Raw genomic sequence first — 72,089 nt, 5'->3', positions numbered from 1 at the left:
TTTCAAAATCGGGAGTAAAATAGTCCAAAAATTGATTAATTTTGAAAAGGTCAAATCTAGAATTTTATTGAAAAATCACGTTCTACTCATAATAGGGAACTCATGTTTGAAAACCCCATAAAAATAGAGTTCAAAATGAGTTACAAATCACCAATTTTCACAAATTTAGATTAGGGAAGAACAATATGTTTTTGGAGTTTGAAACTGAAATTTAGGAGTTACAATCATCAAATAATTAATGAAAAATGAAGGTTTTAGGTTAAAAATCCCTTATCCAACGGTTTTACTCCAACCTTCTTCTCAAAATCGTCCAAAGATGTTCAAGAAATCAGAAATGATAAAAATGGGGTTTCTCCCGAAGTTTAACACTGTTCAAGTCAAAAATGAGCTTCGCGATTGCAAGTAACTAAACCTTGCAGTCGCGAAGAGTACTGGGCACAATAACTCATCGCCATCAAAGAGCTCATCATCGTGATCGCGAAGTACACTAATCCTAATATATCATAATCATGTGACCTCGGGTCGCGATCGCGATGGGTTAACTCACATGCACCAGAAACCAACAAAAACTCAACTCAAATTCTCCGATTGGACCCTCGAGATTCATTTAAAATCCTGTGAACACAAACCTTGTATGCACTTCTACTAAATTCAACATTCCAAACTCAATGGAACCATCTGATTTTGAATTCGAGGTGTCCTTGATCCAAAATTTGATAAGTCTCAACTAAACTTATTTCGACACTTGAAATATCCAAATTGCTCTCGGAACCTCTAAAATTGCAACAAAGCCATTTCTAACATTAGGGTCACCCCCAAAACCACTATAATCATCAAAAATCCAATCCGAATCTCCAAACTCAATTTGTTGACCAAAGTCAAACTTAATGTCTCCGAACTTGATTTGTTGACCAAAGTTAAACTTAACTCATTTAAAACTAACTTTCCAACTTGAGACCTCAAATTCAAATATCAAGCCGAAAATCGATTCTGACAACTCTCTTAAACCAATTTCCACATTTTGGAGCTAATGGAACTGACGGAATCCCATTTTGAGACCCGTAGCTTCAATTGGTACCGAAAACCACTTTTCATCTCTTAACTCTATAAAATATAAGAATTAGCCCAATTCACTAACTATTAAGACTTTAACACATTCAACCACACAAACTGAACAAATAACACTCGAAAGCAATAATGATAAGGGTAAAATAATAATTTTATGTAAATTTTCAAAAATGACTCTCAAGGTCATTACAACATCCACCACTAAAAAGAATGTTCGTCCTCAAACATAAGATAAGGAAAAGTACTTGGAGTCTCAAAAAGATGAAGGTACCAAGACTGTATATCAGACTCTAACTCTCAAGTCGCCTCCTCAATAGGCCAATGCCGCCACTGCACCTTGACCGAAGCAATCTCCTTGATCTTGAGCCTACAAAGCTGTCTGTCTAGGATAACTACCGGCTCTTCCTCATAAGTCAAATCCGAACCCAACACCACTGTTTCATAAGAAATCGCATGGGACTCATCCAGTATATACTTGTGCAACATAGAGACATGAAACACTAGATGGACAACTAACAGTCTAGGAGGTAAGGCCAACTTATAAGCCACCCCATCCACTCTCCTCAGATTCTCAAATGGGCCAACAAACCTCGGGCTAAGCTTTCTCTTCTTCTCGAACCTCATCATATCCTTCATGGGTGATATTTTAAGCCACATACAATCACCTACCATGAACTCTAAGAGGCGAACCCTTTTATCAGCATAGCTCTTCTAAAAACTCTAAGTTGTCAAAAGTCAACCCTGAATCAAACATACTCGCTCCATAGCATCCCTAAGTAAGTCAGTATCTAATGCATCTACCATAATCGAATCAAACCACCCAAAGGGTGATCGGCATCTATGACTATATAATGCCTCAAATGGTCCCATCTGAATATTGGAGTGATAACTGTTATTATAGGCAAACTCTGCTAAGGACAAGTGTTGGTCCCATCGGGCACCAAAATCAATCACACGGTCTCTAAGCATATCCTTCAACATCTAAATAGTCCGCTCAGACTAGTCATTAGTCTATAGATGAAATGCTGAACTTATCTCTAGCTGCGTACCCAAACCATACTCTAATGCCTCCAAAAAGTGAGAGTTGAATACTGAACCTCGATTTGACACAATCGAGATAGGCACCCAACGTAACCTAACAATCTCACAAAAATCGATCCTAGCTAACTACTCTACCTTGTAAGCACCCTACGTAACCTAACAATCGAGATAGGCACCCCATGTAACCTAACAATCTCACAAAGATCGATCCTAGCTAACTACTTTGCCGTGTAGCTAGTCTTCACCGAAAGAAAATGGACATATTTGGTCAATCGGTCCACAATCACCCAAACAGATTCATGCTTACCCAATGCCATAGGTAATCTAGACACAAAGTCCACAGTGATACCCTCTCATTTCCACTCGGGAATGGGCATCCGTTGCATAGGACCACTCGGTTTTTGATGCTCAAACTTCACCTGTTGGAAATTCAAAGACTTAGCCATAAAATCAATAATGTCCCTATTCATGCCACACCACCAATAGTATTGTTTCAAGTCATGAAACATCTTTGTCACTCCTAGGTGAATCAAATACTTGGAACAATAAGCCTCCTCCAATATCATACGTACCCAATCACCAACCTTGGGTACACAAATATGACCATTAATCCTCAAAACTCCCTCCAGATCAAGAGAGGTTGATTTTGCTTCTCCAATCAATACTGTCTCGAATGGCCCTCAATTTGTCATCCTCAAACAGATGTGCATGAATTTGGCCCATCAAGGTAGATCTAGCCTCCACAAAGGCCAAAATGCTAGGATGTGTAGCAATATCAAGTCAGATTAACTGCCTAGACAAAGATTGAACCTCCAAATTCAAAGGCCTCTCATCCGCCTTAAGGAAGGCCAAACTACCCATACTAGGTGCTTTGCTACTCAAGGCATCTCCTACCACATTAGCTTTGCCCGAATGATAAAGAATGGTGATGTCATAGTCTTTCAAAAACTACAACCACCTATGCTACCTCATGTTCAGATTCGGCTAAGAAAAGATATACTTAAGGCTATAATGGTCGGTAAAGACCTCATAATGCACACCATAGAGATAGTTCCTCCACAACTTCAGAACAAACACCACCACCGCCAAATCTAGGTCATGGGTATGATAGCTCTTCTCATGTACCTTCAACTGTCAAGAAGCATAACCTATAACTCTACCTTTTGTATCAATACACCATCCAAGCCAACTCCTGAAGCATCACAAAACACAATAAAGGTCACACCCTCTTTGGGTAAGGCTAGAATAGGTGTTGAAGTCAATAACTCATTGAGCTTTTGAAAGCTCACCTCGTACTCATCAGTCCATTGAAATGCCATGGTCTTTTGAGTTAGTCTAGTCAATGGGGTTGTAATAGAAGAGAAACCCTAAATAAATTGATGATAATAATCTGCCAACCCAATAAAACTCTAAATCTTGGTGACTGAAGTAGGTCTAACCCAATCACGAACCACTACAACCTTGGCTGGATCGACCATACTACTATCCTTGGTCACCACATGACCCAAGAACGCTACGGACTCAAGCCAAAATTCACATTTGGAGAATTTTGCATACAACTTCTCCTCTCTCAATTTCTGAAGGATTGTGCTCAAGTGCCTAACATGATCCATATTATTCTTGGAATAAACCAATATGTCATCAATAAAAATGATACAAATGAGTCTAAATAAGGTCAAAATATCCGATTCATCAACTCTATAAAAGCAGCTGGGGTATTAGTCAGTCCGAAGAACATAACCACAAACTCATAATGCCATAACAAGTCCTGAATGCAGTCTTCGGGATATCAGATTCCCAAACTCTCAATTGATGGTAACCCAATCTCAAATCAATCTTAGAGAACACTAATGAACCCTAAACCTGGTCAAATAAATCATCAATGCGAGGAAAGGGATACTTGTTCTTGATAATGACTTTGTTCAACTATCGATAATCAATACATATCCTCATAGTACCATTCTTCTTCTTCATAAATAAGACCGGTGTACCTCATGGCGATATACTAGGTCAAATAAACCCCTTCTTCAACAAATCTTTCAATTGTTCTTTTAACTTTTTCAACTCCGCCGGAGCCATCCGATAAGGAGAAATAGAATTGGGCTTGGTGCCCAGCTCTAAATTAATCACAAAATCGATATTAGGGTCTAGATGAACACCCAACAAGTCTGTAAGAAGCACATCCATAAAATCTCTCACCACCCTTGTAGTCTCTAAAGGAGGTGACTCTGTAGTGACATCACGCACATGAGCCAAATAAGACAAACAACCATTATCCATCAGACAACGAGCACGAATATAAGATATCACCCCCTTTGGATAGGAACTCAAATTACCCTCCCATACCAAGCTAGGCAAACCAGGATAAGCTAAGGTCACGGTCTTTGCATAACAATCTAATATATCATGATAAGAAGATAACCATTTCATATCTAATATCACATCAAAATCAAGGATGTCTAATAAAATTAAGTCTGCACGGGTCTCTCTACCCAAAAATACCACCAAGCACCACTTATATACCTGATCCACCACTAAGGACTCACCTACCGAGGTAGAAACTGTAATAGGCACAGTAAGAGACTCACAAACATAATAACTATCCACATCAAAATAGGTCGACACATAAGAATAGGTACAACCTGGATCAAATAATACTAAAGTAGGATGCTGGCAAACTGGAATAATACCTGTAATAACTACATCAGAGGCCTCTACCTCAGATCTACCTAGTATAGCATAACACAAATGATGGCCACCTCTGGCCTGTGAACCACCACGAATGCCACATCTATTTTCACCCTTTCACCTTTAGTGCCACCTCTAATGCCCTGTGTAGTACCTCAAATGGCTGGAACGGGAGTAGAACTAACAGTCGGTGTCTCGGGCCATCTAGTAGAAGGATCATGTCTCGTTAATCTTTAGCCTTATGCCCAAACTCATTACATACAAAGCAACCTTGAGGTCCTGAAACTCGTGGAGGATAACCAGAAGTATCAATACGGCCTCCACAGCCTGAAGAACCACTATAACCAGTCTGACCCGATCTAGATCTACTCGTACCATTTAAGCCCTAAATAGCTGCCTAGACTGTTCTGCCCTAATAGCCATGGGAAACTGAACCTAAATACTCTCTACCTCTGAAGAAGTGACCACCAAACTGACCCTGCCGATGGAACCTCTTGGCCTCTCCCTGTCTAGCATGTCGAATTCTCTCTATCATCCTGGCATGGTCAATAACACTCTAGAAAAGTACCATTGGATACTCTAAGGGAAGTTATATCCTCCTGAAGATAACCTGTGAATCCCTTCACCAGCTTGCGGATCTACTCAAACTCAGTAGGAATACTAGACATAGCATAACGAGATAACTCATAGAAGAGAGCCTCATACTCAGATACGGATAAGGAGCCCTGCTCCAATCTATCAAACTCATCTCTGTGTTGGTCATGGAGGCTATAAGGCACGAACCTCTTAAGAAACACCTTTGAAAACTGCACTCATCTTAGGGGAACCAGAAGTCCTATGGGCGATAATCAATCTCCACCACTCCTTGGCCACCCTTGTAAACTAATATGAAGTGTACGCCACTCCATATGCCTCAAGAATACCTAGGTTGAACAACCTGTCCTGGTATTCAGTCAGAAAATCATAAGCCTTTTCCCCCGCCATACCATCAAATTTGGAAGGTATGATAGAAGGCATAGAAGAAGATCCCGAGGTCTAAAACCCAATACTAGGCCCCTGAATTGGTGGTGTAGTACTAACTAAGATAGGAGAGCTCGAAGTACCTAAAAGAACACCAAGAGTTAGAGCACCATCCAATCTAGCCAATAATTTTATCAATAACTCCTGAAGCATCGAAGCACTATCAGGAACCGCTAGAGGCTGGGTTGGCCTCTACTCCTTAGTCTCCTACTCATAATCATCCTCGTGCTCATACATCGGGTCAGGCAATGGCTCCCTAGCTCAACCACGAGTAGGTGTTTCTCCCCTTGCTCGGCCTTGTCCCATGACCCCACTACGTCCTTTACCTCTACCGCAAACTGGGGCTCAGGCAGCAGGTACAACCTCATTCTCAGCGACTCTAACTCTAGTCCTCACCATCTGTGCAAAAGGAATAGATTAACGGTATACAACACTTGATATGAATAACTCGCATGAAAGGAATCTAAAGAAAGAATTTATCCTAACAAGTATCTTGTAGCCTCTCGAAGATAATTACGAACGTTTATATACTGACCCCCAAGACTCTACTAGATATCCTGCTCTTTAACTTATGAGATCGGGGACCTAGCACTCTAATACCAATTTGTCACAATCCAAAAGTCGGGGTCATAATGGCACACATCCCAACCCCATCTCAATGCATAATCCAAAAAGTAAAATCATACGAGACTCTCAAAAGGAAAGTCAGCCCACAATAAATATAATAAAATACAACAATAATAAAATTATTTCCAAAACCTGGTGTCATAAGTGTAAAGAGCATCTAGTATAGTAATTGAGTATGATATACAACATAAGTCTTCGAAGAATAGTAAAGACTGTAAATAGAAGCTAGAAATAATGGCGGTCTGAATCCCAATACCTCACCACTAATCTGAATGATAAAATATCTGCAATAGAAGAAGATCAATTGTCACACGAGATACTCTGACTATGATCTGCATCAAAAGGGATACAAAAGTAGGATTGAGTACAACCCACATGTACTCAGTAGGTTTAACCAACTGAATATAAGAAACTAATCAAACTATGAAATAAACTAAGAAACCCTTCCACCTGCACGTGAAAAAATCCCACTCCGGCTACGCTACTGCTAATTTATATAGAGCAGCGCAAATAAATTAAACACAAAAATACAGTTCAATAGCATAATTAACAAATAGAACAAATATCATAAGTATCAATGCAATGCAATGCATTATAATGATGCCATGATATGATGGTGTGGTGGACTCAAGGTTGTCGCACAACCTGTCGTATACACCTGCTGAGTTGTGCTACCAAGCAGGATCCATGGGGGTCTCACAGACCATATACCTCATAAAAATCTCCATGAATCAACTAATTCACCACCCAACTTATAGCCAAGGACTCATGATATTAATATCTTATCTGTTTGCCACCTACTCGTGGTCAAGGATATATGAAAGGTGTTATATTTTTTCTCAAAAAGGATTTCCACAATTCTCAACTTCCCAATGATCAATGATAATGAATGAAGATGAATGCATTTACAACATATAAGGCATGGAAGTAATATTCACTCAACATGTAGTATAAGGTTCAAAGTTCTCAAAAACTAACCTAAGTAAGATTTTCACCCTCAATAGACAGTAATAGGAAGGAAATACATCAAATTAAGTGTTTACCCTTTTCTCAACAATATCTCAATACTCAGGCATGCTTAAAACCCCCAACTCAACCCCTAAGATGGGCATACAAGTCAAATAACCTCTTCACAGTTCTTCTCAGGTAAGTCATAGATTACATAGTCTCAATCACAGATAAAATATCATATAAGGCCCCATACGGGCTACACAACACATATAAGCCCCCACACGGGCATCACAAAATCAATTATCAGTCCCAAACTATACTACGACCCCATCCCAAAGTCTAGAACATAGAATTTGACTAATTACCCCATCTTAGCCTCAAAAAGGATAGCCAAACCTACCTCAATTGTCGAAATCTCACTCGAACACTCTATCAGACGAATGAACTTTGAATTCAATGCTCGAAAGGATGACCCACTATCAAGAATAAAATATATGCATCATAAGGAGTCTAATGACACCCATATTGATAGATTTCTGAACTGGGGGTAAAACAGTCCAAAAATTAATTAATCTCAAAAAGGTCAAATATGAAATTTTATTGAAAAATCACGTTCTACTCATAATAAGGAACTCATGATTGAAAAATCCATGAAAATAGAGTTCAAAATGAATTAGAAATTACCAATTTCCATAAATTCATATTAGGGAAGACCAAAAGGTTTTTGGAGTTTGAAATTGAAATGTAGGAGTTAAAATCATCAAATAATTAATGAAAAAGGAAGGTTTTAGGTTAAAAATTGCTTACCCAACAATTTTACTCGAACACCTCTTCTCAAAATCGCCCCAAGAAGCTCAAGAACTCAAAAATGGTGAAAATGAGGTTTCTCCCAAAGTTGAACACTGTTCAGGTCAAATATGACCTTTGCGATCCCGAGTCATTAAACCTCGCAGTCGCGAAGATTACTGTGCACAATAACTCATAGCAATCATGGAAAGATTATCGCGATTGTGTAGCACACTAACCCCAACACATCATGATCACATGACGTAGGGTTGCGATCGCTGTTGGTTAAGTCAGTTGCACAAGAAACCAGCAAAAACTCAACTCAAATTCTCTGATTGGACCCTCGGGATTTATTTGGAATCCTGTGAGCACAAACCTTATACGCACTCGTACTAAATTCGATATTCTGGACTCAATGGAATCATCAGATTTCAAATTTGAGATTTTCTTGACCCAAAATCCGATAAGTCACAACTAAACTAGTTTCAGCACTTGAAATACCCAAATTTCCCCCGAAACCTCCAAAAATTGCAATGAAGCCATTTCTAGCATTAGAATCACCCCCTGAAACCACTGGAATCATCAAAAATTCAATCCGAGTCTCCGAACTCGATTTGTTGACCAAAGTCAAACTTAACTCATTTAAAACTAACTTTCCAACTTGAAACCTCAAATTCACATATCAACCCCAAAATTAATTCCGACGACTCTCCTAGACCAATTTCCACATTCCGGAGCTAATAGAACTAATGGAATCCATTCCAAGATCCATAGCTCTGATTGGTACTGAAAACTACTTTTTTACCTCTTAACTCTATAAAATTCAAGAATTGGCCTAATTCACTAACTATTAAGACTTTAACACATTCAACCATACAAACTAAACAAATAACACTCGGGAGAACTAATGATAAGGGTAAAATGATAATTTCATGTAAATTTTTAAAAATGGCCCTCAAGGTCATTATAGCAAGGCCTGTGGAATGTTTTACTATCCATAGAAGGCATTTGTAAATGACCTTTGACATCTTTTTAGTCAGGGTCATTTTGATCTTTTTCCATTTTTTTTAATTCCTATACTACGTCATTTTGAACTATTCTAAGTGGAATTAAGTGATTCTTAATGACCCTAACCTCTCATTCACTCATAACTCTCCCAAATTAAGTTTATTCTCTCTCAAGTTTACTCTTAAACATGAACAATAGTTCCAAGCTTCAAGACTCCATTCCAAGATTCAAGCTAGGGATTTCATTCAAGGTATGTTGGATTTCATCAATGGGCGTCCCTTCACCCACTAAGTCTCAATAAAACCCCAATTATTCAAGTTCAATGATTCTCCAAACCTAGGGTTTCTATGATTTATATGGGTTCTTATTGAAATTTAGTTCTTCTTCAAGTATGATCTTCCATTGCATGAATTCAGTTGTTATGCTGAACGGTCAACTAGAAAGACTTTTTGTTAGCTCTTTGTGCCTCCTTAACTTCTTAAACTAAACTAAGACTGTCCAACTATAGTATAGCCGGAATAATTATATGTTTTCAATGGTATTTTCATGAACTCTCATTATACAAGTAATTTTTCATGGCTTAGAATTATGACTTCCCAAGAGCATGGTTTCATATTATCAAGTTTCATAATTTAGATGCTTTCAGATAAAGTGTTTTTCAATTATCACTAGTTTTAAATCATGATCCAGGAGCTACTCAGTATATTATCAGTTTATCAAAATTTCAGCATTATCAAATTATTACCATAATAGTTATATGCATGTTTTCAATGGGAGTAACACTTAGCACCTAGTGGGGTTAGGGACGAAGGATCCCTGTTAGCGTCCAATAGTAACTCCTAAGTTACAGAACTATGTGCCACAATAGGATTTATCTCAAATAGACACTAGCTTAGTGGATCAACATTAGCTCAGATTTAGCCTTTACACCTTGGCAAGTATACTGGGTCCTTTTGGTGGGGCAATACACCAGACTCCATGCAGTAGCTCACATGGTTACATCTCAGTTTTAGTATCTCCCACACTTAAGTTCAAACGTGCTCATTTGCTGCAATTTTGGACACTCAGACTTCCCCTAAATCTTCAAAAACAAAACCAACACAAGAAAGTGACACTAAAAAAATAAAAAAAATAATTAAAAAACTTAAATAGATAAAAAAAAGTATAAGATAGAAAAATAATTAATTTCTAAGTCCCCGGCAACGGCGCCAAAAACTTGTTGCATCCAAATGCACACACAAGTGTACACGGTCGTGCAAGTAATAAAGTGGTTCTTTTTAAGATTCAGATGTCAAACCCATAGAGACTTGTCAAGTAACTATTTACTAAATTATACTAATTATAATTATTTATTTAAGCGGTGGTTTTTAAATATTAATTTTAATTAACTAAACTAAAAATAAAGATAAAATAACTGGTGAATAGATTTTTACATAATTAATGAATGAATCAATTTAGGATTATGGTTTAACTAATAATCATGTTTAGTATCAATTTTATCAACTTATTTGATTATCTAGTTGTTGATTCACATGGTTTATAATATGATCATGATCGCCTGACCTCCTTGGCGGCTCCTAGATCTTCCTTGATCAAAAGTTATGTAAAAACTGATTTTATGGAATATTTATAAGTGTAGAAAAAAAACTCAAATAAAATAATTGAATCCAAAACTAATTGGGAAACCCAAAATCCGGAGGAATTGGGTTCTGCGTGAAGTGTTGTATGACCAACCGCCTTCAACTTTCTCAATGCATTCACTTGCTACCACGTGGCAGTTCAAGTCCTAATTTGTGCAACTTTGAAATATAATAAAATATTACATTTAATCCATTAAGTTGCCTGCTTAATTTCCTTCTTTAATCCTTCATATTTAATTCGTTTTGGCTCCAAATTTCATCTTTACGTCAGATTACTCCTACAAATAAAATACATAATTTAGCATAATCCATAAAATTTCTACTAAAAAGGATAAATAAAAAGACTAAATGTAAAACAAGTAATGACTAAAAATATGTATTTTTGACCTCACATCAATTTCCACCTTTTTCATTGAATTCAATCTTCTAACATGAAATTATGAATCTAGCCTTTAATTTTGGTACCAGAGAACGTAGAAACCCTATTTATATATATATATATATATATATATATATATATATATATATATATATATGTCTGTGTGTGTAGGTTCTTGGTCATATGGATTACTCTCCATAAATCTCCATAAATGCGATTAGGTCGATCATGGAAACCTCCGATTTGATAAAATAACTTGTTAATAATTCGTTAGACCTTCTAAAAATATAGAATTAGATAGATTTGAAGATCAAAGACCTTTATTTGAGTAACTAGTTTATTAAAGTGACCTTATACTTTGTTTGTATTAGATTTTGAGCATTTTGAAGCATTGAAAAAGATAAGGCTTTGGCAATTTAGCTTGTCCGCTTCTAGTTCATCAGCAAAGATAGGTTACAGTTTACTTGGAGTTAGATTTTGCTTAGTAGCTAATATGTAATGTAAGTTGTATTGCATGTTGATTGGTGTTTGTACATTGTCAATATTTTTGACGACTGAATTAAGTGTTTCTTGTATGAATAAATAAGCATGTAAACTGTTGAACTAGTTAATTATTGATGTTATTAAATATGAACTTGTAATTAACTTTATACTTTAGGGATGTTATGAATGATGATCTTGTGACTTTTTTGTTGTTGTTGTGTTACTTGAGAGGTGATTGGAAATGTTAGCATATTAAAATATGCAGATATGGTGAGTATATAATCACTATTCGGATGATGAGTGACTTGAGTATGATGTGAGCCTATGAACGAGTGATTTTGTGTGGGAACAGGTATTACACTAGTACAGTACATGAACACCTAAGGTCCCCTACGGGTCATAAATAGATGGGCAAGATTCAGACCCTTTAGAATATATGCACATACGAGAGTGAGACGTATGATTCTGAGAGGTATGTAGTAATTCTGGCAGGTACAATGATTATGCAACTACAAGGTCAGGATGAATATAATTTCCATTTGACTTGTTGCATTTTGATAAATGTGTTGATTATTTATATTGATAAATTATTAATTGATGATTGTTGCTCAGTGCTTCGTGATTGTACATGCTAGTTAAGGTCTAGTGATGTTAAAAGAGTGGTATATGCTTTGACTACTACAAATTGATTTCACTTATAAATGCTAAGTATGGACGAACTACCTTATACTTGATAAAATTGTGATGTTGGATTGTGAAAGTTTGAATAGGATAATGATGAGGTGTATTTAGTTGTTTTTGTGCTAATGTGTTAATGACTTGTGATATTTTTTTTGAACTATGGTTTAAGTATTAACTAGGTGGAGATACTTGTCTACGTGTTTTATAATTATGATTATATATTTGCTACTAATCTTAGTTGGCCTATGATGCCTATCAATACATAGTATTTATATTAATTCTACTCTTACACTCTATTTTGAGTGCAAAATGTGATCTAGAGGTGTCTACTAGACCTCACATTTAGTTGAATTGGTTCTAGATCTAAGAATGAGCTTCTTCTGCCTGGGTTGCCATCGATCTTCTTTATTTTTGATTTCTATATTCTAGACAGTGAGACTATTATCATTTTAGTTATTGCTACTCTTAGACATTTTATTTTGATGTTTTAGTAGGATGACTTTCGTATTTTAGGGTTGTAATAGTTTAGACTTTTGCTATTTTATTGTTTTATTTAAACTTCAATTTTATTATGATGTTCTTCCGTATTTTAGCCAGAATGTGTAGCTGTTGTATGAATTAGGATGTTAAGTGTTGGTTCGCCCATCAAGGGGTTGGTGTAGGTGCTAGTCAAAGTGATTTGGATTGTGACAAGATTGATATTAAAGCTCTAGGTTCGTTGATCTCATAGTACGAAAACATGTTTAGTAGAGTCTTGCGGAAGGTACAAAGACATTTGTACTACTCTTTGAGAGGTAATCTTAGGCGTATTTATATGCCAAATAGCCAAATGAACTCATGCTTTTAGTAGTTTTGAGAGCAAATTGTATGTGGATCTTTGTAGTTTAGTTGAGTTTTCTTGCATTTTTGCTAACCAGTATGATTAGCTGTTAGGGTGGAAAATGAGAAAAAGGAGCTGAAAAAGGATGGGAATGGAAGTCAAGATGAAAAAGGAAATGAAAGGCTAGTGATAAACCAAAGTCGATGCGAAAAAGGAGAAACAAAAATAGGTCTGCGAACAATTACATTTGATCTCGCAAAATTGTTAGGCACTGGAGTATGAGATGGAGCCACATCACAGAGAAGAGAAAAGAATTTTTGCACCTAAAGTGAGAGAAATGGTCCACGTCGTGGACTTGGAAACTAGAATTTGCCTGTGTTTTTCCAAAACTCTATAAATAGCCAAGTTGTATTATTTGTTTAATTATTCTTTTTCTAACTTCGTGGAGAATGATTTGGACGAGCTATTTTCTCAAGAACACTAGGGTTCATCTCTATTTTCTTATCTTTTAAATTCTCAATGCTTTGTAACCAAAACTATTGTCATGAATCAAAGCATGAGCAGCTAAATTCCCTAATTCTAGGGTTGTGTCTATGAGCGATGGTTTAATATGAGTTCTTTAAATGAAGATGGGTTTTCACTTTATATTATTCTTGTATTCTTACTCTTATTATTTTAATGCATGATCACTATTAGAATACATTTCTTATCTAGTCTTGAACTTAAGAGAAATAAATGGATAGAACGAGGAATTCATTTAGGTTAAAACTTAGAGTGCGTCGTCTCTAGGATAGGAATATACCTAAGATACCACATTTGGTTACGAAACAAGAAGATAGATTTTGGTTACGAAACAAGAAGATAGCTTAATGCTCCATAGTTGGTTCATGTCTATCCCCACTCAACGATATAGTTAGACTGTCAATTGTGGTAGGTGATTAAAGGTTGGAAAACCATAATCGTATAATTAACCTTGTAAATCAATAACTTAATAACCCATCAAATTCTAAAAGAAGAAATGTTATATCTGAACTCATGCTAAGCTGCAGCCTTGGAATTTTCTTAATCCTTGACTTCTCCATGTGAAATTGAATCCTTAATTAGTAGCTTTAACTTAGTTGATTATTTCCAGTTATTAGAATAATAAATCAATCAAAAATATTTACCTAACTTTCATTTAATTACGATTACTTTAAGAAGGAAGTATTTGCTAGAATAAAGTCCCTTGGGTTTAATATCCGGTTCGAAAGAGTCACTGTATTACTTGGTTGATGCGTACACTTGTGTGTGCGTTTGGATGCCACAAGAGGCTACCAAATTCTAGAAAAACTTACTTTTTTCTTTCCTTTGTGTTATTACATAATTCCAATTGGTCTCTGGTGATCCAAATTGATATCTAACACCCTTCATTCTTGTCACGACCCACTTTTCATCAGGTCATGATGGCACCTACTATAACCCTCTAGTAGGTAAGCCAACCCGTCAACCCAGAACTTCAAGTAATGTGTTTGAAGGCAAAAACTATATAAGAGCATTGAATTATAAAAGGAAACAGAATGAATAAGCGGAAGTAAACCAAAACATGTTTTAAACAACAAAAGATCCCTCCCAGAATCTGGAAGTCACAAGTACAGAGCTGCTACAAATAAAATATGAGTACAAGTCCCGAAAGTGGACCAAAAAGATATAAAATAACTGGCTAGTCTCAGAAGGCAAAAGACGGGCCATCCATTCTGAAGGAGACAGAAGTGATCCAAAAACGCCAAGTTATCACCCTAGTCTCCGAATCTGACTACAACAAGATCGATCTATTCGTGACAGTAGCTGGTGCTCGGTCCTGCATCACGAAAATAGATGCAGAGTGTAGTATGAGTACCAAGACAACAGGTACCCAGTAGGCATCATAGGCCGACTGAGCAGAAAAGGTGAAAACAATATGAAAAAGAGGAATAAGCCTAAATAGGAATCAACATAAGCATCTAAAGTGAAAAGAGTACTATCTACTAGAGCTACAGCTAACTATACCCAACTGGGCCCCCATAAGCCCAGCCGGGACACTCGTACGCAAGTTAAATAAAAACCCGAACGAACCCCCATAAGTTCGCCGAGTACACAGAATAGCTACAACTACCAAGGCTAGGAACCAAGAATATGCGATGTCAGGAACCGAAGTACTGTATCATTTCCAAAACCCAGAATCTCCAAGAGTCAATCGATCTAGGGGTGACTTAGGGGTCGAGGCTGGGACTGGGACCCAGAGGCTCACCCGAATGTTCATAGTGGCCAAGGCCGGGACTGGATACCCGGATACTTGCCATAATACATCAGTACGGTCGAGGCCGGGACTGGGTACCCGGATGCTCGCCGTAATACATCGGTGCAGTCGAGGCCTGGACTGGTACCAGGATGCTCGCTGTAACACATCGATATGATCGAGGCCAGGACTGGATACCCGGATGCTCATCGTAATACATTGGTGCGATCGAGGCCGGGACTGTATACCCGGATGCTCGCCGTAATACATCGGTATGATCGAGGCCAGGACTGGATACCCGGATGCTCGTCATACTAGCAAGTCGGCAGAGGCCGGGACTGAGTACCCGGATGCTCTCCGATAATTCAGAACGAAGGCCGGGACTGGGTACCCGGATGCTCCCTGATAATTCAGAACGGAGGCCAGGACTGGGTACCTGGATGCTCATAGATAATTTATCCCATGGTTTCGAATATATCCTTTCCAACTAATCAACAACAGTACCGAGAATTTCCTCCCCAATGTGTCAACTGATATGCCGCCAAAACTTGAACCGGAGTCGAAGCCAAACGATCATGAATTCTAGTATTGCCAACGCATCTCAAAAGTTATGACTATATCGAGTTATGGGTGGGAGTGTTATTAAGAACAAGGGTATCGCCTAGCTAAGGCCAACTACTAGGCACTAGCCCGCTACACCATTCTACAGGGATCTAAGTCCACCGGAGCGACGCCGGGCATATAAAGCAAGTTTACATCCTATACTAAGGCCAACATACTCCACAGTATCAACAACATGCTCATTCAACTCTCCTTATAATACTAACAAATAACGATAAGATACACATGCTTCTAAATACCTAAAAAAACCTAATAACAAGTCTAAAGCATGATTCTAACACCTATACTAAGGCCAACATACTCCACAGTATCAACAACATGCTCACTCAACTCTCCTTATAATATTAACAAATAACGATAAGATACACATGCTTCTAAATACCTGAAAAACCTGATAATAAGCCTAAAGCATGATTTCTAACACCTATACTAAGGCCAACATACTCCACAGTATCAACAACATGCTCATTCAATTCTCCTTATAATACTAACAAATAACGACAAGATACATCTACTTCTAAATACCCGAAAATCCCGATAACAAGCCTAAAACATGATTTCTAACACCTGAGATATACAATTAAACTACCCAACCAAAATCCCAACTATTTCAACATGCTTTCACACATTCCAACTCAATCTAAAGAAAGGTAAACCGTAGCCTACCTGTAGGCCAAACACGCGGGCTCCAAATCACTGTGCTGGAGCTTTTCCCTTTCGAACGGCCTCGGAACGCTGCCAAGCTGTTAAAAATAGAACCACAACGTCGATACGGTCGTTTAGACACTAATTTCATAATTTTTGGAAATGGACCAATTTTGGGTCGAAAACGGGAATTGTGGGGCCCACATACGAAATTCCAGATTTGACCCCCAAAACAGGTTCTAAACGTCACCCCAAGCACACAAATCAGATTTTTAACATAATTCGGGGTGGGAAATTACGTAAGACGATCAAAAATCAATTCCCACATTTTTAAACTAAGAAAACGATATAAGGCAGCCTCTTTACACGTCGATTTCTCAAAAACGAAATACTGTCAATCAAAACAAATTATACCATGACGTTCCTTGCGAAAAACCCCACAATCTAGCCTCAAGAATCACTCAAAACGGAGTTATATTGACCAAGATACACTCTTTCAATTTTCAACAAAATTTCATTCCGAAAATGACTAAATCTGCTGCTTAAAATCAATTTATTACCTCGAACGACGTGCCAAAAATAGATTCTGAAACTTCCACGATGTTCTCCTTAAATTTCCACGCAAGATAGCCTCTGGAATCACCCAAATCGGATTTATATTGGTCAAGATATAACTTGTCAAAGTTCTTCAAAAATCCATTCCGAAAATGGATACTGCTGCAAATAAAATCACGATTTTTACCAGAATCGAATACTCCAAATCAGTTTTCAATTTCTCCAATGCATTCTCCACGAAAAACCTCACAATTTTGCCTTTTGAATCACCCAATTTGGAGCTCTAGAACTCAAGAAATGAGGGTTCAAAGTTGAGGAGAAAATCTGAAAATCTGGTGCAAAAATCTGCACTATTGCACCAGATTTTTCTGGTTTTCTATTATTTAAAGTCTCCGAATGGACCCTCGGAATTCGTTCGGAATCCGATAAAAATAAACCAGATATGCTACCCTACTAAATTCGATATTTCGGACTCAATGGCGCATTCAGAATTCTCATACGAGGTTATTATAATAAAAAGTGGGTCCCACATCCAAGAGTCATTTTAAGTCATATTCCACAACGGGCCTTGATATTAGTCCGGAAGCCTCAAAAAGCGAACGAAGGGTCGTTCTAGACCAAAATCAACATTCCGGAACTAACCGCGCTGTCAGAATTTTTATTCGAGCGCTTTTTCCAAGAATGTTGACCAAAGTCAACTATAAGCTAAGTTTCAAAGTCAAAAGTGCCAAATAGCCCCAAACTCGTATTGATTGACTCGATAGTCATTCCAACAGTGCTACTAGCCTAATTTGGTCATTCCGGAGCTGATGGAACCATCAGAATTTGAATTCGAGATTTCGTTAGCCCAAAACTCAAAAAGTCGCAACTAAACTAACTTAGGCCTTTAAAATACCAAAATGGACTCGGGACCTCTAAAAATTCAACCAACACTTCTTCTAGACCAAAAACCATCTCTTGAATCCAACGGAGTTGTCGGAATTCCATTCCGAGTATCGGAACTCCAAAAGTTGACCAAAGTCAAACCTTGGCTTAAAGTTCCTCAAATTCTCAACTCAAGGCCTCAAATCTTCGTTACAGCTTCAAAACTGATTCCGTAAAGTCTGCTAAGCCTATTTCGACATTTCGGAGCTGCTGGAATCGACGGAATTCCATTCTGAGTCTCGTAGCTCCAATTGACCCCAAATACCACTTTTTAACACTTAAAGCTTATGAAACTCAAAATTTCCAAGGACTTAACTTTTAATAGAATTTTCTAAAAATCAACATCCGGTAACAATTAGAAATGACTCGAGGCATCTAAAGGGAGGGGTAAAATGGTCATTTTACAAAAATTCCAAAAATAACCTTGAGGGTCATTACAATTCTTTCTCTAACAAATGGTGAGAACATAATCAGATGAGGCTAGGGCCAATGTTCCCATGCTAGTTATTGTTGTTGTGACTCGCAGTAGAGGACAAGATAGAGGTCGTGCCAGAGGTAGAGGAGATCAGCAACCCAATTGGGGCTAGAGCTCCATCTGTTGCATAGGTGCAAGAAAGGGCTGGATCTTATGTACCTAGAGAGGCGCCCGAGGTTATGATTGAGGAGGTAGAGGTACCGGTTTGAGATATAGTTGCACCCGCTCCGACTTCTTTAGAGATAATAGCTCAGGTGATGATATTATTGGGCAACTTGGTAGATGATGGAATTATGCTTACAGTTCCCACAGTTCTTGTGGGTTAGCATCTGGAAATTTAGCATGGTGCAATTGTGGCTTCTTAATTAGATGAGATTTTTGAGGCATGTATATTTTCAAGCTTGATAACTAGACAAGTGGTGACTAGGGAGAAGACGATCTAATCTAGAGGTTCACTAAAATGAAGCCTCTAATTTTCTATGGTATTGAGTTTGAGAATGCATATAAACTCATCATCGACTATCACGAGAGGCTCTATAAGATGGGGATAGTAGAGAGATATGGGTATATTTCATCACTTTTTAGCTGATGTGAGATGCTAAGTTATGGTGGAGGGTATATGTTGAGTGCAGATATGTCAGTTCACTTTCTTTAACTTATACCCCGTTTTACTCCATCTTTTTATAAAAGTATATTCCTTATACTAATCAATTTCTTTAGCACCAATTTCTCATAGGTATTTTGGTCGCCCTATTCAGTCAGCTATGCAAGTATCATACAGGGGTCCATCTGGGAGCAATCAGCAACTATCAGGGTAGAAAGGATATTCTACATCTTTTACCTTAGCATAGAGGCCAATTTTTGGCCGTGCTATGAATGAGGTAAGCTAAGGCACATTCATAAATGGTGTTCTAGATTTAGACAGACCGGGCATATAGTTCTGTCGCAACAAATGTTATTGTTGCAACATGTATAAGAGGGAGTTCGTTTAGCAGGGATTGTCCTTAGCTTGCACAAGATGGCCACACAACTAGTAGAGGTGACACTGAACCTAACAAATGTGGTGGTCAGGAAAATAAAGGCAATACTCAGATCGATAAAGATAGTGCATAGATTGGGGTAGGGATTATTTCTATACTTTCGTAGGTAGAACTAAGACAGAAGCATCCGACATAGTAATTACATGTACCCTTCTAGTTTGTGACCTGATGACTACATTTTTATTTGATTCATATTTTTATCTTTTCTTATGTATCTACTTACTTTGTTGTTGGTCTAGATATGATATATGAGTCTCTAGATGTTTTTGTTCATGTTTCTACTCTAGTGGGATCAGATGAAGCATGATAATGTGAAATTTATCGTTCAGTGTCTGAATTGCCAATAGGTTAAGTATGAACACCTTAGGCCTAGAGGTATACTTCATAGAATTTCGTTCTTGAATCGAAGTGAAAGTGATTGTTATAGATTTCGTGGTTGGTCTTTTGAAGACCTTGAGTAAGTTTGAGTGATTGTGGATAGGTTAACTAAGTCTGCACACTTTATATCAGTTCAGGTGACTTATAATGGAGAGAAGTTGGTCAAGATTTAGATTATTCAATTTCATAGAGTTCTGGTCCCCATCATTCTTGATTGAGGTACACAATTTACTTCTAACTTTTGAAGAACCTTGCACGCTGAGTTGAGCACTAGATTGGATTTGAGTACATCTTTACATCCTTAGATCGATGGGTAGTCTGAGTGGACTATTCATATTTGGGAGGACATGTTATGTGCATGTGTGATCGACTTTGATGGTCATTAAGACCAGTTCTTGCCATTGACTAAACTTGCTTATAATAACAATTATCACTCTAGTATTGATTTAGCTCTTATTGAGGCGTTGTATGCGATGAGGTGTAGATCTCCCATTGGTTGGTTTGATGCATTTGAGGTGAGACCGTGAGGTACTTATCTTCTAAGAGAGTCCTTGGAGAAGGTTAAGAGGAAAGCTAAATTGAAATATTAATGGGATTAAATTTTTTATTAATTATGATTTTCTATTTTTTTAATTAATTTATTATTTTGTTAGATTTTTGATAGAAATCTACTTGTATATTATTAAAATACCAATCATAAATAATAACATTTAATTTTGTGACAAATTCATAAAAGTATTAGTTTAGTTATAATTATGAACTTAAATAAGAAGTTATAAAAACCTAGGTTAAATAAATATTATATTATATAAAATAAATTTATATCTTCAATCAAATAAAATATAAATTTAATCCTCAATATCCCATCCCTTTTCCTAAAATGGTTCTAAATTAATCCAAAAATTATTACTACTATATAGAAGTGTGAAGAAGCACAAATGTGATGGTCGACATGTGTGCTTCTTCACGGGGCAATATGGTCTTTTCATGTGTTATTGTGTGCTTAAATATGGTATACTCTATGGCTTTATGAATGTATTTTTTTATTATTGGACTAAAATATCCATCATTATTTTAATGCCAAATGATGAACCTTTTCCTATAGGGCCCATCCATTAATGTTGATGAAAGCTTTTTTGTTCCCTCATCTATTCCTCATTCTTTATTTTTTTTCATTAAAAGTGTACATTTAGTTTACATTAATTACTTTTCACTTTTTCTTGTTTAAAAATTATTTATACAACTCATTTGCTAATTCAAATGAGTTTGATAATTTATTATTTTGTTTTTCTTTTTAATTTATTTGCATATAAAAATACGTAAAAAAATACTATAAATTAAACTAATTAATAACTTTTTATTATTATCTAATAAGAGTCAACAAGCACACAACTCTTAAAAGTACCTTATGCATTTGAAAATTACATAAAAGGTACTTAGGTCGCAATAATTAACAACTTAAAATATTTGTAAAAAATATAAAACAGATTTTGTTGATTGTCCAAACAAATGAAATAACATATATTACTTAAAAATTACGTTAAAAATATTACAAATCATAATAATTAACAACTGGACATATTTAAAAATAATATGAAAAATCTGATTGAGTCTTCTAATTTCATTTGGGCCACATAAATTAAAACATAATGAGTAACATATATTACTTAAAAATAACGTAAAAATATTATAAAAACATAAACAAACTTCTTGATTCTTCAAATTTCATCTGCATAACATTATTGAAACAGAAAAAGTAGTATACCAATGGCATTTTCGGAATAAGATTGTAATTTTGGTATGACATGTTGTACAATGCAGGAATGATTGTTGGATGTTTTGAGCATTTGACACAAAACCCAATTATTTTTTGCTTAATCCCAATAGGCACCCATAAATTGCCTTCTACGTTTTGATTTTGCCTCTGATTTTGATCTTTATTACATAGTTGTCTGAAGGTATTTTTATAAATATTTAAAAAATAGAGGATGATTCTATTTAGAGAGGCAACAATAGTGATGTCAGAGAGTATGCCCGCCAAGTCCTTTGAACTTTTCTTATGTGGTCCCACATCCTTATTTCTATTCATGCACATATTTTCTCTCTCTCTCTCTCTTTATAAACTCCATATTCACAATTTAGCTTTTGTTAATTAAAAAAAGGGTGAAAATCATTTTTGTCCCCAACTTCGCTTTAAAATCAAACTCTACCATCAACTTTGAATAATAAGGAATTTTCTCATTTATTCTAATTAAATTTTAAAAATATCTATTATATTCTTTCATTATCAACTTTTTTTAAACTTTTTTAAAATCATGATATTTTCATTTTTTTGAATTCATGTAACAAATTTTTCATAAAAGCATAAACATTAGCTTTTGGACGAAAAAAATGAGAAATACTAATTAAGTATTTGAACTAATGATATTTTTATAAAGAAGTAAATTAGCATAATGAGAAAACTAATTTTATTAATAATAATCAAAACACTAAAGATTTATTTATACAAGTGAAAATAACAGAGAATAATAACTATACAAATATATTTTGATGTAGGAAATACAAAATCATTAATTTAATTATTAATATTTTCTTCAGAATTGTGCAAAACTTTATTATGACAATTAAAAAGGAACGGACGGGGTAATAGATATTAGGTCCGTTAAAATATAAGTAACTTCTGAAGTTACATCTGTATCACATTAATTGATCCAAAAAAATACTCGTTTCGTCCCATATTATTTGGTCATTATGTTAACAATAATTGTCACATATTAGTTGTCTACTTTACTAAATAAGAAAGCATTAATTAATTTTTTTCTACATTACATTTACAATTAATTCTTTTGAAAGTATTCACATTGGTTTGTAAAGTTCCCAAGTTTTTATAAAGGGTGAATTAGTAAATTATCTTCTTATTTATGACTAGTGAAATTATCCGCGTTTTGCGCGGCATCATCATTATCATTATTATTATTATTATTATTATTATTATTATTATTATTATTATTATTATTATTATTATTATTACTATTATTATTATTACTATTATTATAGTCGGCATCGAGGAGATTGATGGTGGAATGGAGAAGTGCAAGGGAAGGTGGAAGCAAAAAAGATGGCGTATGCGAAGTTGATAGAAAGCAAGAATGAGGTGGAGAAGTGGACGAATGGAGAACTTTATAAGATAGCGAGGAAGGAGGCGAAGTCGGCGGTTTCGACGGCAAAAACGATATCTTTTGAACGCCTTTACGTTGAACTAGAAGAGAAAAGTGGGGATAGAAAATTATTCAGGCTAGCTAGGGCGCGGGAAAGAAGGGCACGCGATGTGGATCAAGTGAAGTGCATTAAGGACGAGCATGGAAAAGTGTTGGTAGACGAGACCCTCATTAAACAGAGATGGCAGTCTTACTTCCATAAACTCTTGAATGAAGAAGGGGACGGAGAGATTGTGTTGGGAGATTTGGAACATACAAGGAGGTGTCACGATTTTGGGTGTTGCGGGAGTATTACGGTCGAGGAGGTTAAGGGTCTTGTTCGTAGGATGTGCTGGGGAAGAGCGACCAGACCTGACGAGGTTCCTATGGAATTTTGAAAGAGCGCAAAATCGGTAGGTTTGGAGTGGCTTACTAAGTTATTTAATGTCATCTTTAAGACGACAATGATGTCCGAAGAATGAAGGTCGAGCGTAATGATCCCTCTATACAAAAATAAGGGGGATATCCAGAGTTGCAACAATTATAGAGGTATCAAGCTTCTAAGCCATACTATGAAAGTATGGGAAAGAGTGGTGGAGATGAGGGTAAGGAGAGGCGTATCTATTTTAGAGAACCAATTCGGATTTATGTCGGGACGCTCAACTACAGAAGCCATCCATCTTATGAGGAGACTGGTGAAACAGTATAGGAAAAGGAAGAGGGACTTGCATATGGTATTCATAGACCTAGAAAAGGCCTACGATAAAGTGCCACGAGAGATACTATGGAGATGTTTGGAGGCTAAAAGTGTACATGTGGCATACATTAGGGTGATCAAGGACATGTATGAGGGTGCCAAAACTAGGGTAAGGACAGTCGGAAGGGACTCAGAGCACTTCCCAGTTGTGATGGGGTTGCATCAAGGATCAACTCTTAGTCTGTTTTTATTTGCCTTGATGATGGATGGATTGACGTGACAAATTCAAGTTGAGGTGCCATGGTGTATGCTTTTCGCGGACGGCATAGTCTTAATCGATGAGACTCGTAGCGGAGTTAACACTAAGCTGGAGGATTGGAGACAGACCTTGAAGTCTAAAGGGTTTAAGCTGAGTAGGACCACAACAGAGTACTTAGAGTGAAAGTTCAGTGAGACACCTCAGGAGGTTGGCACGGAAGTTAGGCTTGGTGACCAGGCCATCCTAAAGAAAAGTAGTTTCAAGTACCTTAGGTCTATTATGCAAGGCAGCGGGGAGATTGACGATTATGTCACACATCGTATTGGGGTAGTGTGGGTGAAATGGAGGCTCGCTTCAGGTGTGCTATGTGAAAAGAAGGTGCCACCACAACTTAAGGGCAAGTTTTACAAAGTGGTGGTTAGACCAGCTATATTATATGGGGCGGAGTGTTGGCCAGTTAAGGTATCTCACATTTAAAAGATAAAAGCTACTGAAATGAGAATGTTGAGATGGATGTGTGGGCATACCAGGAGCGACAGGATTAGAAATGAGGCTATTCGGGACAAGGTAGGAGTGGCCTCGATGGAAGAAAAGATGCGGGAAATGCGACTGGGATGGTTTGGGCACGTGAAGAGGAGAGACACAAATACCCTAGTGCGGAGGTGTGAGAGGTTGGCCATCGATGGTTTCAGAAGAGGTAGGGGTAGGTCGAAGAAATATTGGGGAGAGGTGATTAGACAGGACATGGCGCAGTTACAACTTACCGAGGACATGACCTTAGATAGGAGGGTGTGGAGAACTCACATCAGGGTAGAAGGCTAGTTCATAGTCTCGTTATTCTTTCTTTTTAGTAGGCGTATTAGCGCACTATAATTCCGTGTGGTTCGATTTTTGGTATTATCTATTATTTTCTGTACTTTGATTTGCTCTATTTTACCTGGGTTGCTTTCGTTAGTTGATTTGCCATATCGCTTTGTACTTCTTATCCTTATGTGACTTCTTTTTATGATTTTACTGAGCCGAAGATCTTTCGAAAACAGTCGTCCTACCTTGGTAGGAGTTAGGCCTGCGTACACTTTACCCTCCCCAGACCCACGTTGTGAGATTTTACTAGGTTGATGTTGTTATTATTATTATTATTATTATTATTATTATTAGCAGCAGCAGCAGCTTGTTTGGTACATTTTTTTTTATGACATGTATAACTAATGCTCTATTGTGTATTAATGTTTGCATTACTAATACCATGGATTTCCAAGTATTAGTAATGCAAGGGGATTTAATGCTTGCATTATTATGATTAAAGACTCAATTACCTCTCAAAACCCCTTTTAACATATTTCTCATTATAATTGTTAAGAATATTTTTATAAATAAATATTTTTTAATACACAAAATCAAACAATACATAAAAAATATTTTATATATAATTAATACAAACATTACTAATATAAGCATTATTAATATAATATTATTTTAATACACTCTACCAAGCACCACTTAAAATTATAATAGTGGAATAATTTAGAACCATAGCAAACTACGCCTTTGCTTCTATGAGCCCGTTTGGATGGGCTTAAAAAGTAACATTTATGTATGAAGTGTTTTTAGAATTTTGAAGTGCTGAAAATTATTTTTATAAATAAGCAGTTGAGTGTTTGGATAAAAGTGCTTAAATGAGAAAAATGATGTGAATTTTAGGGTTAAAAGAATAAAATGATAGTTTGGGAATTTAATTAAAATATAAGGGATATAAAAGTAATTTCTATGGTCAAAGACACTTAAAAAAAAAGTTAGGAATTCTAACTTTTTATTTTTGACTGAATTTAAGAACTTTATGACTTAAATTTAATATTAAGTTGTTTTTTACCAAATTAAAGCCCATCCAAACACAGGCTCTATATAGTTTCCCCCAGAGTGTTGGATTTTTATCTTTCTCAAAGCATTTCCTCTTTTCTCAGCAAAGAATTGACATTTTACTTGTTCAGTGAAGGCAGAAAGAAATCTAAGAATGGCCCATATGCTGAAGAATGTTAAGGTGCCACCAAACTCCGCCAGTTTGGAAGAAGCTCGCGCTCGGACCTTTGAATTCTTCAGGATGTGCTGCAGATCCATCCCTCATGTAATGGATATCTATAACTTGCACGATGTCGTTTCCCCATCTCAACTCCGTTCTGCGGCGGCCGCCGAAGTTCGCAAGAATGCCAATGTCACTAACCCTAAGGTATCAATCTTAAATATACCCTGTTCCGTTTCGGATTTGAGACCCACTATGCTGGGGAATTAGGCGATATTTGATTCAATTAGAGAAAATCTTGTTTTTGTGAATTGTGGTATGCTAAATTGAATGCTTTCTTTGGGTGCTGTAGTTGTTGTGATATAAGGTATTGCTTATATTTTTATAATCTGATTGGAAAATACGGTGGAAAAGATGTTGGTTAGATTGTCCGAAATTGTTTCTGCTCCGTAAAGTGAAAGACAAGGAAAACAAAATTTGAAGCTGAGTACAAACGTTTCTTAGTTTACTTCTCATTTACTGTGGCGTTTTGTTAACATTTACATTTCGTGAGAAAGCTATGACCTTTTTGAGTCTTAATGTGTTTCTTTGGGTATAGTAATTTTCATTTAATTTTTGTTGATTCAAGGCAAGAAAGGGGGGAACAACGGGGAGGGAAGAGGATTTAGGAATAGTGATGGAAGATGGATTTTGTGCTTGACTTTTAAAATTCCACCTTTAAGATACAATTGAAATGGACATTCCTTTTAACATCTTTCTTGAAGAGCAATTAGATATACGGTGTTTTTGGTGTGTGCTTGCTGGGACAAACTTTGTTTCTCATTCCAATAGTGCGTTTTATTAAATATTAATTCCCAAAAGGAGATGCTAATGCTCATAATTTGGAGTTGAGAATCATAAGAATTGTGCTAATCTGTATTAACTTTAGTTTAAAGTTACTCTTATATTGAATTCAAATATAGGATTTAAATCTTAATCTTTTGTTTTGAGCTGATATTATGGGCAAGATTGTATCAATTTTTGTTTTAACTGATAGACGGATGAATCAAGTGTGTTTTAGTAGTTGTGTTGACACATCAGAAATTTGGAGATTATTCCTTTGGATCAAAATCATGTTTGAATTTTTTTACTCTTAGTAGTACTACCTCAGGTTTTGGTGAAATAAATTCGTTTAGATGGTTGATGACATTTAAATTAATTAGTTCTTGGATATACTGATTGTAGGATTACATAAACTTGTGAAAGTGATAGTATTGTTTAATATCACGAGATCTACAGCTACTTATGAAGGATCAAGTGCATATATGGGCTTGGACTGATGTTAGAACTGACAAAACTGTGGGTTAGGAACTGGTTCAAGGTCTGGAAACAGTAAAGTTTGCTGCCTTCTATGGTTATGTGTCCACGGTTGTTCTTCCTTGTTGGAAAACATTTACAAAGTAGAAAAATGATTCATTTTCTGTAAAAGTAATTTCTGGCCAACAAAATAAGCTTGGGCTATTTTGTTGTTAGATTAAGGCCTTGTTACTAAGCCAACAGACAACTTCCGGCTACTCTTTGTGTATCCTCATGACGCCATTTTGAATGTTATCTTCTAATCAAAAATCTTTGATTATTACTTACCTTCTAGAGCTTGGTTCATTCTTGCTTTATGATTGTATTGTATCTCTTGATTTTAGTATTTTATCATTTCTCGTTGGAAATGGATAGAAGCAAAATAGCAGGCATGTTATATAATGATCATTCTCAACCAAGGATAAAAAATCTATTCCTCCTAGGGGACGAGAAGAGTCAAATATTAAGGCAACATTTGATTAAAAAATTTAAAGAAGAGTTATTGCAGAAAACTTTTCAATGTTTTGCAAGAACTGTTTTTCAACCAAACAATCCGTCATGGATTTATTTTGAAAGGTTCGACGGATTTATTTTGAAAGGTTCTCATTTTCTCAGGAGGTGGAAAACTAAGGAGAAACTATTAGAACTCTTCTGTACCAGCAAAGTTAAATGAGCATGACAGATATATGAGTATTCTCTCTCTCCACAGAATGGAAAGATAGGTTATTATAATCCCAGAAATGGCTTTAAATATAGGATGGAATGAGATAGCTTTTAAGATAGAAAGGTTCATTAACTTCCCCAACCAACAGATGATCGAAGAGCTTCCCAAAATATTTAAAGAGGATTACCCTTTCTCCAGAATAGTAGGTGAGAGTAAATGGCAATCCAATACCCTTCACGAATCAATAGTCATGTCTAGCGGAGGAGATATTCGCATCACAGAGTCTCCCTGGTAAAGGGCAATGGTGTATTCAAAAGATGCATTGTTGGATCTTTTGATGAGGGGAATATAGAGATATCCACTCTGTCAGACATCAGGAGATGGACTACTCTCATATGGGAAGTTGTGTTCTAGAATTATATCTACGAGATGGATGGCAATATGTTCTTGTTTGAGTTCCCAAACAAAAATGATAGTTCAGGAGGAGTGGAGATGGAAGAAGGACAATATTTTAATCTTGGCGGAGCCCCATAGTTCGATGTGCAACATCCTCTCCGAATTCAAGCACCACATGGATTCGAGCATTAGGCATCCCTCTTTACCTTTGGTCACTGGAGATTTTCATCGAAATTGGGAACCTTTGTGGTGGATGGGTATCCAGACTGTAGAAGAGAGGACTGAAAAACCTTTTAAAATGGACAAGAATACAAATCTCAGGTGATGGTTGGACATGCCCCAACGAGGTGACAATAGAAAAAGATGGATTAAAGTTTTATATTCCTATTTAGATAGAGACAAAAGTTTGATTTGAACTTTTATTGCTGAGATGGTGAACTCTAGCAAAGAGTTTTGGATTTGAAGCTTTCTTTAGACCGAAGGATAGAATGTAATCGCAAAGAAGAAAAAGAATGGGAAGCATGTAAAATTCTGATGAGGTACAATTGGCGCAAGTGGGGTGCCCAAGGACACCTATCAAAAATTCAAATCAGGACTGGAGGTCACCTGCAACAGACATGGAGGCATGTAAAGTCTTCTTTCAGCAATTGGACCACTACAAAAGACCCAAAGTCTTTAAAAATGGTTTGGGCTTGACATAGTAGCCCAAGTCATTTTTAATGACTTAAAGGTGTCACAATTTGTAGGAACCTTATATCCTTTGGCAGAAGAGGCAAATAACTTCGATACTCGGGCGATTTTTGCAGAAAGGAACTCGACATTCGAAAAAACAGGAAATTGTCGAGGGAAAGCTCTAGATGTAGGCAAAGAAGACATGCAGGAAGAGGACACATCCAATAATATCGCAATAACTTTGAATGATGATTCTTTAGCAGATGGGGCACAAGTACCAAAAGGGCAACCTATCACAATGATTACATAAGAAGAAACATAGATTGAAGAATTGATGGTGGAAGACGCTAAACGACTGCAACCTGATTTTGAGCTTAATTCTTCAAAATGAGATGGCGACAACTATACCTAGGTACAACAAAACATGATTAAAATGGGGAAACCTTTTAGGGACACCTTCCAGGGACATGAAGAAGAAACACTGGAGCTACTAATGCAAATGGATAGATGTAGACAATCAAGCAAGATGGAGACTAAGAGCCTATTTGGATTGACTTATTTTAGGTGTTTTTTTTTTAGCCAAAATAGCTTTTAAGCAATTTTGTAGTGTTTGGGTAAAATAAAAAAGTGTTTTAAGTACTCATTTTTAAGACAAAATAACCAAAAAAAAACATAAAGTATAAGCTGATCCACACAGGCTCTAAGGGCTTAATCAAGAGGTCTAGATACCAAGGGACCAGGAACTCAAGAGGCTGGCTTCTTTTGATGTGAAATTTAAAAGTGAGGGGAAGAGGGTTGTGGGGAAAGAAGGAGATCTTTTGTAATGAAGTTCAAATTGATGTCATGGAATGTAAGGGAATTTAACAATAGGGATAAAAGAAGAATTGTGAAGAGTCTAATTTACAACTGTAATGCGGATATCATGACTTCCGGACTCCAAATTCAAGGTGATGTAAAAGAGATTATCTATGACTTACAGGGAGGGAGATGGGTGAATCTTGCCTGCCTAGAAGCTAGTGGCACTAGAGGGGGAGTTCTAATGATGTGGTACAGTAGAGTTTGGAAAGGAAAGACCCTGAAAATTGGATCATATACTTTAACTTGCAAGTTTGTGGCACTTCTACAAGATTTTGGGTGCCACATAACTGGAGTATGCACTCCAAATTACAGATATAAAAGGAAGCATGTGTGGGAGGAAATAGGAACAGTTAGGGGTCTGCCGGATGGACCATTGACTGTTTGTGGAGATTTTAATGTCACAAGGTGCCTTTCTGAAAAAAAAAGTTACTGCAGAAGGAGAACTCCAACTATGGAGAATTTTCTCGGACTCCATTGAGGATATGGACTTATGGATCTTTAACTGGAAGGGACATCATGTATACTTCAAAAAATTTCCACCCCATGGAGTTTTTGAGTAAAGTTACAATGCAACCTAGATAGCTTTGATTTTAAAGAAGACTGGAGCAAAGGAATTGAGAGACTTTAGACCCATAAGCCTTGTAGGCATTGTCTACAAGATACTCTCATAGAGAGGCTAAAAAAAAGTTATTGGCAAGTTGGTGAATATTCGACAGATGGCTTTCATCAAGGAAAGACAAATAATGGATGCCGTTTTATTTGCTAATGAAGCAGTGCATTCTAGAATCATACAGAAGAATCCAAGAATATTATGTAAGTGGGTCATTGAAAGGCCTATGACCATGATGCTCTCATGTATGGGTTTTGGAGGAAAATGGATTAAATGGATAAGCTATCGTATCTCAACTGTTAAAGTTTTCAATTCTTATCAATGGTTCACCTGAAAGATTCTTCTCACCTCAAAAGAGATTTAAGACGGTGACCTCCTGTCCCCTTTCCTTTTTATTTTAGTAATAAAGGTCCTGAATAGCATGATTAAGGTGAAAAGAACCCGTGAATATCTCAAAGGTTTTGAGATGGCTACAAACTCAAGCCTTAATGCCAACTTGGAAGTCACACATCTTCAGTATGCAGATAACACCTTAATATTTTGTGATGCTGAAAAGGACTAACTAAGAATTCTGAGAAGTGTTTTGGTGTTGTTTGAAGGAGTATCTTTCTTTCCACATAAACTGGAGAAAGAGTCACATGTACCCCCATCAATGTGAGTACCTAATATGGAGGAGCTGACTATTATTCTGGGTGGGGAAGTAGGAGCACTACCTACCACTTATCTGGTAATGCCTGTAGATGCCAAATCAAGGTCCAAGAGTATTTGGATTTAGTGGTTGAGAAGTGTGAAAAGAAGTTAACTAGATGGAAATCATAGTATCTGTCACTAGGGGGCTGTTACTCTCATTAATTAAGTATTGGATGCACTCCCAACATATATGATGTCCATCTTTCTTATCAGATGGGATTGTAGAGAGACTAGACAAGCTCATTAGGTTTTTCTTTTGCAAGGAAATAAGGACAGAGAAGTATTCAATTTGGTCAGATGAATTAACCTAAAGTGGATTAGGCATCAAGAACCTAAAGTTGTAGAGCAAGGCTCTCAGATTGAAGTGGTTGTGGAGGTACTCACAAGCATCTCAATCCTACTTGGGAAGCATTATTAAGGCAAAATACGGTGAGGACAACAAATGGATGACCACGGAGGTGCATACTCCTTATGCAGGTAGGTGGGTAGTCTGTGGAAGTCCATAAGAATACTTTGGCCTTTCATGACGAATCTATACAATTATCAAGGTGAACAATGAGTGTCACTTCTTTCTGGGAAGAGTAGTGGTGGGCTCTGGATGTTTAAAGGACCTATTTCCTGACATCTATGAGTTGGTTGTGCAACAACAGAAGAATGTACTTGAAACTTGGACTCCCCAAGGATGAAACATTCGGTTTGGAGGAATTTCAATGATTGGAAAATAACGACACTGAGTGAGTTCTATAGGCAGCAGGAAGAATTTGAAGGCATACAGGAAGGAGTAGACAAATTATGGTGGAAAGAAGACAGCAGGGGCATTTCTAAGGTGAGCTCAACATACAAATTCTTGATGCAAGGCAATCAACAGTTGCACCAATGGCCATGGAAGCACACATGGAAAATGAAGATACCCGCCAAAAGTTGCATGCTTCACTTGACTATTAGCAAGGGAAGTTCTTTTGACTCAAGAAAAACTTAAAAGGAAAAACATTTCTCTTTGTTCTAGGTGTTACCTATGTGGTGAAGATAAGAGGCTATGACAGTCAGCCATTTATTTCTAGAGTGCAAGATTACGATCCAGCTATGGAGGATATATGTTAATCTTTAGAGGCATTGCATGGGTAATGCCAAATAAGATTACACATGTATTATATAGCTGGGAGGAGGCCAGAGCAGGAGCTTGAATTGGCCATATCTGGTGACAATATGGAAAGAGGGAAATTTCAGGTGTTTTGAAGACAATAGCAATGCAATACAAAAGATAAAAACTGAATTGCATTAGACTTTTTTGTTTCTGGTGCAAACAGATTTACCTTGGAGACACTGATTTTATCATATAAATATCCTAGGTTCTTGTTAGATTTTGGATCAGTTTTCTTCTTTTTGATATGATGTAAATATGGTTTTCAGTACAACCTATATACTGTTTTAGTCAAATATACACAACTGCTACCTTCTCAAACAATCAAAAGAACTCCTGCACCTCTCAAATATCATGGAACTTCAGAATAACTAGAACTATCTAAATACATCTCTTTTCAACTAACAATTTTTTTTCCAAAACACTTATTTCAACAAATAATCCCGATGGCTTAACATTTGGACATGCAAGATATCAATTGTATCTGTACAAGTGCTCGCATATCAACATATACAAGATCAGCAGGCTTAACCACTTGGCTGTTGTTGATAGATAAGGAGCTGTGTCTAACATAATTGTATGTGCCATCAACCATTACAATGTTCTTGATTCCCATATCCCAAGTGGTGTCATATTGAAGAAGATCTTGATTGCACAATCCAAATGTTAATGTGAACTTCTGCACCCTTGGTCTCTCATATAACAATATCCGGCTCTTCAACCCCCAACCCGAAAAAGTAAAATAAGGCAAGCAAAATCAGAGATCTACTAGGAACAGTTTACACATTTTTATGGAAGTTGGACCCACAGGATTTTCTCGTCAAGGCACTCAGTGATAGTTATCGTACTTTCATGTGAATCCACTTGTATTCCTATACCGTTTCATTCATATTACTAATAGTGAGGCAGTTCCATACCTTTTCCTCATTATACTCATCTTTATACAGGTGATTGACATGCTGCTGTTCAAGGGCATGGAAGAGTTGATGAACATTGTGAACCAGTCAAAGCAGAGGCACCACATTGTTGGCCAATATGTTGTAGGTAACCAAGGTCTTGTGCAGGATGTTTCAGCCAAAGATCGGGATGCATCCAATTTCCTGAAAAAATTCTATAGCAGCAACTACTCCTAGATCACCTTTCTGTATGAACTATGCCATGTGTTTCTGGTGGGTAAAATTCACAATAATGATGAACATGTACTTGCATCTTACACTTGGATACACATTTGTTTGTTTTTTTCTTTCTTTCTTTAATTGAAGAGGATGCTCCGAGTCAAGAACCACCAATTGAAAAATTCTTTTTTTGATTGGTAAAAGTGTTCTATTAGTGCTATGCAACAAGGGTCTGAAAGTATTTAAAGGTGTCACCAATTGAAAAGTTTAAGATTCCTAATTTAGGATTCTGTTGATTTGATTCTCTTATGTTATGTTGCATGCTCTGTTTAAGGGTTCTGCCTTTATAATACCTATCACTTAATAGTTGTGACTTGTGTCATTGCTGCACCAAAGGTGTAAAGCCTAAAGGTCCCTAAAGTGGGAGAAAATTATGTGAGACAAAGTTCAAATCTTTAATAGAAACCACAAACTAAATGACCTCTTTCCATCTGCCCTAGTCTTGGAGGATAAAATTTTATGTTATTTGTGTTGTTGGTAGGTAGCAGCTACATGATGTAACAGTCGTGGTGTGTTATTTATGTTGCTGGCAGGTAGCATCTACATGATGTAACAATCGTGGTGTGCGTAAGCACCATTGCTGTCGAAAAAAGTATAATAATTGTTTCGTTACTGTCAAAAATTCTGTAAGGTAGAACTTGCCGTGCTGCACAGGGTAGACTTTTATGATTAGTAAGAGTTTCACTAATAAATTCTCTAGTTAGAAGACTTTTCAGTTGCATGACATGGGCTGATGGTCCAGGAGTTGATGGATTTAAGAGAGCACTCCAAAAGTATCTGAATAATTTCAATTTGGCAATTCTTGGTGACTTTGCCCACCTGAAAGGAAGACGTAGATCAATGAACACATTGAAATACATGTAAAAGTTTGATGATGAACAGTGGTGAACTGTTTAAATTCAAATCAGACTCTCTTTGTAGTGTTATGAGAGTTCGAAATTAAAAGGGCCAGTTGAGTTTCTTTTTTCTTTTTTCCAGAGGAGACCCACAATTTTTATTCAAAGGTGAAAGAGCCTCTCTTAGAATTAGAGCATGCAACATAACATAGAAAATCTGTAATTATAAAGGCAGACCCCTTTGGTAAGCTACAAAGACTTGGTAAGATCACTGACCTGCCCCTTGTTATACGTACACCGCGGAGAAAGTCATTAAAAATAAATGCATAAAAGCAAATACAGTAATAGCATGTCCAATAATTGTACACATCACATCTCAATATCTCAATCAACAATGTCACCTATGCATTTTAATAGACTATCCATAAGGCAAAACGTTATCTGGGTTGGTCTATGCATCTAAACCACCATCCATAGCCTACACTTATCTCATTAATAACCTAAATAGGGGTGACAATTTTAGTCCATATAAGTGAAAGAAGTCCATTTAGACCCATATTTACTTAAATGGATTACTCATATATTACTTAATAAGACAAAAATATAATATATATTTACTATACATAACTATAATTTGAAATAATTTCCATTTGTAGCTAATACTTTATAAATATAGTTATACTAATGCCTCTCGCTCTCTCCTCTCTCTCTCTTCTCTCCTCTCTCTGCAAACTAACAAAAAGTCTCTTAGTCGGCGATTTCTATTTAGGATAAATTATGTAACTAGTCAAAAATTTTAACTTATTTATTGAAACTAGCTACACTTTAAAAATATTATTAAAAAGAACAATAATTTATATATATATATAGCAAATTAAAGGTATCCTAATCTAATTCCTAAATTATTTCAACTAAAACCCACGTATTTGGAACCTAACAATTACCCACATTTTCTCTCATTCTATTTCCTCATTCCATTCCCTCCATGTTTCATTAATAAAATTTCAACTCTCACTTCTCTCTCATCAAAAGGGCACGACTTTTTTTCCAAAAATTGTTAAAATCCTTAAGAAGATATATATCACAATCCTATTGATTCAGTTAAGAAATTTTTCAGCATATATCTTTCATGATTTTATCAGGTTTTTAGGGTTTTGATTTGTATATTTTTTTGTATGATGTTGTTCTATATTAAAATTGTAATCGATGTTTCTAATTGTTGTTGTATTCATTGAATCTATACAAATTTTTGTGTATTTTGGTGTTTAGAAATCTCTCCATTATCAATTAGGGTTTTAACTAAGGGAGAAACACTAAAATTGAGTAAGAACATACCATTAATCCAAAAAAAATGTTGGGTTCTAAAGAAGTCGAAGAACTTGTTGAAGATCAAATTGAAGAAGAACATAACATTTTTTTTATTCACATAGCATTTGTATTTTGTTAAGAGTATTGTATTTCTTTTTTAATTTGTATTCATATCAATTTTGTTTGTGAGCTATTTTTCTTCACATAACATTTGTATTTTATTAAGAATATTGTATTTATTTTTTAGGTTGTATTCATTACAATAGGTATGCCAATTGGTTTGGGATTTTTTCACAGTCTATTTGCATTTTTCAGAATATTGTATCCTTTATCAAATTGTATTCTTCACAATATTTATGTTATTTTGTATTTATATTTAAATATAATTTTCATGTTGTATCTTGCATACTACATTAGGTTTTTTTAGGTAAAACTTGTATTTATTTGTAGGTTGTATTCATTACAATAGTCAATAGGTATGCCAACTAGATTAGGATTTTTAAGCATATCTGTATCCTATTTTTTCATAATTTATTTGTATTTTTTCAGAATATTGTATCCTTTCTTAAATTGTATTATTTATATTATGTATGCATTTGATTTTATATTTATTTAAACATCTTTGTATCCATGCATTCTTATCACAGTCTATTTGTATTTTTCAAAATTTAGTATTCTTTCTGAAACTGTATTCATTCAAGTTTATAAACGGTTTCTATTTGTATTCAATTCAATTTTAGATGTAGTATCTTGAATAATACATTGGTCTTTTTTCATGAAATTTGTAATCATTTTAAAACCAATGGCTTTTTGCATTAAATTTATTCGTTCTTCCTCATAGGTTAATTCAACAAAACTCTTGACACAACACCTTTTAGAGTAAAACACGAAGATCATACTTGAAATACGACGACAATTCTTTTATGAAAGAAATAGATCTAGTGTTCAAAATGACCTAACGTGTTGTTACAAATTGATGACGATCTTTAATATTTCAGCAACAATATTTGATGAACTGAATTGAATCCGAGGAAGAAGGATGATTATCAATGGAGAATTTAATCCAATACAAATTTTCGGTCGATTATTGTGTTTCAGGAAGAAGAGGGAGAATCTCCTATTTTGAAACTCCTAATCTTTGTAACGTACAGATTGAGAAATTTAAACAATTTTACCTATTTTGAAAGATTCTTTTCCCTGATTTTCTCTAGTCAATTAAATCTTATTTGTATTCTGTTAATTGAAACTTTTTAAAAAAAACACATAAACGGGTTTAATAGCAAACTAAGTATAGCTATTTTAAATAAAAATTGAAAGTGCAGCTAAATGATCCTATTAAATACTAAAATGTTGTTGTTTTGAAAATTTTCCCAAATTATATTCATAACTTAGTTTTAAATGTATTCATGATAAGCTTTCCTACGCACAATTTCTTTTCACAAATGACTACTTTTATTTAAATTTCTACACATCTGTATATACGTTTTTATACACACATCCACTTACTAAATTGTATTCTCAGAAACCTGATGCTAGAATTCAGGTTTTGTCATTTAATATTTGGTGTTGTTTATACTGAATGATGTGGCTTGCTTTATGAGATATGAAAACATAATGCATATCTCTTGTTGCGTTAGTGTACTAATTTTCCAATCTAAGTTGTACATTACCAACCTCCAATGGAGTTTGTCCATGGAAAAAAAAGAAAAGAAAAGAAGAAAGTATTCATTAATATACCTAATTGATTTACATCAATTAATTGAATACAGTAGTCTTTGATACAATTGTATTCATTGATACAAATCAATTATGCTCATGATGCAATTATCGATTGAATATACAATTATCAATTAGATATATAAATTAATTGAATCTCTCTCTTCTTTATAATAGACTTTGATACAAATCAATTATATCAATTGTATTCATGATATAATTGCGGTCAGATATACAATTATCGATTAGATATACAAATCAATTTGTATCTCTCTCCCCTCTTTATAATAATTTTTGATACAATTGTATTCATTGATATAAATCAACAGTATCAATTATATAAATGATACAGTTATCAGTCAGATATACAATTATTGACTAGATATACAAACCAATTATCTCTCTCTCCTCTATCTTTCAAATTTGGCTCGCCTCTCTCCTCCCTCTTCCAATTTTGCTCACCTCTCTCCTCCTTCTAATAGCTAGTTCTTGATACAAATTAATTGTGTAATTTTTTCATGATCCGAAATTGGGTGTGATGGAAGTCATCCTATCCCATTAGGACAAGGCAGCCTAAACCCAACAATTATGGAGAACAATGCAGAAATACTAAATAGATTAAATAAACATAAGTGGAAGACTTAAATAACTCAAATAACCCCCAACATTTGATTGTTACGTGTACAAATCACAAATATATATGAAATAAAAGATAAGTACAAGTCTCAAATATCTTTGTATCTCAAATAGAATAAAGCATAAGTAAAAGGGACAAGGGAGATCGCCGGAGTCAATCAACTACCTCTCAAAGTCACCTGGAAGCCTTGGAGGATAACAGATAACTCAAACATACTGTCTGGGCTCGGAACCTATACAAGTGTAGAAGTAATGAGTGAGTACAAAATAACATGGTATTCAGTAAGACAACTAATAAAATTAGACAAATCTAATAGAATACTGAAATTCCTTTCATCACAACCGAACCTCCATGACAATACACAATTCAAATAAGTCCCACATTCTCAGTTAAGTCATCACAAGATAGAAGTCACAAGTATCATCTGAATCATACATAAGAGTCAATACACCACACATAAGTATGCAAGGATGCTCATACATAATCAATAATCGAGCACCAGTCACATTCATCGGAAATGGCTTCGGCATCACACTCTCTCGAAAATGACCTCGGCAACACATTCTCGCCAAAAATTACCTCAGCATCACACACTCTGGCTGGTAATGACCTCGACATCACACCTCGCCGAAAATAACCTCAACATCACACTCTCATCAAAACAAACCTCAGCATCACACATGTACATCTTATCACAGTGTTCAAGAACAAAATAAAATTTGGCATGTTCACACAATAATAAGGAAATGACAAATTCAAGTAATTCATAATCACAATGAAGCTATCAGAACATATCATAAAAATCCACATCAATATCAAGATCATGGCATTTCACACTTTTCCATCACAACCATAGAAACACATTGTCCTTTCATTAAATCCATTCATTTATTACGGTCAATTCAAGTGAATAAATAACCCATCAACTTCTTTCTGTTACTCCCCAATGCACACAAGAAAGGAAATTCAAAGATTCTAAAAATTTATAGAGTTTTAGAAGTTCACCTTCCTTAATCAAGTCATGATTCAAACAACCATTAAAGTCTTCCCCTTCTAAATATGAAACATCAAAATCCAATCAAACAATGATTCATAATAATATTCTAGAACTAACGACACAAAAATCACAAAAATTCAGGCAAAAGGGTAAAAAAATGATTCAAAATTCTGATTCTAAAAATGAGGTTCAATTCAAGTAATTTTTACATGAAAACGTCCCTCAAGGCATTTCGAATCCATTAGAGAAAACTATTTCAAAAATGGAATTGAATTCAACTCATAATCACCATTTTTCATTAGAAAACTCAAGTTCTTGAAAATCTCAAATTTGCCAATCAAAATCTCAATTTTTGGATACTAAAACCACATTTGATAATGGGGAATTAAAGTTTTAGGGAAAATACACTTACTCAATAAATTCACAGCAAAATCCTCTTCAAAAATCACACCAAGAGATGTTCCAAAATTTAAAATAGTGAAAATGGGGTTTAACCCCGAAACCTGTCCCAAAAAACCTTTGATGTGGCTTTTGCAACCAAGTGTTGCTTTCACGACATTAGCTTAAGCAAACCCTTGGTCACTTTCACGAAACCCACAAAATTGGATCCTTTTTCTTTTGCAACAGGCCCTCCGCTAAAGTGAGGGTTGCTTTCGTGATCAGCGATCGCTATCGCAAGGCCCTGCACCAGAACACAAAAACTAAATTTCAGCCCACTCTCAAACTTCCAAAAGGACTCTTGGGATTCGATCAAAACCCCGTACACCCAAACCATACATGCTACCCTACTAAATTTGACATTCAGATTCAATGAAATTGTAAGAATTTGAATTTGAGGTCTCCTTGACCAGAAATCCGTTGAGTCACACCTAAACTAAACTCTAGTCTCAAAATATCAAATCAAGTTTGGGACGTATGAAAATTCAACCAAGGCCACCTAAGCCAAAATTCATCACTCAGATATAGTGGAGTCATTGGAAATTCATTTCGAGCTTCAAACTCTGGATGTTGATCAAAGTCAATTCTAAGGCCAAAAACTTAATAATTTCCAACTTAGGACCTCAAATCCACGGTACAACCCCAAATATGATTCCGACAACTCTCCTAGATCAATTTTTATATTTTGAAGCTGATGGAATCAACGTAATTCTATTTCAAGACTCGTAACTTCAAAATACACCATAAACCATTATTTGGCAACTTAAGCCTTTCAAGGTTCAAAACTTTCCAAAAATTAAAACTTTTCAAGGAATTACAAAAACCAACTTCATAAACTAATCAAATATGACTCGGGTCAACTATTGGAAGGAGTAAAATGGTTATTTTATAAAAATTTCCAAAAATGACCTTTATAGTCATTACATTATCCACCACTAAAAATCATGTTCGTCCTCAGACATAAAGTAAGGAAAAATGCCTAAAGCCTTAAAAAGCTGAGGATATATGGCACACATGTCAGCCTCCGTCTCCCAAATCACTTCTCTGATTGAACGGTGCTTCCACTACACCTTAACTGAAGCAATCTTTGTGATCCTAAGCTTACAAATCTGCCTTATCTAGAATAGCTATAGGCTCCTCCTCAAAATTCAGATCTGGACCTAACTTTACTGAATCGAGTGATAATACATGGGACTCATTCGTAACATACTTCTAAAGCATGGAAATATGAAATATCGGATTCATAACTTATAAGCTTGGTGGCAAGGCCACATCTTCGACTAACCCCAAGATCTCACATGGCCAATGAATCGAGGGCTGAGCTTTTCCTTTTTCCTAAAATGCATCACGCCCTTCATGGGCAACACTCGGATCCATATATGATCACCTTCCATATACTATAAGGGTCAAACTCTCGGGTCTACATAACTCTTCTACCGACTCTAGCTGTCAATAATCTACCTTGAATCATTCGAACCTGCTCCATGGCATCTTTAATCAAGTCTATATCTAAGGAGTTCATCTCAGTCGAATCAAACCACTCGATCAAAGATCTACACCTTCTGCCATACAATGCCTCAAATTGGGCTATTTGAATACTAGAATGATAACTGTTATGGTACGCAAACTCTTCTAAGGGAAAGTATTGATCCTATCTAGCACAAAAGTCAATCACACAGGCTCGAAGCATGTCCTCTAATACTTGAATCGTCTACTAGGACTAGCCATCAGTCTGAGGGTGGAAGGGTGTACTCATATCCAATCGAGTACCGAACCCATGCTGTAAAGCCATCCAAAAGTGAGAAGTGAACAATGAACCTCGATCAGAGACGATGGAAATAGGCACCCATAAAGTTAGACTATCTGACTAATGTAAAGCTTGGCTAAATCTCTGTTGTATACTTCACCTGAATTGGAATGAAATAGGCAGACTTGGTCAGTTTATCAACAACCACCCAAATAGAATTATAACCACCCACGGTGGTAGGTAGACCTACAATGAAATCCATAGTGATCCGCTCCCACTTTCAGGTAGGAATGTGCATCCTCTTAGACATACCTCCAGGTCATTGGTGCTCACACTTGACCTGTTGACAGGTTAAACATTTAGATAGAAAATTTGCGACATCCTTTTTCATATCACACCACCAGTAATACTGGCTTAGATCATGATATATTTTTACCATTCTCAAATGGATAAAATACCGAAAACAATGAACCTCTTCTAAAATCAACCTGATGAAATCGCCCACCTTGGGCACACAAATCCTACCTCCGATTCTCAAAACACCATCAAATCAAGTATGGCCTTCTTGGACTTACCTCTCAACACTTATCTCGAAAGAGACAAAACTTTTCATTCTCAAACTAGCGCTCTCATATCTGCACAACTAAGGAAGAACGAGCCTCAATAAAAGCAATCAAATCACCACTCTCCCCCTAAACTTGCAATTAGACAAGGCTGTTGGCTAGACTCTGAACACCTCTAGATAAGGGTATCCTATCAACAATGATCGCGATGAGACTTTCCATACTAGGAGTCTTCCTACTCAAGACATCGACCACCATGTTGGCCTTCTCCAGACGATATAGGATATTCATGTCGTAGTCCTTCAGGAACTCAAGCTAATACATTGCCTCAAGTTCAGATCTCTCAAACTAAAAATATATTAAATACTCCGATGATTGGTGAAGACCTCACAATGTACCCCATACAAGTAGTGTCAACACAACTTAAGCACAAATGCCACCGCCTCCAACTCTAAGTCATGAGTAAGATAGTTCTTTTCATGGGCCTTCAACTTTATAGAAGCATAGGCAATATTTTTTCCCTTTTTCATCAACAAACCACCCAAATCAACATCAGAGGCATTACAATACATGCTAAAATCAACACCCTCCTCAAGGAAAGTCAAAACAGAAGCCGATGTCAATAGGGTCTTGAGCTTTTAAAGCTCACCTCACACTCATCAGAATAATGAAAATCCATGATCTTCTGAGTAAATCTAGTCAATGGAGTTGCAATAGTGGAGAAACCCAACACGAACTGTCTGTAGTAGCCTACAAACCCCACAAAACTCTGAATCTCGATAAGAGAGTAGGTATCATCCAACCTTAATCAAATCACGATTCAATCAACCACTGGACCCTTCCCCTTCTGAATAGTATTTGAAACACCACAATCTAATCAAAAATGATTCACAATAAGATTTTAGGGTTGAAACGACTCAAAATTCTAATTCTAAAAACGAGGCTCAATTCTGAAAATATTTACATCTATTAGCGAAAGCCATTTCAAAAATAGAGTTTAATTCAACTCATAACTATCATTTTTTATTTGAAAACTCATGTTCTTGAAAAATCTCAAATTTGACAATCAAAATCTCAACTTTTAGATGTTAAAACTACATTTGATAATGGGAAATTGATGATTTAGAGTCAAAGACACTTACCCAACCTATTTACAGCAAAATCCTCATCAATAATCGCCCCAAGAGGTGTTTCAAAACTCAAAATAATGAAAATGGGGTTTAACCCCAAAACCAGTTCCAAAAACCCCTCTAATGTCGCTTTCTCAACCAGGGGCCGCTTTCGCGACATTCGTTTAAGCGATCCCTTGGTTTCTTTCATGAAGCCCTCAAAATTGGAGCTCTTCGCTTTTGCGACCATCCATCGCGATCGCGAAGCCTGGCAGTAGAGCACAACAACTAAATTTTGGCCCACTCTTAAACTTTCGAATGTACCTTCGGGATTCGATCAAAAACCACGTACGCCCAAACTATACATGGCACCTTATTAAATTTAACAATCTAGACTCAATGGAAACGTCGAAATTTGAATTTGAGGTCTCCTTGACCCAAAATCCATTTAGTCGTAACTAAATTAAACTTTAGGCTCAAAATATCAAATCAAGCTCGAGACTTCTAAAAATTCAACCAAGGCCTCACCTAGCCTAAAATAACCTCTTGGATCCAGTGGAATTATCAAAAATCCTTTTCGAACTTTCGAACTCTAAATGTTGACCAAAGTCAACTCTAAGGCCAAAAACTCAACAACTTCCAACTTAGGACCTCAAATCCACGATACAACCCCAAATATGATTTCAACATTTCTCTTAGACCAATTTCCATATTTCAGAGGTGATGACATTGACAAAATTCCATTTCGAGATTCGAACTCCAAAAGACACCAAGAATCACTATTTGACAACTTAAGCCTTTCAAGGTTCAAAACATTTCAAAAATCACAAGTTTTCAAATAATAGCCAAAAAAGTCATAAATTGATCAACTATGACTCGGGACAACTATTGCGAGGGGTAAAACTATCATTTTATATAAATTTCAAAAAATGACCTTAATGTTCATTACACAATTATATTTGTAATACAATTATTGATTAAATATATAAATTAATTATCTTCCTCTCCTCTCTCTCCGAGATCTTGTTCTCCTCTCTCCTCCTTATAACATGCAGTTATAAATCATAATCAAGCAAATTATAGCTAAGAAGCCCAATAATGTTTCTAGTCCTAGCTATTTCTGAAATTTTCTCTTTTTTTTAAATTGATAAATATGGGCTGACCTATTTTAAAATCTCATACAAATATAAACAAAGTGGGTAAAATATGAAAATCCACATATACCTAAAGATCATTAACTTATAATAAAAATTCTTAATTGCACTTAAAAATATATTTATTTTATTTTATTTAAAAAATAAAAATTGGGTGGGGGTGGGCGTAGGGTATGGTGGAAGGGACGGGGGAAAAATTAATTTATTTTTTGAAATTTTTAAAAAATATTTTGAGGGTGGGATGGAGGGAGGGAGGGGGTGAGTGTCAAATTTTATTTTAAAAAAATTGGGGGATAGGGGTGGAGTAGGGGTAGGGAGTTTGGGTGGGGTAGGATGGACGTGGGGGGAGGGGTGATGATTTTTTTGAATTTCTTTTTAAATAAATTGGTGGTGGGGTTGGGTAGGGGGTTTTGCGTGGGGGTGGGGCATAGAATGGACGAATATTTTTAATTGATTTTTGGGTGTTAGAGATGGGGTGTTGGGTGGGTAGGGGTAGGGGTTGAAAAAAATTAAATTTCTTTTTTTTGTATGAAAAATTAAAATTTTAAAAATTAGTAATTTAGGGGTGGGGGTGGTAAGAGTTGGGTTATTAATAATTTAACTTTGATTTAATATTTTTTTGACTTTAGGAGATTAAAGTGGGTTAACTATTTTATCCAAACCATATTTGATAAAATCCATATTTACCCATATTTTATATTTGTGGATTGTAATATAATCTATTTTGGCTCAATCCAATCCAATAATTTGTCACCCCTAAAATCAACCAACTACACGTTTTATTAGGTCGTCCATAGAGGTGGAAAGTCGCCATGTGCGTAGAAGTTTACATCCCACAACCAACAAGATGCCATAACTTCTCAGTTCATCGATCACAAACACAACAACAAATGTGCATATCAACAATATCAAAAATAACATATATATATATATATATATATATATATATATATATATATATATATATATAGTTCATGCATTTCAAGTCGCGTAGATAAGTGACATATATCATATCGCGCGTCATGTAAATAAAACTAATATGCAATGCTCAAGTTTTAAATATCGTATTGAAGCTATAGAAGCAAACCTACAATTTCATAGAAGAAACAATTCGACTTCATTCAATTTAACCAAAAAATTATATACATGTCCTGGTATGCGCTGCCCCACAACATACTAGGTAGTTTGAAAGCAACTGTGCAAGCTCTATTATGTTTTTAGAAAAGCTAGCACTCAAAAGGTTAAATGTCTCACTTACCTCGAAATAGTCAAGTTTCTAACCTTTAATTGTTACCTCCAATATTATTTTCAATGGACTCAATCCATGCAAAGTATTGATTAAATATGTCAATTCACCAATTAAGACCATTACCATAATTTTAGTCAATCCTAAAGCAAAGTCAAACCTCAAGTCAATTTAATTATATCCCAAAATAAATTATAAAATTTGATTACCCATTAAGTCACCAACCAGTTCACGCCTGCCCCATCCCATGCAATGGACACTTGACATACCCACTAGATCATAAGCTGCAATATTTTGGGTTTTCAACATAGACCAAACAATGTTGAAATCTATATCGAACACCTCAGGTTTATACCCAAACCATCTTAACAATTTCAAAATTATTATAAAAACTCATACATGTGATCAAAATGCAATCTAATTAACAATTGCATAAAACAAGGGTTTGGGTTGTTACAAAGGTCATTGGTTCCTTGGTTGCAAAAATTTTAGGGTAAGTTAAAATTAATTGATCATAACATTTTGGGTTTAAAGTAGGATTTTACAGTTTGAATTTTGAGATAGTTCTCTTATTTTGGAGTTATTGATTTGCAAAAAATAACAAGTGGTGACTATTTGTTAGGGACTAACTCAAAAATACTTAGCAAGCTAAAGTTGTAGTCACAAAGCTTCGAACGAATAGCCTGCAGGGGAAATAAATTAAAGAGTTAAACAAAGAAAAAAATTATGAAGGAATTCGTTTTTGTTTCACACCCATACACGATTCAAGAGGAAGGAAGAATTGGATTATACTAAATTTTTATTACCTCTTAAAATTTGCCTAACTTCTATCAATGAACTTGGATTTATAGGTTTTAGTTAAGAAAATTTAACTATAAAATGCACAATAATAAAGAACACAAGATATTTACATGGAAAACTGATTGATTCAAAGGTGTTAAACTACTATCTACCCTATAAAATTTAATTCTAAAGCTTCACTAAAGAAATGAATGAAAATCTAAATACAATTCTTGCAATCTAAGACTAAGCTCTAAGCCTTAACTACATCAACCACATGACCATATTACTCTTTTCAAGTCTCCAGGGACTTGAAAATTTATTGATTTTCCAAACAAAAGCAACCAACAAATTCTTTTGAATAAATTATATGGTTACAATTCGAAAGCCTATGACAAAAGTACTAGGACTGGACTTAGTGAATCAAAGTATGGACACAAGGACCAATTTCTCTAGTTTGGTTTCTCACACACTATATGATGAAAATTTTGGCACACACTCTAGGATGAACATTATTGTTAAAAAATTAAGAGAAACCTCGTTGAAAGAATTCAAGCAATTAAACAAAAGTCAAATTCATAAATAATGGTCAAAACATGTTGTGGCTACAATTTCACACGCAAGTGTACATAGTCTCTCAAGTAGTAAAGCGGCTCTTTCAAGCCAGATATCCAACCCACAGGGACCTTGATAAGGCAAACAGTTTCTTTCAAATGACTACACTAATTATAGTTATGGAATGAGTTTAAGATTGTTTGTTACTGATTTTTGGAAGTATAAAAACTTTCTCGAAGTAAAAACAATGCAATAGTTATGTATATTAATCAGGCTTTAAGAGATTCCAGGGATATAGCATAACGTGAAATCAAGTTTACTATTATTCAATCTTAGTTTTCGATGGGCTATTTAATTACTGATAAAAAGGGTTAATAATCTAATTATGGTTTCTCGACCTATAATTGCCTATCTTCATTGCCAATCTAACTACATCATTGAGCGGTGATAGGTATGAAACAATAAAAATGCATTTAACTATCATCCTTTATCATAACCAAATATGGTAAATAGGTATGTGTCACAAGCATCCTATCTACTAATCACGCTAAAATATATTAGTATGAACACATTCCTTCCATTCTTTGTTCTATCTACCTGTCCTCTTCCAATTTCAAGATAGACAATACATATATCTTAATGCTGGCCAAACATCAAAATCATAACCACAAGAATGGAAGAGTAATTAGAATCAATAACCCATCTTCCACCAAGTTTAAATGCTCTTAAACCATGTTTCGTAGCTATAGCCCCAGAATTTGGGTGTTTAGCTACTCATATTTAAATAACAACACCAAGGAATCAATTCCATACAAATTAAAATATAATAAAGGAAGAAAGGAACCTAAGATTTTTTTGTGGTTCTCTTCTTCTTTCTTCTTTCTTCTCTTCTTTTTCCGCCTCCAAAAAATGTCTCCGCCCTCTTGCCCTAGCACAAAACTATTTAAAGCGCTTCTCCCTTTCAATTATTGATGGGCAAAATAATAAATAATTGGAAAGTTAATGGCGCTGCAGTGGGGCATCGCGTCACTATCGCGCCTAGAGTATGCCTGTAGTTTTTCACTTAGCGCTGTAGTGGGGCATCGCGCCACTATCGCACCCAAAACATGCCTCAGTAGTTTGCATCCTGGCGCATCGCGCCACTAGAATCTGTGTAGAGTTTGGCGCTGCAGTGGCGCATTGCGCCACTATAGCGCCATGACTATTTTTCCTGCCGTTTGCTTTGCAAAATTTTTGCATATGTTGGAACTCATACCTTATTGCACACTTGCTTGATATTCCATCCAAAATACTTCATTTGGCTTCAATATCTTCTCAGAATGACATACAACAATGACCAAACATAGTGCATGGGCTTATAAATGCGCCCAAGATCACCACCCCCACTTAGACTTTTGTTTGTCCTTGAATAAACACCTGAATTAAGCGTAGACGTTGATCCTAGCATGAACATAAGGCAATCTGTATCAGATATACATTGAGCACCTGGCTACATATGTTCAATCATCATAACTAGTTCAACACCTCTTAAACTCAAGAACTGACTCTATAACACAGCAAATCCATATGCATCATTTAATTGGACATTCTATAAATTATCAAATCCTTACAATTTAACATGTGCATCTCACTACATCGAAATACCCCCAAGCGCTAAATTAGTGTTGTGGGTATATTGCAACAAAATCACTCACTCTCTCAAACGATTTCAAGTGCGACACAAAGATTTCCATAGGCTTGCCCTTAGTGTTTTGCTCTACTAGTGCAAGAATGCAATAGTATTAGGAATACTAGGTCTTCATCGATTGTGATGTAAAATGATGGGAAGGTAATAATCATTCTTTGGTACCTTTTCTATACATATAGACATATATATATATATATATATATATATATATATATATTCCCTTCTCACTCACTTTTAACAGGTGAGATATAAGCTTTTCATTTTCTTATCTCTTTTGTTCGATTATTATCTATTTCTCCGAGCATTTAGGACTTTGGGTCGGATTAATTGAACTGCAAAATGAGGCTTAATATGGATAAGAGGGGATTGAAAGCTTGGGTTTAGTACAAAACCAGAGAAAATAACCAAGGCTATCTAAGAAATGCCTAGTTTCTTTCCTAAGCTATACAATCTTTATTTTGTTTCGCATACACCCCGGGCAAGTTCTAGCTCTCGATATGTCTGCACTGAATACATACAATCCTCACTCACACATAGTACATGTACAATTGAAGGATGATAACTATTGAATGCCAACTACACAATCATATGAATTAAAATTAAGTATGCATCACCTGAGTCAAATACAAGAATTTAAGTGTCTTAAACTAGTCATTTCATTTCATAACATGCCTTCCCTCACATGCATAGCCTAGTCAGACATTTTTCATACAAACAGACTGAAACATATTTTTTTTGTACGGTTCAAAAGGGACTATCCTTGGCTAAAGAACCGAAAACAACTACCAAGAAACCCAAAATGAAAAATGCACTAAATAAAGTTTCTACAAAGGTACAATGATCAATTCCAACTCCAACCCCACACTTAAACAAAGCACTTTCCCCAGTGCTCTATAACAATGCATAGTTTTAAGAGTGAAAGAAAGAACTCCCTGCATAGCTCAGTCATCATCTCCTCCAGTTATGGTGGCTGTGTTATCTACCACCATAAGAGCAGTGGTAGTCGTATCCTCTGGTTCTTCATCTTCATCGTCTTCTCCCACCTCTTCCATGGTGGGTTCATCATCATCCAGAGGCTCTTGAAAAGCTGGCCCCACCCTGCACATATGCATAGCACTATCCGTAAGAGGATAGCGCTCTGCCAATTCTGTCATCTCGTCATCCGTTGCTGGACGACCACCAATACACAATTGCAATTCTGCCATTCCAAACATACGACCCATCCAACTTTCATCGCGAGCTTGTTGTTCTACGGCCAATAACATTTATCCCTGTGCTGCGTCATGAATCCTTGTTTTGGTCACGTCAACCACCTTACAAATCAAATGCGGCACCCTTGGTGCACTTAGATCGTGACTTTCTTCCTCAACTCCGTGAGCCCTCAACATTTGGGTTATTATGTTTCCATAACAGAAATGCCACCTTTTATTGTTTCTGAATTTCAGCATATTGCGACGGATCGCCGATCCTGCATTTACCTGCAACCCCTTCATCAAATGGTAAACTAGAACAACCATTTATCTAGTCACTTCTGACACATGCTTACATGGCAACAAGATACTGCACACGATTTTCAACCATACCTTGGCTTCACTATTCAAATGTGAATAATGCAGCATACTGTGCCTACCGGTGTCTTTTGCCTTTTCCCATCTTGAAACGGAGTTAGTACCACAAAGAGTATGATGAATATCTCTGTATGGTGGCTATTCTTTCATATCTATAAATTCATTAAAATCACAATGTGGTGTCCCCAAAAATTCATTCAAACTTCTAGTTGAAAAATGTATAACTTTACCCCGAACCTCTACCTTATTGGTACTTGACTGATCAGTATTCTAATTTGCATAAAATTCACGGACAAGAGTTAGATTGCACTCACCTTGGCCTTCAAAAATGAATTGAAGACCTAGATTGTAGACCATCTCGTGAATTCGGGGAAACTCCGTCTGTAGCTTTCCTTCATTCACATATTCATCTCCCATGTATTTAGCTTCTTTCTGGGAGTTAAACCAATCTAGTCCATACTGCTCCACTGCTTGCCTACCAAATCGATGCGGTGGTATCCCTGAGCTTGTTTGTCTAGGGTTGAAGAAGTTCTATTTTTTCGGGACCTCTTGCTGCCAACTCCTTGGGCCACTTGTTTACCTTTGGATGCCATTAGAGATGAGAAGGGTAATTTGGAAGAAAGAAATCAGATTCTTGGCAATGTGGTTGTTTGGAAAAGTTCAAAGATGAGAGAAGGAAGATTTAGTGATAGTTTGGTGAGGTAAATGTTTTGTGGTATAATATGTGTGTGGAGGAAGGTGATTTATAGTAGAAATTAGAGTGGAAGTTGAAGGGGAAAAGTTTTGGGAGTTTTAGAAATTAAAGTGGGAAGTTGAAAGGGAAAGGTTGTCGGAGTTTTAGGGTCGGCTCGTGGAGGAGGAAAAATGGAGATAATGGAGGTAATGGAGGGTTTTGGGGATTTTGGTCTATTTTAAACCTGATATTCAGGCTTTTGGCCCGAAATCGCTGGTGGTGCTATAGTGGTGCATCGCGCCAGTATAGCTCCACAATAAAATCTTGCATAATTTTGTTATGGCGCTACAATGGGGATCGCGCCACTATAGCGCCCAAAACATGCCTCAGTAGTTTTTCTCCTGGCGTGGCGCGCCACTAAACTACTTGCAGGTTTTGGAGCTGTAGTGGCGCATCGCGCCAGTGTAGCTCCACAATGAATTTTTGCAGAATTTCGTTTGGAGTTGCAGTGGCGCATTGCGCTAGTGTAGCGCCAAGTGCTGTTTTTCTACCTATGCTTCTCCAAACTCCAGCTTGTTCTACACTGCTACTTGATGTTCTGCACATGAAATTTTCACAATTATATAAACAACTGGGTGGGTTGCCTCCCACCTAGTGCCTTATTCTTTGGTCGTGGCTATATATATATATATATATATATATATATATATATATAATCACAACATCAAACTCTATTTTTAAAGAAAAATAAAATTACAAACTATAAGTCCTAAGTTACGATACACATCACAGGTTTCCTCCTATGCAGCGCCTTAGTTTCCGTCGTGGCATGACCCAGCTGTTGCCTCACTCATTTTCCAGTTCAATTGCTTCCTCTTCCCGATTAATATCTTCACCAAAGTAATTTTTTACTCTTTGTCCATTTACCAAGAATGTAGATGTTTTCATTGTATTCCACAATTCCACAGCTCCATGTGACGTTGTACGCACTACCTCAAAAGGTCCACTCCATTTGGATCGCAATTTTCCAGGGAAGAGCTTGAGTTTAGAATTGAAGAGGAGCACCTTTTGTCCTGGTTCGAAAGTGCGAGTGATGATGTGCTTGTCATGCCATCGCTTTGTTTTCTCCTTGTAGAGCTTGGCATTTTCATAAGCATGGAGCCTAAACTCTTTCAACTCGTGCAATTGATTCAACCTCTTCCGGCTTGCTAGCTCTGGATTTAAATTAAGCTTCTTGATTGCCCAGTAAGCTTGATGTTCTAACTCCACTGGTAGGTGACACGTTTTACCGAATACCATTTGGTATGGGGAGGTTCTAATGGGTGTTTTGTATGCTGTTCGGTATGCCCAAAGAGCTTCATCTAGTTTTTTCGACCAATCTTTCCTTTGAGCATTCATAGTCTTTTGTAATATCTGCTTTACCTCTTTGTTGGATACCTCAACTTGCCCACTAGTTTAAGGATGATATGCTGTAGCAACTTTATGCCTCACCCCATACTTAGCCAAGAGATTCTTTACTGTTTGATTTATGAAGTGTGACCCTCCCTCACTGATAATTGGCCTGGGAGTGCCAAATCGAGCGAAAATATGCTTTTTTAAAAACTTGCTCACCACTTTCAAATCATTTGTGGGAAGTGCCACGGCTTTAACCCATTTGGACACGTAATCCACTACCACTAATATATATTGATTTCCACATGAGGACGGAAAAGGACCCATGAAGTCCATTCCCCATACATTGAAGATTTCAACCTCTAGAATGTTGTTCAAAGGCATTTCATGTCTTCGTGATATGGTTCCCGTTCTTTGACATTGGCCACAGTTCTAAATATAACCTGCAGCATCCTTAAACAACGTAGACCAAAAGAAACCCAATTAGAGTACCTTATGTGTAGTGCGCTCTCCTCCATGATGGCCGCCATATGGTGATGAGTGGCATGCATCCAATACTTGGTGTACCTCTGCTTCTGGCACACATCTTCTCACCAGTCGATCAACACCTCGCTTGAATAAATAAGGCTCATCCCATATGTAGAGACGAACATCATGCATAAGCTTCTTCTTTTGTTGTGAAGTAGCATCAGGAGGGAACACTCCACTAACAAGGTAGTTCACAATATCTGCGTACCATGGGAGATCTTGTACCTCTATTTCCAGCAGTTGCTCATCTGGAAATTCCTCCTTTATCGGCTTCTGCTCAGCCATATGGGACGAACCCTCTAATCTTGATAGATGGTCTGCTATTTGATATTCGCATCCTTTTCTATCTTTGATTTCAATATCGAATTCTTGTAACAATAGAATCCATCTGATGAGCCTTGACTTGGCATATTTCTTGTTGAATAGGTACCTAAGAGTTGCATGGTCAGTAAAAACAATCACTTTTGTACCTACCAAGTAAGAGCAGAATTTATCAAATGCATAGACCAATGCCAGCATTTCCTTCTCCGTGACCGTGTAATTGGCCTGAGCAGAGTCAAGAGTTTTGCTTGCATAATAAATGGAATGAAAAATTTTCTCCTTCTTTTGTCCCAGAACTGCACCCACTGCTGTGTCGCTTGCGTCACACATCAGCACAAAAGGTAACTCCCAGTTAGGATCTAGCAGGATAGGGGCTTCAATCATCTTTTTCTTCAAGAGTTCAAATGCCTGCAAACATTCATCATCAAAAACAAATTTTACCTCTTTTTCGAGCAACCCACACATTGGTTTGGCTATCTTTGAAAAATCTTTGATGAAACGCCGGTAGAATCTGGCATGGCCTAAAAAACTGCGAACTCGTTTTACTGAGATTGGTGGCGAAAGTTTCTCAATCACTTCAATTTTTGGTTTGTCCACTTCCAACCCATCTTTTGACACTTTATGTCCCAACAAAATACCCTCTTTTACCAAGAAATGACACTTCTCCCAGTTTAAGACAAGGTTTGTTTCTTCACACCTTGCAAGTACTTTCTCAAGATTTTTCAAGCAAAGATCAAAAGACTCTCCGAAAACTGAAAAGTCATCCATGAAAACCTCTACAAACTCTTCCACCATATCATGAAATATTGCAATCATACACCTCTGAAAAGTGGCAGGAGCATTGCAAAGGCCAAATGGCATACGCTTGAATGCGTAAGTCCCGTAAGGGCATGTGAATGTTGTCTTTTCTTGATCCTCTTGTGCAATGGTGATTTAATTGTAACCTGAATATCCTTCTAAGAAACAGTAGTATTCTTGGCCTGCTAACCTATCAAGCATTTGGTCAATGAACGGCACAGGGTAGTGATCTTTTCTTCTTGCATCATTCAACTTTCTATAGTCCATGCATATGCGCCACCCAGTCATTGTTCTTGTAGGGATTAACTCATTTTTTTCATTGGTTATCACAGTCATTCCCCCTTTCTCTAGTACACACTGAACTGGGCTTACCCACTTACTGTCAAAAATTGGGTATATTATGCCTGCATGTAGCCACTTAATTATCTCTTTCTTCACAACCTCTTTCATGATGTGGTTCAACCGGCGTTGTGGTTATGCACTAGCCTTATGTCCTTCTTCCATGAAAATTCTATGCATGCATAAAGCAGGGCTGATGCCATGAAGATAGGTCATTTGCCACCCAATTGCCTTTTTGTGCCTCTTCAGTACCTCCAATGCTGCTATGACCTGTGCCTCAGACAAAGCAGATGAAAGGATTACAGGTAAAGTGTTATTTATTCCAAGAAAAACATACGTGAGATGTGCTGGCAGTTGTTAACACTAGCACAATCAACATAGAAAGTCAATTTGCCTAATTTCTAAGGTCCCCGACAATGGCGCCAAAAACTTGTTGTGGCTACAATTTCACACGCAAGTGTACGTAGTCTATCAAGTAGTAAAGCAGCTCTTTCAAGCCAGATATCGAACCCACAGGGACCTTGATAAGGCAAACAGTTTCTTTTAAATGACTACACTAATTATAGTTATGCAATAAGTTTGAGATTCTTTGTTACTGATTTTTGGAAGTATAAAAACTTTCTCGAAGTGAAAACAATGCAATAGTTATGTATATTAATCAGGCTTTAAGAGATTCCAGGGCTATAGCATAACGTGAAATCAAGTTTACTATTATTCAATCTTAGTTTCCGATGGGCTATTTAATTACTGATAAAAAGGGTTAATAATCCAATTATAGTTTCTCGACCTATAATTGCCTATATTCATTGCCAACCTAACTTTATCGTTGAGCGGTGATAGGTATGAAACAATAAAAATGCATTTAACTATCATCCTTTATCATAACTAAATGTGGTAAATAGGTATGTGTCACAAGCATCCTATCTACTAATCACGCTAAAATATATTAGTATGAACACATTCCTTCCATTCTTTGTTCTATCTACCTGTCCTCTTCCGATTTCAAGATAGACAACACATATATCTTAATGCTGGCCAAACAACAAAATTATAACCACAAGAATGGAAGAGTAATTAGAATCAATAACCCGTCTTCCACCAAGTTTAAATGCTCTTAAATCATGTTTCGTAGCTATAGCCCCAAAATTTGGGTGTTTAGCTACTCGTATTTAAGTAACAACACCAAGGAATCAATTCTATACAAATTAAAATACAATAAAGGAAGAAAGGAACCTAAGATGTTTTTGTGCTTCTCTTCTTCTTTCTTCTCTTCTTTTTCCACCTCCAAAAAATGTCTCCGCCCTCTTGACCTAGCACAAAACTATTTAAAGCGCTTCTCCCTTTCAATTATTGATGGGCAGAATAATAAATAATTGGAAAGTTGATGGCACTGCAGTGGGGCATCGCGCCACTATTGCGCCTAGAGTATGCCTATAGTTTTTTGCTTGGCGCTGCAGTGGGGAATCGTGCCACTATCGCCCCCAAAACATGCCTTAGTAGTTTGCATTCTGGCGCGACGCGCCACTAGAATCTGTGCAGGGTTTGGCGCTGCAGTGGCGCATCATGCCACTATAGCACCATGACCATTTTTCCTGCCGTTTGCTTTGCAAAATTCCTGAATATGTTGGAACTCATACTTTATTGCACACTTGCTTGATATTCCATCCAAAATACGTTATTTGGCTTTAATATCTTCTCAGAATGACACACAACAATGGCCAAACATAGTGCATGGGCTTATAAATGCACCCAAGATCAAAACACAAAGTCTGTCAAAACCGTAAAGGAAAACTACTTCGTAGATGAATGAAACACAATGTCTATAATGGTATGAAAACTAGAATATATTACAACTAACTTCAACTCAAACTCGTGTATTGAAGCGATTGTTGATGAAAAAATAATGAATTCTTGTGCTTCTAAGGCTTAGCCAATGTCTAAATCCTATATCAGACAAAAAATCATTCAAAACTATGTTTTTGATGTATTTATATCTTATAGAAGCAACCTAGGATCGAACAACCCTTTGTAAGAATTCAAACCTGAAATAAGCTTGATACCTCGCACTTGAGAACATGTTTAGATATTTTGCTTAATTTCATTTATCAGAGGTGCTGCAACACCTAATACCTTGCCCAGTGCATCTCCATAGAGTAATGTGGAACTTCTAATTTTTTTAAATATTTTATTTGGATACTTGGTCCTCAAACTCTGAACTTGACATCAACTAAATTTCTTAGACTTCTACTCGGATTTAAGTTTTAAATTATAGATTTTATCTTTGAAAATACCCTTATGTTATGAATATTGATATGCCATAAGAAGAATTATCAAATATTTAGTTTTTATAAAAATCTATGGCTTGTTTTACAAAAAGTGTCCTTTTTGTTTCAAAGGAATTTTTAAAGATTGAAGGGCTATTCTGAAATTCTACTAATTATGACCCCATCAACTCTTAAAGAACTCTATTGGGGTGTGCGCGATGTACAAGTAGATCAACAATAACAACAACAACATAACCAGTGAAATCCCACAAGTAAGGTCTGAGGAGGGTAGGATGTACGCAAATCTTATCACTATCTCATGGAGATAGAAAGGTTATTTCCGAAAGACCCTCAGCTCAAAAGTTACAGCCCCAAGTAAGAGAGAAAAATAATATATCTATTTAATGGAAAGAAATAAAATAATAATAAATTAAATAAATAAATATAAAATAAATAAATGAAAATAAATACATAAATAAAAATGATACAGATTTTACAAGACAAGAACAATAATGATAGTAAAGTAATGTTATAATTAAAGGCAATAACAGCACAACTATAGTGGCACGCCTAGATCTACGACCAACCCTAAACCTACACAATGCAAGACATTATTCTATTTCTACTAGCCTTCTAACCTAATCCGCGACCTCCACCCCTTTCTATCTAAGGTCATGTCCTTAGTGATATGGAGTAGCGTCGTATCTTGTCTAATCACCTCTCCCCAATACTTTTTTGGCCTACCCCTACTCCTCTGCATAGCTCCCAAATCCAGCCGTTTGCAACTTCTAACTGGGCACCAACACCCCTCCTCTGCACGTGACCAAATCATCTTAGTCTCGCTTCTCTCATCTTGTCTGCCACAGAGGCCACTCCCACCTTCTGCCGAATAACCTCATTCATAATCTTATCACTTCTAGTGTGTCCACACATCCATCGCAGCATGAATCTTCTAAACATGAAAGTTTTTTACATGCCAGCACTCCACTCTATATAACAGCGCCGGTCTAACCACCACTCTGTAGAACTTACCTTTAAGTTTAGGTGGTACCTTCTTATCACACAGGACTCTAGAGGCAGGCCTCAATTTCATCCATGCTGCCCCAATGTGATGCGTGACATCCTCATTGATGTCCTCATTTCTCTGGATGATGGATCTAAGATATTTAAAGCTTTCTATCTTGGAGATAGGTTGAGTGGCAAGCCTCACTATCATTCCCTCTTTGTCCATCGCAACACTGAATTTGCACTCCAAGTATTCAATTTTTGTCCTGCTCAATCTACACCCTTTGGACTTCAAAGTTTGTCTCCAAACCTCCAACCTATCATTAACTCTATCCCGATCTCATCAACCAAAACTATGTTGTCAACAAATAGCATACACCATGAAAACTCCTCCTGAATACATCGTGCCAGCTTATCCATCACCAAGGCAAAAAGGAAAGGACTCAGTACATATCCCTGATGAAGTCCTATCTCCACAGAAAAATTCTCTGAGTCACCTCCCACCATCCTAACCCGAGTTTTGGCTCCATCATATATGTCCTTTATCACCCTAATATACACCATCAGGACACCTTTAGCCTCCAGACACCTCCAGAGAATATCCCTTCGAACTTTGTCATAAGCCTTTTCAAGATCTATGAACACCATATGAAGATCCATTTTTTCCTTTCCTACATTTCTCCATCAGTCTCCGCATAAAATGGATTGCTTCAGTAGTCGACCGCCCCGGCATGAATCCAAGATGATTCTCTGAGATTGACACTCTTCTTCTTACCCTTATCTTAACCATTCTCTCTCATATCTTCATATTATGGCTTAACAATATGATACCCCTGTAATTATTACAGTTTTGGATATTACCCTTATTCTTATACAATGGAACTATAGTACTCCACCTCCATTCATTGACATCTTAGCTTTCTTCAAAATAACATTAAACAACCTAGTCAATCAGTCTAAACCTTTCTTGTCAATGCTCTTCCAAAAATCTACTGAAATCTTGTCGGGTCCGATCGCTCTCTCCCTTCTTATCCTGCTAATAACACGTCTTACTTCCTCAATCCTAAAACACCCATAGTACCCAAAGTCTCGAAGACTATGAGAGTACACCAGATCACCCAGCACAATGTCTCTGTTTCCTTTTTCATTTATGAGTCTGTGGAAGTAAGCTTGCCATCTTTGCTTGATAGCAGTCTCATCCACTAGCACTTCACCTTTCTCGTACTTCATGTACTTTACTATATCCAAGTTGTGGGATTTTCTCTCTCTCACTTTGGAGAGCCTATACAATCTTTTATCCCCACCTTTATCCCCAAACTCGATATACAGGCTTTTAAACTTACAGTCTTAGCACTTGTGACTATCGACTTCGCTTCCGTCTTCTCCTTCTTATAGATATATTTAAGTCTACTCTTCTCATCATCATCCACGCACTCCAACCACACCGTATAGGAAACCTTCTTAGCTTTCACTTTGCCTTATACTTCTCCATTCCACCACCAATTTCCTTGATGACCATAAAAGATTCATATTGATACCCCTAGCACCTCAGTAGCTCTTTTCTAATGCAACTATAAGTCATGTCCCACATGTTGTTCGCATCCCCACTACTACTCCAAGCCTCTATACCAACCAATTTCTCCCCCATCTCTTGAGAAAGAGCGGGAGTTAGGCCCCCCATCTAATCCTTGGTCAGTCATAAAGGGTCTTGTTTCTCCTATTCCTCCCAATCTCCAAGTCCATCACCAAAAGCTTATGTTGGGTAGTAATATTTTCACTCAAAATAACCTTAAAATCCTAACAAAGGCCTCTATCACCCTTCTGGAGGAGTAAGTAGTCAATCTGAGTCCTCTTTACCGTACAAAGTAACCAAATAGTTATCCCTCTTTAGAAAAAACGAGTAAGCAATAACCAACTCAAAAGCTTTAGCAAACTCCAAGAGAGATGCCCCGCCGCCATTCGTTTCCCCAAAACCAAAGCCTCCATGGACATCATCAAAACTATTAGAAGTCCCAATATGGCTATTGAAATCTCCACCAATGAAAATCTTTTCGGTACTCGGTATACCTCTCACTAGCTCACCCAAATCCTCCCAAAAGAGCCTTTTGACTTTCTCATCCAAGCCCACATAGGGTGCATACGCACTAACAACGTTCACAATAAGCCTTCCTATAACTAGCTTAATAAATATTATCCTATCACTAATCTTCTTTACCTCCACCACACACTCCCTAAGATCCACGTAGACTAGAATATCTACTCTATTCCTATCTCTAGAGCCTCCTGAGTATCATAATTTAATTTCGTCCACATCTCGAGCTTCGGTACCTACCCATCTAATCTCCTGAACACAGGCTATATTAATCTTTCTCCTCTTAAGACTCTTCACTAGCTCTATGGGCTTCCTTGTAAGCGACTCTATGTTCTACGATTCTACTTTCAACTTAAGAAATTCTGTCCCCTCTTACCCTTACTTCCCCTCGCCTTCAACCCTAATTGAGGACATGACCCTAGTCCACCATCAGTTACCAAATCCACTAAAATATATGAACTAAAAAGTGATAAATTGAGTATAAATAAATTTAGAGAATACAAACAACGAGGTAATAACTGATAATATAAAATATATAATAGAGAGACAACACACACTAGCTAATAGGTAAATCAAAAACACTACACACTAAGTGAAGGAAAATGGAGAACAATACCTAAAACACTAATGGTAGGAACTAAAAAGGACGAACAGTAATCAAACTAATTAGAAAATTCTACTACAATATAAACAGGGGCACAAATATTAGCAATTGAGGGCAGGATAGATAGAACTTGACCCGGAAAATATGACAAAAACACTAGCCAAAATCCTAAACGTCGCCAAAAAAGTTGGACATTGCCAGAATCTTGTTGAAGCTGCCAGAAAACACAAGAGGATACCAAAAGCTTCGCTGAAAAAATAAAAAAGAAGAAGAAGAAAGAAGAGTTTCACCGGAGATCTGATCTTTTTCCGTTAGATTTGATCCTCACCGAATAGATCTATGCCTTCTATATCTCGTTGGATTTGTATATCTGAGCCAGCTTGTGGAAAAACTAAAAAACAAAGAAGAAGGAGAGAACAGAAAGAAAGAGGAAGAAGAAAAGAAAAATAAAGTAAGATCTGCCGGAGTATCGATGGCGATGGGCAGTGGGTCTGCCAGAATATAAACAATGAATTGGGTCTGTCAAAACTTAGAGAGAGTCGGAGACAAAATTCTACTTATTAAAAAGAAGATTCTATACAAGTAGATCAATGTCCCTAAAATGCTATCAAATTGAGGGTTTTCAAATGATCCCTTTACTAGATTGGCTTGAACATGGATCCATAGTTTACCACTAAACTCCATCACTACTTGGATGAAATTGGTCACAGTATTCTTAAAGAAGTGGTTCCCCAAGCAAAAAGTTAGAGTTGAGAGATCAATTATTTAACTTCAGACAAATACCGTATTGGGGGGGGGAGCTCTATGAAACATGAGAGTGGTTGTAGCAATATATCAAGAGATCACCTAGACATGGATCCTAAAAGAAGATTCTTCTAGAGAATTTTTACATAAGGATTGACTCCTTTACCCAATCCATAGCTAATGACTTGGCCGGTGGTTGCTTCATGGATAAGTCATATGCCTAAATATGCAAGATCATGGATATGGTTACAAAGCATAACCATGCTTGTCACTCATTAGATAAAACTAGAGGAATATTGTATACTAATACTTCTCTCTCTGCCTTGTGAAAGAGCACATGAATAATGATATGACCACAAACATTGAGTTGTTAATTAAGAGACTAGTATAAAATGATCTAAAAATTATTAAAGTAGTTGAAGATGTTCAGGCTGTAGCACAAGTGAATTATGTCCAATAAATAATGCAATATTTGAAAGATCCTATGATACGATATAAAAAAGCTAATTAAGTAAACTACATTCAAAACAACTATCAACATCACAATTTCCATGGCCAATGGAGGCCACAATCGTAAGTTCAAGAAAACCAAGGGAAAAAAATACGAAACAATAATTTTAGAAATCGTATTTAAAATCCATATGTTCCTTACGAGGTAGACATCAAACTCGCAAATGTGGTCATATGATTCTCCCCTTAAAAGCACCCTAAAAATAGAAAGTATGATTTAAAAGGTGTTGCAAAATAGATAGACGACACAAGTTGCTATTCTTAGTATGTATGAAATGGTAAATTCCCATACAACCTCTATTTAAAAACTTAAAATGTAGAGGCGAGACCTATCTAGGGAGCAATATTAATCATCTTTGCCTGAAAGCTCATAAATGCTCTCTAAATATCATGTCGTTGTCAAATCCTAAACTTGCCTACTTATTTAGCTTGAAATGGCCACCATAGTCATTGGCCAACCTCCAATGGAGGCTATCTAGGCAGCACTCAATCCACATATTCCATCATATGCAACCATGCTGAAACTATCATAAATAAATTTAAACATATTAATTCAAAGCTTGTTGCATACTTACATGAGGAACCAAGGTTTCTTTGAAAACAAAAGGAGGTGAATCAAATAATAATAAACGAGAACATACAATAACTAGAAATAAGAATTTTTGTATATGGATGGCTAGACATCCAAGATCTTTGAAAATTAATACCAAAACAATGTGAGTTAAGGGGGAGTGCTATATTGGTCTATTGACCAAAAAACATGTGCTAATAAGGGCTATACTATTGGAGGATTATGTCAACTTATTATTCAAATCAGCCTTTTGCATCCTATAATGAATTTGATATTACTTAATGAGAAGTTTAAAGTGGGATCCACTTTTTGATCCAAAGGAGAAAACTTCAACGACAATAGCATGAATCTCTTTCCAAATGTGTCACAATCCAAACTGTCGTGAGTGGCACCCGCACTAATCTCCGGTAGGCGAACCAATACTGCACTCTAAAAACTAAGCATACTTAAGTTAAACAACCATTTAAGGATGTGGAAATAGGCTTTAAATAATAATTTTAAACTGAGTTTCCATAAACGCAGGAAATTAATCAAACAAAATAAATATGCAGAAGTTAATCTCTAGAATCTGAAAGTCATTGTACCAAAATTTTAAAAAGGTCTAGAGTAGGGGGATGCAACCCTAAAAATAATAATGTGAAACAGAGTCTGAAAATTTCTAAGTCCGAAAGAATTGGACTTAGTTCCTAGATGAATCCACTGTAGCCTGAAAGAACTAGCTTACTGTTAAATTTGATAGGTCAATGATCTCCTAATTGAGGTTTGTCTATAGCAGCCTGAAGATGTCGTATACTCAATAAAAACAGATCAAGAGCAGTATCAATACACACAATAACATTATACAAATAGGATCACACAGTCATTTCAGTAAGTGAAATATATACAAGTAACCACAATATAGTAAAAACAAACATATACAAAAACACATTGCCAATTATCATTTCATGAGCAATATACAGTTTCACATAGTCAATATCAAATACAACAGTCAATAATTTTCCTCTTATGGAACCTATACTCAAACTGTTAGTATGCCGGCATGACTCCCGTTCTAATAGTTAGTGTGTCAGCATGACACCCGAACTAATATGTACTGGCGTGGTACCTGATCCAATATGTGTCAATGTGACACCCTCTCTAATATCCACAATCACACCACAATCACCAATGAATAGTTCACACACTTACATAATCAAGTAATAGGTTCATTGCCTGCAATTGATCATAAAGAGCCATTTCATTAGGTTTATTCAATCTTTTCCTCTTCACATACCTGCATGCAATACTATTAATATAATTAATAGGCATACATAACCTATACGGGAAAATAAATCATCACCTACCTTGAAACCAAGCCTGATGCCCTTAAAGAGCCTGATGTTTACCCTTCCAAAGTTTCTTGTCTTGGAATCAATTACAATGACCTAATTTACTTGGATTAGACACAAGTACTAACCCTTTGCCAAGTTCATGATCCTAACACCCAACTAGGGCTTTTTCCACCATTAATTTTAGGCCAAAACCTCCCCACAAGTTAATTTCTCTATAGTTTCTAATGACTAAAATTCAAATTATACGTTAGAGGAATAGATTACTTACCTTTACCAAAGAGATTGGTGGAAAATTGAAAAAGAATGGCCCTAGGTTTTCCTTTGCTCTCCCAAAAATGAAATTGTAGAAATAATTCCATTTTTGGGACTTTTACCTATTTAATTCATGATTGGCCTGCCATAGCGGGACTAGCCCACCATAGCAGGACTAGCCCGCCATAGCAGTCCTACCATAGTGGGAATCATTCCACCATGGTGGGTTGCATAGAACCAGAGACTCAAAATTTGAATCCCAAGCCCCTATTTTGCAACACACCCTCAATCCTTAATGTTCCAAATCAACTCTTTCATGCCATGATCAATTACGGGAGTTCAACTCACCCGAATTCAATTTTGTAAAGCTGTACAATCTCCTTAATGTCTTGGATATCAACTCAAATAATCAATCTCGTAATTTAATCCCCCATTAATTACTATATTTTTCCAGAACTCACCTGACTCCGATTTCATCCAAGTCCGACCTAGGCTCAAAATTTCTAAGTTACTATTTAGAGGTTTACTAGTTCAAATTCCTTCCCTATTGGCTCATCCATAATGAGAGGAACATGTCATTACAATAGATACTAATTTATCTATCACTCATCCCCGGGTGATCAAAATAGGAAAGCTGGGCTAAGGCAAGAATAGAGTAGTACCTAAATTGTCAAACAACTAGGGATACTTATATCGCATGTCCTTCTTGATTTATTAAGTAGCTTTCTCAATCAGAAGTTGTTTCCATTGAATCTTCAACAACATAATCTCTTTGGTCCTCAGCTTTTGAACATCATGATCAAGAATTGCCACCGGTTCTTCCTCATACTGAAGATCTTTGTCTAATAAGAATGAATCCTACATGAAGATATAATCTCCATCCCTATGGTAATTCTTCAACATGAATACATGAAACACTGGATGGACTCCAGATAAGCTAGGTGGTAGAGATAACCTATAAGTTACTGGCCCTACACAATCAAGAATCTCAAATAGGCCATTGTAGCAAGGAATAAGCTTTCCCTTCTTGCTGAATATCATCAATCCCTTTATGGGTGACACCTTAAGAAGAATTTGTTCACCCTTCTGAAATGTCATATCTCTCAACTTGTGATCTACAGACTCTTTCTATTAATTTTGGGCTGCTAGAAGTTTAGCTTGGATACTTCTTACCTTATCTAGAGTATCCCTTACCAAATAAAATCCCAAAGGTTTCACATCTCCAACCTCAAACCGCCCAATGGGAGATCTATATCCCCTCCCATAAAGTGCCTCGAATAGTGTCATATCAATGCTGGAGTGATAAAAATTATTATAGGAGAACTCATACAAAAGTAAGAATTTATCCCAATGACATCCAAAGTTAATTACACATGCCCTCAACATGTTTTACAACACTTGAATTATTCTTTCCGATTGCCCGTCAGTCTGTGGATGAAAGATTGTGCTGAAAATGAGTTGAGTGCCCAAATCTTCATGCAATTTCCCCCAAAACTCTAATGTAAGATGTGTACCACAGTCTGTGATGGTAGAAAGGGTCACCTTGTGCAACCTTACTATCTCTTTCACATAAATCTTTACCAACTGCTGAGCATTATAATCCACTCTAACTGAAATGAAGTGGGTTGAGTTCGTCAGTCTGTCAACCACAACCCAAATAGAGTCAAACGTTCCTAAGGTCTTAGAAAGACCCACCACAAAATCCATAGCTTCACTTGTTGTTAGTTTTGACACTTAGGCACAAACTCCGTTATGTCTTTCTTCATGCCAGGACAATTATAAAGCTGCTTCAAATCTTGATACATCTTGATCACACCTGGATGGATAGAGTACCATGAACCATAAGAATCTGCCAACACCTTTTGAATCAAGTTATCCACTCGGGAAGCACAAATCCTTCCTCTAAAATTGAGTACCCCACTTGCCTCAAGATCTGTATCTTGTACCTTTCCAAACACCGTCTTCCTTCTAAGCCCATTCAAACTCTCATCTTCAAAGTGCTTGGATTTGATCTTTTTAATAAAAGTAGGCCTAACCTCAATACTGGCCAGTACCCCACCTTTCTCTGAGATGCCTAGCTTTATAAACTGTCCCAAAATCCTAAATCTTCCTGGCCAAGGGTCACTTAGAAACACCCAAACAAGCTAGACTGCCCATACTAACTGGTTTTCGGCTTAATGTATCTACTACCACATTAACTTTACCTAAATAATACTGAATGGTGATGTCATAATCTTTAAGCAACTCTATCATCCTTCGTTGTCTTATATTCAAGTCTTTTGAGTGAACATATGCATTAGACTGTGATTATCAGCAAACACTTTACACTTGACACCATAAAGGTAATGTCACCAAATCTTGAGAGTAAATAATACCGCCTCCAACTCCAAATCATTCATCAGGTAGCTTCTCTCATCAATTTTCAACTATTGCAAGGCATAAGCTATGGTATTATCATCCTACACCAATACAACACACAAACTCGAATGTGAAGCTTCACATAAATAATGAATTCCTTACCTTCACCTGGCAATGTCAGAATAGGTGTCGTGGTCAGAATGGTCTTGAGATTTAAGAAGCTTTCTTCACATTTTTTGGTCCACTAAAAAGGTACCTCCTTTTGAGTTAGCCTTTTCAAGTGTGTGGCAATAGAAGCAAAAGTTTTTACAAACCTATGGAAATAGCTAGCAAGCCCCACAAAACTCCTAATTTTAGTAACAGAACTAGGCAGACCCAGTTCTTGACTGCTATAATCTTTTGAGGATACCATCACCTCTATTTTAAAACCACATGCCCCAAAAAGGCAACTGAAGACAACCAGAATTCACACTTATAAACTTTTGCATAATTTTTTTGTTTCCTCTTAACACCTAGAACATTATGAAGATGGTCTGCATGTTCTTCTTTACTCTTTGAATAAACTAGAATGTCATCAATGAACACAATTATAAAAGAATTTAGAAACAATTTGAACACCCCATTCATACAAATCATAAAGGACGCAGATGCATTTGTCAACCCAAATGACATAACCAAGAATGCATAATCCATATACCAAGTTCTGAATGCCATTTTAGGTACATCCTCAAGCTTAATCTTCAGTTGGTGGTAACTACACCTTAGATCAATTTTAGAAAATATTGTTGCACCCTGCAGCTGGTCAAAAAGATCATCTATATAAGGTAACAGGTACTTATTTTGAATGGTAACTCTATTCAACTGCCTATAGTCTATGCATATTCTTATATTACTATTCTTCTTCTTAATAAACAAGACTAGATCACCCTACGAGGAAGCACTAAGACGGGTGAAACCTTTATCAAGAAGCTGTTGGATTTGAGCCTTACGCTCCCTTAATTCTGCCAGAGTCATGCAATAAGGAGGGACAGAGATTGGGCAAGTGCTCGGCTCTAAATCAATAGAAAAATCTATATTTATATCCGGAGGCATACTAGGAAAATCAGTAGGAAACATCTCCTTAAACTAAGCCACTACGGGAATAGACTTAATAGAGGGAGACTCTACTTCAATATCCAAAATATGAGCCAAGTATGGCTGGCAACCCTGACCCACCACTTTTCTATCCCTAATGAAAGATATGATTTTAGTTGGCTTAGGCTTGTACACCCCTTCATACTCTAACTTTTCCTTACCAAGGATATCTAGAGTCACAGTCTTAGCAATACAGTTAAGAACAATATAATAAGAGGTCAACCAAGTCATGCCTAAGATCACATCAAAATTATTCATATCCAAAATCACCAAATCAACCTAAGTTTGAAAACCCATAAATAGAACAGAACAAGCACGATAGACATAGGAGACTATAACAGACTCTCTAATTGGGGTAGAAATATGGATAGGTTCATTAAGCATATCACGAACCATATTAAAACCTAAGGCAAATCGTATTGTACATAAGAGAAAGTAGAACCCAATTCAAATAAGACAGTAGCCATTTAGTTGTAGACAAGAATAGTACATGTGATCACTGCATCAGACATCTCAGCCTTTATCTGTCTCGAAAAAGCATAAAAATGTGCCCTATCATCCTGACGGGTAACCTCTTTGCCTAGCTGCACCTCTCCTCTACTTGCATTACCATTTCCTTGACCTCCATGGCCTCGCTGATTTCCTCCTCACCCACCTTATGGATGTCCTCTGCTATTATTACATCCACCTACTAATACCGCAACTCTAGTCTACTATTATGTGAGATAAGTCATGCAAGGGTGGGGACAACCTCTCCTCATGTACCCTGTTTCCCCATAATTATAATAATTACGGTCAAGGGATAGTTGCTGCCTGGTGCAAAAGAAGCTCCTTCACCATTCTGAGTAGGATTTTATTGTACAGTCCCTGAGTAACCACCTATAGAAGCAGGCATGACTGACTGAATTGGTCGAACTGCAATTGTCGGCCTACCTGAACTCTAGAGTAGGAGACACTAAAATTACATACATTCTTGGGCTTCTTAGCCAAAGCCTTGGCTTGACCATCTCGTCAGACTCCTTCCACTTTCTTCACAAAGTCTGTCACTTTATTAAAACTTTTACCTGCTAAGGTCTAGTGAACAGACAATACCTATAACTCGAAATTCAATCCTTTGGTGAACAAATAGATTCTCTCCTTCTCTGTGATCACCAACTGGGTAGCATAGATACATAAGGCATAGAACTTAGCCTCATAAGCGGCTATAGTCATGTCACCCTACTCAAGGCCATAAACTCATCCTTTTTGTGATCTCTCAGAGTCCGAGGCACATGCTTCTCCAAAACCAAGGCATGGAACTGAACCTAAGTGAGTGAAGGAAAAACTAGTGATCAACATTCCACAAAGGCTCTCTACTACTGCTTAGCTTTATCTTGAAGCTGAAAAGCCACAAACACAACTCCATGATACTGTACAATGCCCAATTTGTGATGTCTCTAATAGCAATCTAGGATGAAATCATAAGCATCCTCACTCTTAGAACCACAACACTAAAGGCTTCAAATTCAAAAACTTGGTAGTATCTCATGCTCAATTCCAGTCATCACAGGGCCCAAAAGTCGATAGAAGAAGGTATCAGTCCTTAATAATCCATCCATCTTAGGGAACATAGCAGCAACATGATAAGCGACTAAAGCTTGAGAGGCTTTCACTACAGGAATAGCTCTAGAGTCGACTAACCCACTCAAAAAATTCATAATCTGTTGAGCTTTAGCTGGGTCCAAAGGGGGAAGTCCCGCAGTTTCAGCCTCTGGATCATCCTCCAATTCAACATCTTCATCAACCTCTACCTAAACATTATCTTCTACCTTGGACTGGGGTGTGGGAGGGACCTCTTCTCTAGTAGTATCCTCAACTTGAGCTTCACCCCTGGCGAATATTGCCCTTCCCCGGCCTCTACCTCATCCTTTTCTTCTACCTCTGCCTCGACCACGTCTTCTCACTACTGGCTCCTCTGCTAGCTTATTGGTAAGTGATACTAGCTTGACGCTATTGTACTGTAGGTTAACCATATGTGGACAAGAGAGTGAAAGAGATTAGGTACCAATTTTGATCACCAGATACCAATTAAAGACAAGTTATAGCATGAAGGGAGAAGAAGATAGAGAGATTTCCTAAAGTTTTGCAACCTCTCAAAAAAAGTACAGATGTCTCCGTACGGTTACACAAGACTCTACTAGACTCATTTTGGTACAATGAGATTAATGAATCTAGGGATAAGATACCAACTTTCTCATGACCCAAGTTGTCATGAGTGGCACCCACACTAACCCCTGGTAGGAGAACCGATACTATGCCCTAAAAACTAAGCATACTTAAGATAAACAACCATTTAAGGATGTGGAAACATGCTTTAAATAATAGTTTTAAACTGAGTTCCCATAAATTCAGAAAATTAATCAAATAATATAAACATGCGGAAGCTAACCCTTAAAACTTGAAAGTCATTGTACCAAAACTCTACCAAAGGTCTAGAGTAAGGGGATGCAACCTTAAAAACAATAATTTAAACTAGTCTCTGAAATGGTCTAAGTCAGAAGAAACTAGGCTGAGATCCTAGACAAATCCACGGAAGCCTGAAAAAACTAGCTCACCCTTGAATTTAATAGGCCAATGATCTCCTAGTTGAGCTCTGTTAGTAGCCACCTGAAGATGCTCTATACTCAACAAAGAGCGAGCAAGTATAGTAGCAGTACACATAACAATAGTGTGCTGGTAAGATCACATGGACATTCCAGTAAGTGAAATATATACAAGTAACCAAAACATAGTAAAACCAAGCATTTACAAAAATACAATACCAATTAATATTTCATGAGGAATATACAGTTTTAGAGTGTCAATCTTAAATAAAATAATCAATATTGATCCTCTCATGAAATTTATACCCAAACTATTAGTGTGTTGGTGTGACATTCATTCCAATAATAAGTGTGTCGGCGTGACAACTAATTCAATATGTACTGACGTGGTACCCGATCTAATGTGTCGGTATGACACCTGATCCAATATGTATCAACATGGTACCTAATCCAATATATGTCGTTGTGACACTCGATCCAATATGTACTAGCCTAGTATCCGATCCAATATGTGTTGGCGTGACACTCGATCTAATAGTCATAATAACAATCACAATCACCAATGAATAGTTCACCCACTTGCATAATCAAGTAACAAATTCATTGCATGAAAATGATCACAAATAGTTATTTCACTAGGTTCATTCCATCTTTCTCTATTCATATACATGCATGAAATATTGTTAATGTAGTTAATAGGCATACATAACTCATACAGAAAAATAAATCATCACCTACCTCAAAACTAAGCCTGAATGCCCTTAAAGAACCTGAGCTTTCCCCTTCCAGAGCTTCTTGGCTTGTTCTTGGTCTAAAACAAATAGTTAATGCAAAGAATCAATTACAATTGCCTAATTTACCCGGATTAAACAAAAGTACTAACTCTCACAAAGTTCATGATCCTAACACCCAACTAGGGCTTTTCTCACCATTAAATTTAGGCCAAAATCTTCCCCCCAAGTTAATTTCTATATATTCTAATGACTAATAATTGAATTATATGTTTGAAGAACTTACCTTTACCAAAGAGATTGGTGGAAAACTAAAAAGAATGGCCCTAGGTCGCCCTTTACTCTCCCAAAAATGAAATTGGAGAAATAATTTCCTTTTTTAGGACTTTTACGTGTTTAATTCGCGACCGACCTGCCATTGTGGGACAAGCCTGCCATAGGAGGTATAATCCCACCATGGCATGTTGTACAAAAATAAAGACTCGGAATTTAATTTCCAAGCCCCCATCTCGCAACACACCCTCAATCCTTGACGTTCCAAATTAATTCTTTCATGCCAAAATTAATTATGGGTGTTCTACTTGCCCGAATTTGACTATATAAAGTCATACAAGCTCCTTAATGTCTTGGATATTAACTTAAATAATCAAACTCATAATTTAATTCTCCAATCATTATCGGATTACCACATACTTTACCTGACTCAGATTTCCTCCAAGTCTGGCCTAGACACGAAATTTTTAAGTTATTATTCGGAGGTTTTCTTCCCTAAATTATGTACCTATATGCTTATCCATAAAGAAGGAAATATATCATTACAAAGCGCTTCTACCAAACCTTTTTTGGAAAACTTTCTAATTTTGCTCTAGTAGTGGGTAAACCTCTACAGATCTATGTGGATATCAAAAATCAAACCAGGCCTAGTTGTGCAAGAGTTGAGGTAGAGTTGGATTTACAAGGATAATTTCCTAAATGAATCAATACAGGAAAGAATAAACATAACAGGGAGATTATGGAGAAGTGGGCTCAGATTAAATATGACTATGTCTCTAAATATTATAAATTGTGTATGATCCAGGATCATAATAAAGAGGAATGTTATGTCGATCACCCTAAATTAGACCTGAAGAAAGATACAGAAAAGAAAAAGGCCCAAGGAGAAGGATCACAAAAACATGCAACTACTAAACACAAAGAAAGAGAACAAAGCATGGAGGAAAAGAATAGGGAGAAGGAGACAATGGTAGAAGTAAACAAAGTGATACAGAAGGATAAAGAGGAATTCAAGGAGCAAAAAAATAAAAAAGGGTAACAAGAGCGAGGAAACTACATGTATGAAACAAAGTAGGTATGATCTCCACAAATAAATTTATAACTTTACATGAGAAAGAAAAGGAAATAAAAGTAGATTGAACAATGAAAACTCCAACAAACAACAAGCACAATCATCAAAATAGATCAAAGAGAGATTTGGACAAAAGTGAGAGATTCCAAAGGAAAAGGGATACAATCACAAAATTAAGGGGGAAAAGGTCAACATACCCACAATAACTATGGCTTCAAGTTAATTTGCTAGATATGTGAAACCTTTAACAAAGAGAGATAGGATGGAAAATAGCAATGAAGATAAGGCAAAAAATATTCAAATTAATGATAAGCATTAGATTATAATATCTGATAATACTAGCCAGGGTCTTGAATATAGTAAAGGAACTCACAGAAGA

The 72,089-nt window shown here is 36.5% G+C and overlaps 4 protein-coding genes, 1 long non-coding RNA gene and 1 pseudogene across 5 annotated transcripts; 1 reads left to right on the top strand and 5 right to left on the bottom strand.

The window, feature by feature from the left end:
• Window positions 1-14,844: 14,844 nt before the first annotated feature.
• On the bottom strand, window positions 14,845-17,591 carry LOC129885047 (uncharacterized). Its single transcript, XR_008766037.1, has 3 exons — window positions 17,273-17,591; window positions 16,734-16,810; window positions 14,845-15,029 (listed from the first exon to the last, which is right to left on the bottom strand). It is a non-coding gene; the product is annotated as an uncharacterized LOC129885047 (long non-coding RNA).
• Window positions 17,592-26,151: 8,560 nt separating this feature from the next.
• Window positions 26,152-33,938, top strand: LOC129887495 (NADH dehydrogenase [ubiquinone] 1 alpha subcomplex subunit 6). Its single transcript, XM_055962613.1, has 2 exons — window positions 26,152-26,461; window positions 33,568-33,938. The coding sequence occupies exons 1-2, from the start codon at window positions 26,249-26,251 to the stop codon at window positions 33,751-33,753; spliced, it is 399 nt and encodes a 132-aa protein (XP_055818588.1). The 5' UTR covers window positions 26,152-26,248; the 3' UTR covers window positions 33,754-33,938.
• A 17,717-nt stretch (window positions 33,939-51,655) lies between these two features.
• On the bottom strand, window positions 51,656-54,298 carry LOC129884316 (uncharacterized; annotated as a pseudogene).
• Window positions 54,299-54,322: 24 nt separating this feature from the next.
• Window positions 54,323-58,116, bottom strand: LOC129884315 (uncharacterized). The gene is made up of 3 exons (XM_055958634.1): window positions 57,767-58,116; window positions 57,503-57,689; window positions 54,323-54,457 (listed from the first exon to the last, which is right to left on the bottom strand). Exons 1-3 carry the CDS (start codon window positions 58,114-58,116, stop codon window positions 54,323-54,325), a joined length of 672 nt encoding a protein of 223 aa, XP_055814609.1.
• Window positions 58,117-59,293: 1,177 nt separating this feature from the next.
• On the bottom strand, window positions 59,294-59,792 carry LOC129884314 (uncharacterized). Its single transcript, XM_055958632.1, has 2 exons — window positions 59,789-59,792; window positions 59,294-59,739 (listed from the first exon to the last, which is right to left on the bottom strand). The coding sequence occupies exons 1-2, from the start codon at window positions 59,790-59,792 to the stop codon at window positions 59,294-59,296; spliced, it is 450 nt and encodes a 149-aa protein (XP_055814607.1).
• Window positions 59,793-64,274: 4,482 nt separating this feature from the next.
• LOC129884313 (uncharacterized) lies at window positions 64,275-67,034 on the bottom strand. Its single transcript, XM_055958631.1, has 5 exons — window positions 66,850-67,034; window positions 66,233-66,367; window positions 65,307-65,684; window positions 64,734-64,854; window positions 64,275-64,418 (listed from the first exon to the last, which is right to left on the bottom strand). Exons 1-5 carry the CDS (start codon window positions 67,032-67,034, stop codon window positions 64,275-64,277), a joined length of 963 nt encoding a protein of 320 aa, XP_055814606.1.
• Between the last annotated feature and the right edge of the window lie 5,055 nt (window positions 67,035-72,089).

Source organism: Solanum dulcamara, chromosome 4, assembly GCF_947179165.1.
Source record: "Solanum dulcamara chromosome 4, daSolDulc1.2, whole genome shotgun sequence".
NCBI classification, from domain to species: domain Eukaryota; kingdom Viridiplantae; phylum Streptophyta; class Magnoliopsida; order Solanales; family Solanaceae; genus Solanum; species Solanum dulcamara.
This window is presented reverse-complemented; position numbering and strand designations above follow the sequence as displayed.

Bases quoted from the DNA above. Each gene is read 5' to 3' on its own strand.
- LOC129887495 (XM_055962613.1), top strand. From the start codon at position 26,249: ATGGCCCATATGCTGAAGAATGTTAAGGTGCCACCAAACTCCGCCAGT. The intron at 26,462-33,567 runs GTATCAATCTTA...ATCTTTATACAG, and splicing joins CCAATGTCACTAACCCTAAG to GTGATTGACATGCTGCTGTT.
- LOC129884315 (XM_055958634.1), bottom strand. From the start codon at position 58,116: ATGGATCTTCATATGGTGTTCATAGATCTTGAAAAGGCTTATGACAAA. The intron at 57,690-57,766 runs GTTTGGAGACAA...GTGCAAATTCAG, and splicing joins GAGTTAATGATAGGTTGGAG to TGTTGCGATGGACAAAGAGG. The intron at 54,458-57,502 runs GTACCACCTAAA...TCTGAGGCACAG, and splicing joins GAGTCCTGTGTGATAAGAAG to GTCATAGCAGCATTGGAGGT.
- LOC129884313 (XM_055958631.1), bottom strand. From the start codon at position 67,034: ATGTTTCCTACTGATTTTCCTAGTATGCCTCCGGATATAAATATAGAT. The intron at 66,368-66,849 runs GTAGGGTGATCT...GGTTGTCTTCAG, and splicing joins ACCCGTCTTAGTGCTTCCTC to TTGCCTTTTTGGGGCATGTG. The intron at 64,419-64,733 runs GTAAGAAGTATC...ATCTTCATGTAG, and splicing joins TAAGGGATACTCTAGATAAG to GATTCATTCTTATTAGACAA.